This window comes from Bidens hawaiensis, unplaced genomic scaffold (genome assembly GCF_021521415.1).
Source record: "Bidens hawaiensis isolate Kalapana, Puna unplaced genomic scaffold, B.hawaiensis_p1.1 tig00015446_1, whole genome shotgun sequence".
In the NCBI taxonomy this organism is placed as follows: Eukaryota; Viridiplantae; Streptophyta; class Magnoliopsida; order Asterales; family Asteraceae; genus Bidens; species Bidens hawaiensis.
The window spans coordinates 420,007-492,095 of record NW_027492378.1 but is presented as its reverse complement, the minus strand read 5'-3'; the positions used below and the strand labels follow the sequence as shown (position 1 = coordinate 492,095).

The following is a 72,089-nucleotide window of genomic DNA, read 5'->3' as shown; positions in this document are numbered from 1 at the left end:
TCAAAAACACAAAGTAGATGACCTAATAGCAACCTATCATAATGACAAACAATAATCAAGGCAACTATGGAATAATAATAATTAATCAAACAATCCTAAATATCCATACGAATCAATTTAATATAATTAAATCTTTTACTTAATCATAAAACCATAACGATAAATAAATCCCAATTCAAAACACAACGTCAAAGTAGGTTCATCATAAGCTTAGGCAATCAATAATATTTAGCCTAACATCTTAGGTTTAAACAAAACAATAATAAAGGAATTCATGGCGGATATAAAAGAAAACGAAAGAAAATAGAAGTAAAACCCGTGTTCTTCGTCTTCAACCAATACACGCACCACCGGATGATTCTTCAACTCTAAAGCCTTCAAAAGTTGCAATCCTAAGCCTTGGAACTCCCAAAATTTGTATGGCTCTTCAGGTTATGATTAGGGTTAAGTTTATGGGTGTTTATATAGACTTTCAAGGCCCATAATCTTAAAATTGGAGAAGATTCTGGAAATCTAAGCACATAAACTTAATATTTGTTGAAGATTCTAGAGAATTGAGACCAAAGTGCCGCGCAACGGGCCTTCTCCTATTTTGCTTGTATTCGCTTTTTTTTCGCCCTCTTTAACCACGAACAAGTCCCGTGACCTACATTATTCAATTATGTTAGTAGTATACAAATCCTAATAAAAACCGAACATAAACTATTAAAATATTATATAAAAGGTACACGGGATTTATGTATATTAAGCATTATATCAATCATCCATGATTAATGTATTGATCTTAATGTATTGAACGCGATCTTAACGTATTGGTATTGCGACTAGATTCCTAGGATCTATAACGTATTTACAACTGGTATCAGAGCCGGAAGTTGCTCGTGATCGTATCTTCGTGTTCTTCATGGTTAAAGTATGAATTTGATCGAAATTGAATTGAATCTGTGAATGAATTATGAATTGGATGTTATATTCGTGTTCCTGATCAAATTCCTAGCTCACTGATACATTTTGGTGCTTAATTATGAAGATTTGATCAATCTGCCATTGTTAGAGCTTGAAGATTTACGTTTTCCGGCGAGAAAACCATTTTTCCGATGAATGTAACTGATTTTTCCGGCGAGGTGCTATATTAACTGCCCTAACAGCTCATTCGTTAAAGGTTAATGAATTTGAGATTCATTCGTTAAGGAAATCTCATTAGTGTACAGTTCATACGAATGTGGTTTAACGTATAAGTCATTCGTGATGGGGTTTAACAAATGAGATCCATTTGTTCATGTGTAACGAATGAGGATGGATGCTGACGAATGTGCTACTGTTGTAGCGAAAGACAAGGATTAAAAAAAAGAGTATTTTCGGAAAATTTTCTTAAACTTTGGGATATTCCGAATATGCGGGACACCCTTCTTGTAAATTTTGGTTACATATTTTCTGGATGACTTTTCACGCATATCGATGGGCTGAGGGGGAGTACCCGATTAAGTTAACGAGAATTTTATTAAAGAATTTTGAAGATTTGCTCAAGACCTTGCCGAATTTATCAAGAAAATGGAGAGATAAAATTTTCAAGGAGTTTATTCGATTGGTATCTTCCTATGTTTGCAAGGGTTTCTTTAAAAATTACTGCAATTCGGGTGGTAATTCGTGATTGCAAAGCTACGTTGGACTGAGTTCAAGACTTCAATTGTTCTTTGATTGCTGATTGATTTATTCGAGATTGAAACCTGACTATGTGGGATACGAGTGTCTGTCCGTTTACTTCCTTCTGAAGGACTTTGATCATGACTATGTTGGCTACGAGTATTCAGAGGATTGCTTCTGTTGAAGGAGACAATTCTTGAATGGGTTGATCTTGTTGAGGAATATACGGTCTTGTTATTGGATTGAAGAATCTGATGGTTCAGGATTGATTAATGAAGGTTAGAACTCTGAATCATATGCCAAAAGCAATAGCGCATCCAAGCGAATGGGATGTCGAATAGCTTCAAGGAGTGATAATTTGGGATAGACGTTATCAAAAGAGTGAAGACGGAAGTGAAAGATTTTGAGTGATCGGATTGTTCATGAAGATGTGTGACGAGGTCAAATGTAAAGGCATTTTTACTTTACCAGTGCGACAGATAGTTGATGACTTGTTGCTGATTGCTGATTGTTGAAAGATTGATCCATATCATATGCTAGTTGGATGATCAAGCTGGACATGCTTATTTGAGGGGGAGATCTGATATTAGAAGCTACAAGTTGTTGGTTTGCTTACAAAGAGTTATATTTTGTCTGTTTGCACAAGCCCAAGAATCATCAGCCAAGGGGGAGTTAAAGTATTACGGTTGATGATTTGCAGTTAAAGTATTCACAGTTAAAGTATTCAACTTTAACGTATTCATCATTAATGTATTCAACGTTAACTTATTGGATGCTAAAGTATTGGAAAGTATTCGACAGCTACGGAAAAGGGGGAGTCTGTTAGTGCACAAATTTGGTGTTTGCAGCTGTTCGAATAGGATATGGGCAGTTTAGTCTTTACACTTAATGTATAAAGGCTCATTCGCTAAGTATGTTTAGCGAATGAGGCCTCATTCATTAAAGACTAAGGCTATTCATTAAGGTATACCCATTCGCTAAGGGTATTTAGCAAATGGGGGGTCATTCGCTATGGGGAAGACTCATTCGTTAGTACTATTCTAACGAATGAGAGGCCTCATTCGTTAATACAGTATAGCGAATGAGACCTGCCTATAAATAGGTCTTCCATAGAGAATTTCCTAGAGATCTGTACCATATTTATCCATTGTAATGTTATGCTGCCGGAATTTCTCCAGGCCTTAATGTATTGATCTCTATGAACGATCCTAACGTATCAGTATTGCGACTAGATCCATAGGCTCAATAAGCGTTTTACAATGGAAGACGCTCGGGGTTTGATCAATGCATAAATTTACTTCAATCGGAAATGGTGGCATTGATTCTTAACAAGCCATTTAATTTTCTGAGCTTGTTTTTCTTCATATGCAACTGCACTACAAAGAAGGATAAGTTCTTAATGTATTCTCAATTTCTTCGGATGATTATCAGCAGGCTGCTTCGCGATTTACCAAAGGATGTCAACAATGCAGCTGATCTTATAAAGTTACAAGTGATGAATGTTGATGTATCGTGGTAAGACAGAAGAGGAAAGACCAAGAATATAGAGGTTGATTGGTCATTTAGCTGATGTTGATTATTCGGCGCCTCCAAATGGTCGGTGGAGAAATATTCATTCTGATTCTGATGGTGATGATAATGAAAATGATGATGGTGGTGGATATGGTGTTAGTGATGGTAATGATGATGGTGGTGATGGTGGTTCTGTGCAACCACAACTTGAAAATATCTCGAGGAAGGCTAAAGGAAAGCAAAAGGCTGTTGAGCCTCAAGAGCCTTCTCATCCAAGTAAGAAGCGGGTTATTATCATGGATAATCAGGACCCCACAATGCCAAACGTGCCTCCAGTAGTTCCCCAGCCAACGCGTAAAAGACAACAGCTGCAAACAACAACAACTATTGCTCAAGAAACGCCAGCAATGACTTTGGTGCAAAGTGCTTCATTTAATTATAAATCCATTTAGCCCATCCACCCAACCACTTTTCATGCAAGCTTATTGGTTGAAGTTATTACTCTTTTCTGATAAACACCTGAACTCCTTGTCTATAAATACCATCTTATCTCAACCTTCTTTCAGTGCTCTTCCCCTCTAGGAATTGTTAGCTTAAATAAGTTTTCTTGGTAAGTTTAACTTTAAAAGTCAAATAGAGACTAATCTATAGTTTCGATCCGATTCGAGTAAATATTTAGTAATATTTTCTGTTATTTTTACATCTTAACTTCATTGGAATGATTCCCTTTTTCAACTTCATTTGATTAAAGGCTTTCATTTTGATTACACAATATTGCATTTCAAGGCTAGTTTGGTCATATTGGGGATTTTACTCGTTTAATCTTTTTGCTTTGTTTAAGTTCTGATTTAGTATTCATATTAGTTCTACTGTTTTGCAGATGTGGGGACCAATCTTGGTCTCATACCGAGTCACGAACTAAACCAAAACTAAACACCTATTTAAACACTTAGTTTAAGGTTTAAACAATCAGTTTACATATTAAGTTTAAGATCTAAGTTTCATTAATTTTTCTCACTTGCTTACATGTTATGGAAGTAGTAGAACCAAGCTTGGTCTCATACCAAGCCTTAGACAAAAAACCAAATAAACTGTAAATAACCATAACCTCGCTTGACCTCACAAGTAGGTGTTTCAGCTAGCGAGTCATACTTTTCTTACAAGTTTATGTATCAAGATAGTTTTTTATAAATATTTTTCAACGTCTTTGGTGTATCGTAACCGAATTTGGTCTCAAACCAAGTCTCGAGCCGACAAAACCGAACACTCTCTTAAACCTGAGTGTGGAGTTTTAATTAACAAAACTCTCAAACTTGTTTAAGCTACTGACTTTTATGAGTTATCTCATGCATATTAAGAAAAGTCGGGTTAGGATTTGATACTTTATTCAGTCCTGAACCGACTAAATAGAACAATCGTTAAAGGTTGCGTTTTGATGCTTACATTAGCAGGATCTTGCACACTTGCATTAAACCAATTCACATATGTTAAACTCAATAAAGGTTGAGTGAAAGTAATAAGTTAACATCAAGACCTGATTTGGTTTCGTCTCACGTATTCGACTTGTTTATTTAAATCTATAAATTTTAAGTTATAGCTTAGAACCACCCCAAGACCCTAAAACTCAAGTTTAGTTTATTCACTTTATTATTGTTATTTTCCATCACTTTCCCAATCCTAAACTCATTTATTTCTCAGACTCACCCATTAAAACCAAAGATTCCGGTTCGCCTGCTTAAAGACCAGCTCGTCTATGTTATCACCACTTTTCCAACTGAGTGCTTACACTCCCCCCCCCCCCTCCACCCACTTTTTTTTACATTTTATATGTTGGGAGTAGCATACGTAAACACATTCAAACCAACAATGTTTTAATACTTCAAACCATGAGGAACCACTGTGTTCATGATTACGTTATGGATCTAGTTCAATGATATGTTGCTTGATTCGTTGGATTGAATACAGTTACAGAACGAAGGTGTACGGAGAGAATTCGGCAGAGTAACGAGGCTCAGATCTCAAAATAACAATACTTCGTTAAATAACAATACGTTTACAGGGTATATATAGATATGAGGTTCATTTGTTAAACATGCTTAAAGAATGAACTCTCATTCGTTACTAGATACTTTAATGAATACGAATGTCCTCATTCGTTCCTCTCATTCGTTATGACTCATAACGAATGAGGATACATTTAACGAATGAACACATTCTTAAGATTCTTATCGAATGTGCCTTACATTAGATAACGAATGAGTCATAACGTACATTTACCAAAATATCCCTATACATTTAAACTAACATAATAATACTTTAACAAAGACCGAGACGGAAAACCGTGTACTAGCAAACCACATACACAATTCTAGCAACATGTATTTATATGATATATTGTTTATTTATTGATTGTGCCTCAATGTGACAATGTGATTATTTATTGTAAAGGTTTGGCCTCACCTTCAATAAGTATGATCATACCCCCTCCCCCCCCCCCCCCAAATCCAATTACTATTGCGGCTTTGTGCCAAATAGAAAAGGGACTCATGTATTTTTCCGACTAATTTTGGTTGTTGCCAATTACAACGGATTCGCAAGTGTTTATGTGCATATTCAATATGTAGTGCAATAATTCTATTTATACATGCGAATTGTGGCTTTACCTCATATTATATTATACTAAACAAGTGTATTGCTCACCAACATTCGTGTTGATCAAAGTTATTTTTATGCATGCTACAAGTTTGATTTTAGGTTGATACTCAAGAATGAAGATTTATCACTTAGATTGGGCTTTAGGGTTTTGTATCAATGAATCAATTGTTAGATTAATATTTAGCATTGTATTTTTTTTTTGGACAAGTGTATGTGAGTTTGAATAAATGAAAAGAGTTGATTAATTATTGTCACTTAATAGTGTCAAGTGTTCATGAGCAATCAGCATCGCGTCCCCGCATGTTTCGCTGCTTTGGTCGGGGTGTGAAAATTACTCTTGCAAAACATCCTGTCAAAAGCGTTTTCCTATTTACCATTTACATTATCCCTAATCAACTCCAATTTACGATTTACATTATCCAATAAACCATAACCAATTATTCAATAGCCCATAACATTAAACAATTGCATATTAACAATTTATATAAAAAAACAATTATAATTTTAGTTAAAAGTAGAAAAATACCCAAATTGAATAAGAGCAAGTCAAACCATAGAAGATGGAGCACCGACCGTCGGCTACAGCTCGGCTATAGCGTGGAGATTCGGTGACCTGAGGAGGAGGGCAGCAACGTAGGTGGTATTTAGTGCAGCGCTGACTGCCTGACTCGCTGTTTGATGTCCGACTCTTTTTCCAATTTCAACATAATGAGTTTTTTTTAATGGTTAATGCGTTTAATTGGTTTGGTCTTTAAACTTTTGTTGGACTTTAATTACATTGAGCTTTAAATAAATATAGATAACGTTACAATTTTTTTCAGGGATAGCAAAATATAAAAACGAATAAAAGAAATTTCACTATCGACGAAAAGTTAAAGGGTATTAAAGGCTACCCCTGATTTAATACCAAGTTGGTTCGCCCCTCTCACCACATTCACCCTCACAAAATTTATACTGCATAATGAACACCTACTAATGATGCAAAACGAGCATAAAAGTAAAAACAATACAAAATTGATTACTTTTAACAAATAACTAGGAGGTTTACCCGCGTTTCGCGGCGTGGGCATGCAATTGACAGTGTTGGTTTTATCAGTTCATTACACGTCCAAACATCGATAGTCCGTAATCATATTTCGCAAGTCCACACGCTCCAACCCATTGTGTTTTTCACCCATGAAATAATTCTAAGATTAGGTCACAACCATTCTAACGCCGCTTTTGCAATAATTCTAACGCCGCTTTTGCAATAATCACGCTACCCATAAACTGGATTTGACCAAGCTTCTAGAGCCAATAAAAGTAACCCCTCTCTATGATAAAAAAAACAATATACAAAATTGTAATAATCAAATCAAATTCAAAATTTTAAACCCAGAAACAAACATTTCATTATAACACACAAATCAAAAGCCAAAAATACACAAAAAAAAAGAAAAAAAATTCAAAGCAGAGCTGCAGATGCAACTCGCCGGTCGCCATAGACGGCCAGAAAATTCAAAGCTGGCTCTGAAACAGACGGAAACCAACAGGACTTAAAGCCGCCGACGCCGTAGACGGTTCGAGCCATTGGAAACGGCAGACCAACGGTCACGTTCCCAACATGAGTGGCTCAAAACTTTCAGATCCAAATCCGCCGCCACCGCCAGGGACGGCTGGAGCCGTCGGCAATGGGAGACGAACATCCATCTGTTCGTTTGTCTTTGTTAAATCACCGTTTGACTGAAACCAACAGATTCAAATCCACCACCGACATAAACGAAAATCAATTGGCTAAAAGGGATAAAAAGGCGCCACCGCCAAGTACGGCTGGAGCCGCCGGCAACAGCAGGCCAAGAGCCACCACCTGTTTGTTTTCATCTCTCTTCTCTCTAGATAGAGAGTTGTAGACTCGCCGCCACATGGCAGGTGGTCGACAGTTGCCGGAGATGGAGTGGAGAGAAGACAGAGCTATGGTGTTTAGAGAGAGAAGTGTTGAAGTTGAATATGAGAAAAAGATGGGTGAAGAAGGCAGCATTTGCAATAAGCCAGGTGTCAAAAATAGCATGAGAGCAAGACACGTAAAGAATGAGCTGGTAAAATAAAAAAGCTACTAGAACTTGTACTATATGCATCAAAATGACTATGAGTAAAACAGTAGAATCTGTGAGAGACCCTCTACTTTCAAATTAATATATATATATATATATATATATATAATTAGACAAATAAACAATGATGCAAAACGAGCATAAAAGTAAAAAAAAAATACAAAACTGATTACACTTTTAACAAATAATTACCTTTTCTTTAACGACTAAATATTTATACACGATAGTATTTGAACCTTAACCTTCTATTTTATACTCTAACCATCTTATCATTCCACTAAAAAATGGGAATCTCTAACAAATAATTACCTAATAGGTAAAACCCATAATCATATTATTAAGGGTAAATTTTCAAAATGGGCCTACTTTGAAAATAGATTCCATTTTTATCCCCTAAACTTTAGAATTCCAAAAATGTTCCCTCTAACATATCTTTGGCCGTGTGTTAGGAGGTCTAACACATCTTTGACGACGTGCGCACTGTTAAATTTGTTGTACATTTCGATATTAATTTGACACGGATCGGGTTTAAGTAAGTTTATGTCGGTCCATAGATAAAAATAAGTATGTATTATCGGTATATTCGAAATAATATAAAACTTCATATATTAAAGTTATAAAAAAACATCAAATATAAGTAGAATTAGTTATATTAATATACCATTAAAAAACAAGCAAGAGGCAAACACGTATTTGACTATGTGTTCTAGATGCTAACGCATCGTTGACCATGTATTAGGAACTCTAACGCATCTTTGACGATGTGTTTTATAAGCACGTTGTCAAAGATGCATTAGACTTCCTAATATATAGTCAAGGATGAGTTAGAAACATTTTTAGAATTCTAAAATTTATAGAACAAAAATAAAATATCTTTTCGAAATAGGTTCATTTTAAAAATTTTCTCTATTATTGATATTTATGGTGGTGCTCCCTCTCATTCTGTTGGCATGTGAGGGCACATAGACTTTTATTTGGCATATGCCTCGTTGAAAAAGGGTTTTGAGAGCAATAAGACCAATTTACCCCTTTGTCACTCCAAGTTAAGTATCTAATATCCCTTTCGACATTCTATGGGTTTCAATATTTTACTCAAAGTAATCATTCCTTTTGGAATAAATCCCAATAATACTATTCATATGGATATGCTAAATGTATGGCATGTGATGTGGAAACACAATATTTTAGGTACAAAGAGTAGAAGGCACCACACCCTCCCTAGTTTTATTGGACAAGACCCCTTAATTAATGACAAATAATCAATTTTCACAAAAAAAAAAATGAATGACCGTATAATATGAGATGATTTTGAAGATACTAACTTTGCTATCCTCATAAAGTACATTTGTATCCATAAGCCTATCCAAGAAAATATTAAGGACAGAGGCTGAAGGGACCACCCTCACCCCTAATCCTCCTTAATGTTTAATGTAAAGCAAAAGGAGGGGTTATGTAATCTATATGTTAATAATTATTGTCATGATACTTATAAAAATTAAAAAAAAAAAGTAGACATAATGATCAATATTATAAGATGTTTGTTGTTTTATCATGAACATTTAATCATTGCTTTCTTCCACGGTAATTCGAGGTTATTCATTTTTGTATATTAGAAATGCGCATATGAGTGTTTTTTTAAGTATTTTCTTAAAGCAACTTAAAAAAAATCATCTTAAATCACTTATTCAAATTCTATATAAATTTTTAAAAACTTTTAGACTTTTTTAAAATTAAGCGAGACAAATTAAGCATATATGAATTTGGTAAATATCTAGTTACTACTTTAATCAATTTAACATAAATTTAACAAATAATTTTGAAAACTAGTTATTATTTAGTGAATTTTTATTTTTCACTATTACCTCCTACAATTTAAAAACATTATCATATATTAACAACCAATATTCATATATGAAAATATATGTTTCATTTGTATTGTTTTATTTTAAAAAGTCTAACCATCTATAAAAATAAAATATTATTGAAACACTTAAGTTTAGTAAAGGAAAAGAAGAAACTTTAAATGACTTTAACCAAAAAAAAAAAAAAGACTTTTAGTGACTTTAAAAACACTTCAGAAACTTAATTACAACGTTATGTGAAATTTTCTCTATATAACATGCTATCAATGATACTTTTTCAATATTTATTATAATGGTTTATCACTCAAATATTTTGTAGGTACGTACAATGACGTTTACGTCCAAATCCCAACTTAACATATTAATTTTTAGGAGATATGGTGTAACACCCACAAAGTTTAGGTCTAGAATTGACAAGTTTATAAAGATAAAGGACCAAAAATAATTATGAAATGTAATGGGAAAAGGATGACAAAGAAAAGAAAGCATATAATGTTAAGGGACTAAGTAAGGAAACTCCATCCCACATAGAAAGTGGGAAAGAAATAAAAGCACTTTTTAAGGAACGAGTTTTCCATGGTAATGTTCTTATGGGGCACCACTCTCACTAGTCCTAGCGGAGGGTGCGGAGCACCCGACGCGCACGCGTACAGACACGGACTCGGGCGATGGGCGTAATGTGGCGTTTTGATGGCGCACTTAGCACTTCTTTAGTATTTTTGAAATGTAGAAGATCAACCAAGAAGTGACAAGATACTAAAGTTCAATGACTAAAAATAAAAAATTCTGATTTCCAGACCCATCGTGCTACGCGATGGGTATACAAACTAGATCATCGCGCTACGCGATGCAGTTTCCCATGAGTTTAGAAAAAAAGGGGACGTCGCGCTACGCGATGGTCCAGAAGGAAGGGAGTATCGCGCCACGCGATGACCCGGTTAAGTAACCGGATCAACCACGTGTCAACACGTGGCAAGATCTTGCGAATTGCGGCATCACGCTACGCGACGGCCCTATTAAAAGGGCGTCGCGCTACGCGACGGTCCCCAAAACTTTGCCTATAAAAGGGGGCTACGGGTTTGAAGTATTCTGATCCCAAAAACACCTTTCTTTACACACACATAACCTAGGGAGGCATTCCCGACGATCGTGAGGTTCCGAGACTCTAATTTCTCGTAATTCGTGCAAGAACTGGAGTTTTAACGATCCATAGATGTGTTAAGCGAGCTGGAAGCGAGATCCTGACAATTTAAATTTCAATAAGTGATAAGGAGTAGAAGTGTTGGCCATGCAAAACTTAGGCAATTAAAATACCTGCATGAGGTAGGGGTTCTGCTTAAGTTATTATTTTATTATTATTATAACGATTTAGACTATAGTCGGGAGTATAGCCCGAACCTTGATTACTAATAAGCATAATATACCTTTTCATAAGTAAAGGTTATAGTCAAAGTATTTTTTCTTTGTGATTAAGAAATGTGAGAAATAAAATAATATTTCTCTATGATTAAGAAATATATGCAAAGGTTATAGTTAAAATAAAGTTTCTTCTTGAAGAAGAAACCATATATAGATGTTTTTTATCCTGAAGAAGAAACATAGTATATGATTAATGAATATACATATGGACTAAAGGTCCAAATGTTTTAAAGAAAAAATTGTCAAGGTTAAGCTATACGAAACAGACTATAGGTCTGAAGCTAGATCATTGATCTAGATACTTATACAAAGGTTGTTCTCGTACTATAGGTCCGAGATAGAAAAAATGCATAAATCAGAAAGATACACTGATCAAGGATAAATGTGAATACGTCCAACCTTTTTATATGTTTTATGACGTGAATACGTCTATGTACTGTTAAAAGATTTACTATGGAAGGTTATCCATAGATAAAGAGTCAGAAAAGATTTTTATGAGGATTGGTACGAATCCTCTATGTTTATGAAATTTTTACTCTTATAAACTATGGACTGTTATCTATATGTAAAGAGTTATGAAAGTATTTGCATGAGGGTTGGTTCAAATCCTTTAAAAACGTTCTGATACAAGGTAGTATTAAACACTCAGGCTAAAATACATGTGTTTGGATCCATTCATATATGATTTGTAGTAGGCCACTACAATCATACTGACCATGAGGCAAGTGACTGTCTCTAAGGCGAGTGAAGTCCGATTATGTGGTCTATTGGTATTTTTAGTTCCGATGAGATGGGATGAGGCCCACTGAGTCGTTGAACACTATTGGTGTTGTATCATAATGAAGGTGATTTTGTATATGATTATATTATGATGAATTATTAAAATCTTTTATTGAGTCAGCGTTATTCACCAGCACATAGCTGACGTATTTTTCCCCCACATTTCAGGGAAACAGTAAAGGTAGAACAGATAAGCAAGCCAGATTAGAAGATTGGGGACATAGTCATTAGAGGTGATCTGATGACTCATATGTTTTAATTAAAATATTGTGAAAAATCATATTTTAAAATGGCAGGTATTTGAAATATCAAAATGGGTATTAAATTCCCGAGATTTCATTATAATAATATTTTATGACTTCCGTTAAAAGAACGTAACTCCGATATATTTGCAAAAACAGGTACCAACTATTGGTCATACGCCTAGGCCCTAGGCCGGGGTGTGACATATGGAAATCTTATATTAATTTTTTGGCATAATCTTCATTTTCATTCATCCTATTGTTATGAGCAAAATTATTTTGACAAATATGTTATAATTTCTTTTCTAATTCTGTAATCTCTCATCTCATTAATCTTAACTATGGTCGTTGATCAAAATATTTTTGGCAAATGAGTTATAATTTTCTTTCTAATTCTCTAATTTCTAATTTTATTTATCCTACCTATCCATAAGTCATTGGTGAAAACAATTTTGACAAATGAGTTAAAATTTTCCTTCTAATTCTCTATCTCTTATCAAATTCATCATAGCTATCAATGGGTAATGGTTACAATTTTAACAAATGTTGTATATAAATAGATTTTTCGAATTTGTAAATTTGAGATTCTAGACTTTATTTTTATCTTTAATTTTTTTTTATTTTTTTTAAATAGCATGCCTTAATTATTTCTATTATTTAAAAAATCCCATTTAAAACACAGTTTCGAAAGCTAGTTATTTTATAAAGTAAAATGTGAATCTAATATAAAAATATACATAATATCCCAACTAAAATCTTACTGATTTAGTGTAAACGTTAAGAAAACAACCACAATATTAGTGTAGAATGTTTTTGTAGAATGTTTTTGTGTTAATTATATTTCAAGAATATGTACATGATGATAAGGCTGTGTGTTATGGTGGGGGCTTCGAAGCCCCTTTTGCCACGTCAGCACCACGTGGGCACTAGGGGCATCGAAGCCTCAGGGCATAATGCACCTTTATGATGAGGGGGCTTCGAAGCCCAACATTTTCCTTTTTTTTTTCTTATAAAACAAAAAAACCAATACAATAATATATAATACAATAAAAAAATACAATAATACTAAAATACAAAATAAATTAAATAAAAAAACATATAAAAAAAATTAAAGCTATTTTTAGTCGTCGTCCTCGCCGTCATCTTTCTTATTACTCCAAAGATGTTCAACCAAATCCGATCGAAGGCTGAAATTCGTTTATCTTTTTTGTGTGTTTAATAAATTAACTGATGCAATTTAATTTAAACCAATGTTAATATCCGGTCTAGTAAGGCTATGTGATGTGGTTAAAATAGCAAGGGCTAGTTAAAGTGCCACGTTATTATCACTCTCTTTTGGCCGTGTAACATTCGTTACTTCCAAACCCGAAAACCCAACCCATTTCGAATTTTCAATTTTGTTTGTAAATATATAAATATATATTTTGTAATATTCTCATGTTTCGTTTATCATTCGATCATTTCTAGTTCATTTTGTTCAAATAACGAATCTACAGGATTTAAATTTCTGTTAAAACGAGTCTCAATAATACATTAAATATCCAAACTATAACTCCTCATTACATTTCAAACACGTCTCAAAGTACAAAGTCCAATTGGCAACTTTATTTTAATTTCTGTTTTAATAAAGCTTCAAAGATCAAGGGCTAAAAGTGAAAATACATTTAAATTATAATATGCTAATTAGCCATCTCCTTCATTCCCGTTTTTTCGATTTGGGTTTCCGGCCGTCGGAATCCGACGCTGGCCACCTTAAAAAGCCTCCTTAAACGTGTATTTTAACTGGATATTAACATTGGTTTAAATTAAATTAATATAATATGTTATTATCCAACCCCCCCCCCCACCTCCCTTCCGCGCCCTCCTTCCCCTCAACCACTACCCCCTCCACGCCCCACCCAACCGCGCCCCCCAGCGGTGTTTGCAGCCCCGCCGTGCCCTTCTCCCCCCTCCACGGCACCCATAGCGACTAGTCTAAATGTTAGCAGACTTCTATAAGTGTTCATTTAAAAAAGGTAAAAATAATATATATATATATATATATATATATATATATATATATATATATATATATATATGACAAATCTAATGAATTGGAAAGACTCCCGACATTAATCTAGTTGAAGAAGCGGAAGGTTTCTATCTGTGATTATAATGCAATTGGGGATTAACTTGTTGATCAAGTTTATTGTAATGTGAATATAAATAAGTCAGGTGTGGGATGCACACTTATTTGATCTTATTATAGTTTATAATCTTTTTTGGGCGAAGCCCCTAAGTAATGGGGTTTCCAAAGGGGCAGCACCCTCTTGGCAGGGTCCGGGGGCAGTGCCCCGGGCAGCAGGGTCCAAGGAGCGGTAGCCCCTGACGGGGTCCAACGGGTAGAGCCCCTAGCTGGGGTCGAGCTGTTAGGCCAGTTTGAAAATTTTTTATATTAGACATTAATTGCTTTATAAAAATGCATTAGAAATTTTATGAATTCGTATACAATTTTTTGGTGTCTAAATGGAGCGTATCTGATGTATTTTGAATTTCAAAATACATAATAACTGCCAAAGGCAGTTATCAAGACCCCTAACCTTAATAAATAGTTTCTTGATCATACGACAACTCTTCTGGTTCATCAAAACACACACAATCCTTACTCGCTTCTTGTTCTCAAAATTCTGATTTTTATCCGATCAATTCATTTGTGAACGGCAAATAGTTTTTATCTGAGGGTGTTTTACGACTCTCAAATTTTCCAATGATATAGGATTTGCATAAATCCCCCAACACGTTCATATCCAGTCAACGAGATATGCTTCTCGTGGGATTATGATGAATCAACTGATCATGTTTTCGTGTCATGTGGAACTTGCACAAGGCGTGTGGCAAAGTATAGTTCAATGGTGTAAGATCCCGTCTATTTACGCGTTAAGTGTGAAAGATCTTTTGAAGGTGCACAATATCATTCGGGGTCACAAAAGAAGGCTAACGTGTTGTATATTGTTATTTTATCTACTTTTGTTGTTTGTAGAAGTCGAGAAACAACCCAAATTTAACAGAATACCCCATCACTTATTCATATTGTTGAAGAAATAAAGATTCTTGGGCCCTTGAGATGATATACGAAGTGAAATGACGAGAAATTCTTAACCGGCAAGTGTTCATAGAAAAAGAAAGAGATAAAATCCATACATGATAAATTCTAATATACATAAACTCAGCAATTAATAACAAAAAGTCCTTTATTTTTTAAACAAACACAAAAAGCAAGAGTCTTAGTCGGATCATAAAGAGCTATCATAATCGGGCTCCATAAACCTAGCTGTTAATTTTGCATTGCGTGGTCAAGGGCCTATGCTATCGAATCATTCATTTCTTACAAGGACTTAACAATCGACCTCAAGCCCACATCTAACTAAGGCCCACCCCTATAATAATGCAGCATAAGTAAACTAATAATAATAATAATAATAATAATAATAATAATAATAATAATAATAATAATAATATATGAACCAAAGAAAATCATACATGGTAAGAAAACATGTGTTTAGTTTACGCAAGAAAGGTTGTATAATATAAAATTTTGTTTTATAGTAATAAATGCATATTTTGTATTTAAAATGCATTAATGCATAATACGTGATGTGTCGAATCCCTAGTCAACCTGGCTTTAGCCGAAACCAATTGGTACGATGTGGTGTCAAATAAGGCTATGTGGCACTTGGAGGTACATTCAAAACGTAGTTAATGTTGGTACATAGCATTTTCTGTTTTATTTGCATCTAAAGGAGTTGGAGGGCCATAAATCCGTAATGTAGCTTTGTAGTTCGTGTATATAGGATGCGGTTAATATAGAAATGATTAAAAGTATTCACGATGTCACACGTGTATGTTTAGTGAGAACGATTGTTGTGATTATCTATTTACAAGTGGTTTAAAATGTAATGACGTAACCGCTGTATTGTAATTGTATTATTCATTCATAGATCAGACCATGAAAATTAACTAACATTTTAATAGTTAAAAATGTAATTGTAATTAGTTTCAGTGCGCCATTGTAACCAGATGATCTCATTGTATTGTAGTAATTAACAATATATTAAATTTTTTTCTAAGAAAATTATTTTAAATAATCAATAGTCAATGTCACTCCATTGGATATGTGAATAATCTAAAAAAAAACATGGTTGCAACACTAAATAGCAATAAAAGGCAACAAATGAGAAAGTATTAAGGTTAACATGACTTGCAACGCATAGCATTTACCTCATTCGTGACCGTGACCGTGGCTAAAGTGGATTGCGCATGCCTGACATGTGGCATTTAATTAATTAAGTATTAAAAAGTATGTTGCATACGAGAAGAATGAGTATGGTAGTGTTTGGGGAAAATTGTGTTTGTGAAAGAATGAGTAAAAAGCTGATGTGGCATGTTAACTATGCTTGGATGTTGATACCAACTTACCCAAAATATTTGGTCTTGGGATTATCAATGCTGCTGCTGAACGAAATCTTCGATGCCAGTATAATATCGATATTATCTCTGGTACCTAATGTTGGTATAAGTAACGAGTAAAAATTAAATTTTAATATTGTATGAGAGAGTCATCTATATTATATTGTATTGCATTATATTGTATTGTATATTATTTATAAAGCATACTAGGTGATCAAAATGATAATTAATCATTTCCGGGAAGATGCCCTTATATTAATTATAACGTTGTATTCCCAAGCTCACTTAACAATGGAATGAAAAGAAATGAAAACATTTCCATTCATTTCCTTTCTTTTCATTTTCCTTTCCTTTCCATCCATTCAATTCCTTCCAAAATAGAAAGAAATTACACTATAAAGCCTCCATTTTCCTTTCATTTCCTTTCTCTCCTTTAATGAAACTCGGGAACACACGTATTGTTCTTTCCTTCCTTTAATGAAACTAAGTAACACAACATTTTCTTTCCATCCTTTCATTTCCTTTCCTTTCCCTTGTTAAATGAAACTTGGGAACAGAGCGTAACTGTCGGAAAATGTGAATGGCGTGTGCTGCTCTACCTGTGACGATGATTAATTCACTGATAAATTAATGCTTCTATACACTATGAAACCAGGGTTAATCAATGATTTATTGCTCCCATCTGTTTTCCCCAAACCCTATTTTACTGTCGCCTTTTTTGTTTCAAACCATGCACTATCCAAGAGTTGATTCATAAGGTAGGTTTCCTCAAAATTAATAACACCATGTTGATTAAAATGATGCAGATGGAACGGAAACCGTTTTTGAAAGAGTATAAGAAGCTAATTCGTTAGGTTGTAGTTTATGGTTTATGCTTTGTCGGGTTGGGCTTAGTTGGGCTTTTGTATGTAAACCGAGATCAGTTGATCTCGGTGGGCTTTTAGTTTGTTTTGGGCCTAGTTGGTAGTCTATATATAGAACATATGTTAACGAAGTTAGGGTTGTTGTTCGTTCAAGTCTATTATTCACCCGTGTAAGTTGTTAAGGGCTTAAGCACCCGACCTATTAATATACATGTGTTTTGAAGCTTGTTCACCGTGTTTATGTGTATTTGTGGTTGTTACATAGAATCGGCTTCGTGATTAGTTTCCGCCTAATCATGGAGTATCTTGATATCACATTGAAAGATCCGTCACGGGACTTACAATTGGTATCAGAGCCTATAGACCTATTACAGGCTGGGTTATTGGTGATATCAAGGATTCTACCGGTGATTTACGGGTGTTTTTCTTTGGTTGAGGATTTCTGGAGCTTGAAGAAGATTGTTCTTCGTGTTCTTTGGCTGGTAAAAGTTTAGTTTGGAATAGATTTTGGAAAATCTCGTGTTTAATTTGAATCCCATCATTCTCGGGATTTGGTTAAATATTCAAGGATTACCATATCTTGAACCATTCCAAGTTCTCGGTAAATTTGTTTCAGTTCTCGGGTTGATTTCAAGGCTCTCGGGAAGATCTCAAAGTCCTTAGTTAAAATTCAAGGTTTTCGGGAGAATTTTCAAGTTCTCGGGTAGATTTTGTCGTTCTCGGGCAACCTGGTGTGTTATCGGATAGTGTAGACAGTTCTCGGTCAACTTTCTGTGTTTTTGGAAGAATTTTGCTGTTTCGGTCATTTTATCAAGTTCTCGGTTAAGGATATTATGGATCAATCAGCTGTTAGTGCGTCTTCTAATGTCACTCTTCATCAAGAACTTGATTCTATCATGGGAACTACCATTCGTGTACCACGACTACTATCATCAGAAGGGTTTCTGAGTGGAAGTTCAAATTTAAGAAGTACGTGAAAGCAAAGGATGCGAAACTGTGGAGAAGCATAGTTAGAGGTCCTCAGGTTATTACCTATCAAAGAGAAGGCTCTGAAGAAGTGGAAACAAAGGCAGTTGAAATGTATTCGGATGCTGATTTCGATATAGTTGAGCAGGATGAGAAGGCTCTGGCTACCTTGACCATGGCACTTTCGCCTGAAATTGTCGTGGGACTTAGAGAGCTGAATTCTGCTAAAGCGCTCTAGGAGGCTCTCATTGAAGTGTTTGAATGAAATGAAGACATGAGGAGAAGTAGGCAAGATCTCCTCAGACAGTAATTTAACATGTTCAACTATGTCATAATAATGCTGAAAATGAATCATTGTGAAAGTATCTTAATCAAATATGATCTCATGTTCGGATCTTTTCTTAGAAGGGGATGGGTGTTTTCAAACAGCTGAAATTTGATCCCAAAACTTGATAAATCTGCTAGACATATAAATTATTTTTGTTTTAATTTAGTTTTATTGTGATTTTATTTCTTTTTTATTTTAAATTTTTTTATTTTTACCTCATGTGTACTCGTGTCGAAACAGATGTCCTTAAGAAATCAATTTTTCATGACTCGGGATCATTTTTTATCATAAAACTGCTTGTCTTGATTTGTGGACCAGTCCTTTAGCCCAACGGATGTTTTTGTTCTCGACCTGATCCAATTGGCCCAGCGAACTCCACAGATGTGAGTTCTCGGCTCAAGATAACTGTTCTCGGCCCATACGTGTTCTCGGTTAGTATATGTTCTCGGCACAGGTTGATGTGACCTAGAAGTTTAAAAGGCACTCATTGCACCTTATTAATCATTCTTGAAATTTGCATTTTCCAAAATCTTCCAAGATCTTCCGAAATCATAACTATCTAATCATCCATTTTCATCTTTTTATGTCTTCATCTAAGTTCTTTTGAAGAAATCAATGAGAAAGGTAAATGATTTTAACTAATATTTATCTTTGATTCTTGAGTATGACGGTTTTGAAGTAACAATGGCTCAATCGATCTGCGATTATGGTCTGTCTTATCGGTTTCTTGTTGAAGTTACTGATTATTTTTCTGAGTTGTTGAACAAAGATGCAGGTTTGGTTATCAATGGTGATTGGTAGAATGGTGAAGACGAAGGGTCATATTCATTTATTCTTAATGGAGATTGACCGAAATCTCTTGGTCAACCAGAGAGTTCCGTGGTCAACTGACATTTCAAGGGACTCACGATCAAACCTTGATCGGGATTTTGTTTGCTTGATCAAAAGTACATCATATTCGATGTTTCTGAGTTGATCGAACCTAAGATCCTCTACTGTTTTCATTAATCAACCTCATGAACTTCTACTTATAATGGCAAGTAGCATGACTTGTGCTGGATTACTAGCCGGGGTTACTATTACCGGAATAAAGGCACTAAATAAGACACTCAACTTCCAAGTGTCTATTTAGAAGCCACAGTATATACGCCGAGAGGAAGAAATGGAGGTATAGGAGCATGTTAGACGTCTACGGTTGACATTTTGAGAGTGGCTGGAATCAAGCAATAAACCAAGGGGGAGAATGTTGGGTCATAGTTTATGGTTTATGCTTTGTCGGGTTGGGCTTAGTTGGGCTTTTGTATGTAAACCGAGATCAGTTGATCTCGGTGGGCTTTTAGTTTGTTTTGGGCCTAGTTGGTAGTTTATATATAGAACATATGCTAACGAAGTTAGGGTTGTTGTTTGTTCAAGTCTATTATTCACCCGTGTAAGTTGTTAAGGGCTTAAGCACCCGACGTATTAATATACGTGTGTTTTGAAGCTTGTTCATCGTGTTTATGTGTGTTTGTGGTTGTTACATAGAATCGGCTTGATGATTAGTTTCCGCCTAATAATTGAGTGTCTTGATATCACATTGAAAGATCCGTCACGGGACTTACATAATTGTTCTTATGAATACCCCTAGGTGAGTTAATTCTTCTCTATTAATCGTTGTTTTGGTCTTTTCGATTTCTGTTCATCAGTGTAATTGTTATTGTGATTGATTCCGTTTGAATCATCAGACGATTACCTAATTGATCAGAGTATTGTTTGGGTTTTAAGTTTTATGTGTTTTGCGCTAATTTTAAAGGTCAAATTTCTATTAGCTTTTGTTGACTGCTGTTGTTCGATCATTTTTCTGCAGGGACATGTTTGACAATTACACTGCTCATGTAGGCTGCTACACTGAATTAGCATAGATTTTTAGTGTATATTAGTGATACCCACAAGCTGCTCGATCTTACGCTATATCTATGTTTAGTTGTTTACCATTGCTATTGTGAGTTATAAAGTAGATAAATTTGGTGACATGTTTGCACCCTTTGTTGTCGATGTATGTTACAACGACTGTTACATTTTGGAAATACTCATCAAGAGTTGAGGTTGCCTTAAGATGTTCCAGCATCACGAAGGTTAAGGTTGCCATAACGTTTCTTTAGGTGAAAATCTTTAAGCATGATTGAAGGAGTTCTTATTCATGAACAAAATAGAAAAAAAAAAAAAAGAGCATTACATGTAATGAAAAGTTGAAAACGTTTAAAGTTTTGGGCTATTCATTTTTTATTTTTTTAATTTTGTTTCTATTGAAGATTATGAATTTATGGAAAATGAAATTGCAGGTAACTTCTGAGTGTTTATAGTGGCGGGAATAAAGCAAGGATTTGATTTATTAGATATTAGAAACAAGATGCACATTGTTGAATCAAAAGCTGGTTTGCATAAGCTTTGCAACAGATTCCTGGTGCGCAGATCTTTAAATTCTTATGGAGGCATTAAGTATTAGAAATAAAAACAGGTATTGAGATTTTAGAGTTTAGGGAAACATTGGCGGGTGAAACTGAATCCGATAGTGAAGAAGTCATTGTTGTCATTTTTCGAGATGTCGACACCGGCAAGGTTTGTATTCTTTTGAGGAGAATCACATTCTTTATTAACCCGTTTAGTTTGAAAGTATGTTATTACAGGATTAATGGATCTGCTACGAGGAATTTAAAGCAATGATGAGGGCGGGGACCGATTGGATACTCATCAAGTTGTAGAAACATTGAGTTCAACGTGCAAGTTTTACGAACTTTTTTTTTTTGCTACTTTTTTATGTTGGCAATGAAATATTATGATAGGATATGGAATACATGTTAGCGTTTTAATAACACATGTTATATTTTGTTAAATACTAATGTGCAATGTTACTAAGTATTCTGTGTCGCATGGTGCTTTGTTTCAATTATCATTGAGTGTTATTACCAAGTCAACGAGTTGCAACAGCTCTAACCGTGATTGAGGTTAGTCCTTTTTGCATCTTTAAGCGATAAACCATGTATTAAACAATATATTTTAGATGGTTATGTTGGGTTCTAGTGGTGATCAGTCAACGGTTTGACGATTAAACCCCGTTTTTATTTAAGTTTCATAATTATTAATCTCATTAATTATTATCAACACTGCGGAATAAATAAATGAGTAATTACCACTTTTATGGAACCTCACAGGATCCGGTTACAAACAATACATGTACAGATCAAAACAACCAAATTAAATACAAATCAAAATTGACAATATTTAATTTTACCTCGGTTAATGATTAACCGGTTGAGACACCATGGGATAACGAACTTCGCTAGGTGACTATTTTAAACGAGACCTGGTGGTGGCGGTCCATGGAGGCAGCTGGCAGCAGCGGTTGCTAGTGCTGTCAGCGCAATATGGCGGCAACTGTGACGGTTTCGACGGGCAGGAGGGAGGTGGCTGGTGACGGTGGTAGAGGGAGAGAAGATATGTAGAGCTTTTGGTGGCTAGGTTAATATCTTGATTGATTACCAACTAATTATTAGGCTAACAAATATATTAGTTAATCCTAACCAGGCCACCAAGCCCATCTCCAATTCCAAAGCCCAGTCCACAACTAGTACCGTCTCATTATTATTAGTCAATACGGGTCATAACTCGATCGACCGTATTAATTTAACCGAATTGGTCCACAATATCCAACAGGTTATGTAATAGCACTTTTTATATGACCAAACATTTGGCTGGTAAATAAGTTTTTAAGACTTTAATCATTAGAACTTATAGTCATTAATATGAATGTGTTATATTAATGGTGATCATGTGTTATCCTCATGTCAATTACAAGAAAAGCACCGCTTCGTGAATCTTTAAAGGCAATTTGTCTAGGTGTATATAACATCCTTACAAATTTATCTGATTCGTAATTTTCTATATTTAATAGTAATTATAATGATAATACTTACAATAACATTTATATATTTTTTAAGCAATTAACCATAACCATTTATCTTTTTCTTATAAAATAGCTATACAATTTTGGGCATGTGCAATGTTAAATTTATGTGTTGCTAGAAATCTCATTCGTAACAACTCAAATCATATATGCCTATATGGTGACCGGCCTGCAGAAATTTCAGCTCAATCGCAATTGAAACTGCTGCAGATAAATATCAAAGCGTCAAACAGGTACAAAACCGTTATTTATAACACAATGATTATTTTGGCTATTGACAATATTCGTTTTGTGGGTCCCAGTTATGGAATCGTTAACTGAATATGCTGTTTTTTTCATTTTTGATGGCATGCCATTAATTGCCATTGAAGGCTTTTGCTGATGCCTTTGATTATGTACCCAAGGCTCTTTTTTAACCGTATGACATTTAGATTGTAGCACGGTGTTCTAAAGAGGCAAAATTGGCATTTATAAACTGTTGGCATTTATGTTTTATTAAAACATATATTGGTATAAAATATAAAAGAAAACATTCGGTGTTGTGGCAATCACTACAGCAATATTGGCACTAATGATATGCAATTATGCGTGAGCAAAACGCATTCGAAGCCTTTTTTAAGGAATAACTTACCTTAGTGGTATAGTTTTGGACCCCGAACTGGTTAATTTCATATTGAGTCGGTCAGCCCAAGTTTCTTGACTATTTAATATTTTATGAAATAAGATTATTTTTTCATGCAATTATGCCATAAAATCATCGAAATTCTTTTCCATGTAATTAGCTTCTTGATTATTTTTACATGTAATTATGCTTACTGTTTCTTCCATATGATTCAACAAAATTGTTAAACTTATATTTGAATATTTCAAATAAGGTTCCTGATTTTATCCTTTTTGCATGCCATAAAGAGGGCAACCTAAACCAACTTCATGACAGGACCTGCCCACATGCAGACCTTGTTTGGAGGAGGACTAGGATTATTTAAGTAGTTTTCGATAGGTTTAGGTTCTAGTTTATCATCCTTTGTACCACTCGTCATTTCCGTTTAGCATTCGTGTACTCATTTATTCCTATCATCAATGAAATTTCATTTTCTAATATTGACATACCTAAATTTTTAAGTCCATTACGGCTGTTAAACAAATCCCAGGTTTGAAAAACAGTTAAAAAACGAAAAAAACGGACCGGACCCAGTTAGCACGGGACGTGCCCAGCTGACCACGGCCGTGGTGAGGTCACCGGACGGGTTTTATTCCCTAAAATCGTCCCCTTTCACATTATAACTTACCACTCGAACCCTAGGATGATTTTCCGAACAATTTCACCCACAATCCGACTATTCCTTCTATCAATCATCAAGGTATGTCAATATAATTGTTATAATCGCATTCTAGGGCTCGGTTAAGCACACTTCATATCAAATACGGGTATAACCCGAACCGTAGATCCAAGTTCCTACAATATTCGGGTTAAACTAGGATAAATTGATAAGTTTAAACTTGTTTATATGATTTACAAATTGTTTTGATTTGAAAAATTTTGGTGTAAACGAGTTTAAACACAATTTTTGGCCCACTGTGGTTGATTTTTAGTTCATGTCAAGTTTCACCCTATTGGCCGACCCAAATCCAAGCCCATTAATAAAAGTTTGGAAAACCGAGTTGATACACGCGTTCGAGTCTTCAAAACCCCGCATTCGCGCAACACGCGGGCCGTGTTTTGCTCGGAAACAGCCATGGTCAACCCTGGAAGTCAACCTGCTATAGCCCGCATTAGCACGAGCCGTGTTGAGCTCAACACTGTCAACTTGACTCTCTGGAACAGATTTTAAAAATTTCTATTTCACGTAATCTTTACCCATTTTCATTCTAATCAATTAGGATGGCTTACTTCAATGAACGGCACCCGTACTCGCAATTTTCTGATAGAACTCAAGAAGAAAGAATGGCGTTGAACCGCTTGCAAACCATTAAGCAGAGGGTCGGGAAGCCAATGCTCTAGGGGTATACGAGAACACTTGAAGAAGTTGACGAATATCATCACATGGTAAATATGGTCGAGGGCCTGTGGATGAAATTGTTCTCAAATGCAGATCGGTCGGTAACCGAACTAACCATGGAACTTTTAGCTTCCTTCCAGCTAAAAAATAAATCAACCATCGGTCGGCCTTTGGGAACAAACATACTAAGATTCAGTTTAGGAGGAGTGTGGCACGATTCTGACCTTACCAACTTCGGTATAAATATCGGTTTTTACACTCTGGAAGAAACCATGAATGATATGTGGTACAGATCGACCCACACTGTAAGGCCCCGTTCCCATAACCCTACTTTGGTGTTGAATTTACTCATAAACACAGTTCTAAAATCAGAGTTAATTAAAACTTTCGCGGAATAATTTAAAACTTTATACATCACATTACAAAACATTCATTCTTGTCTTAACATACAAATTGTCTTTTCATAATTAATTAATTAAAACAGTCATAACACTTCATCATGGATGTCAGTCTCTTCAGTCCATGCCCTGTGTCCCTCATTAAGCCAGCTGCCTTAACCTATTTGCCTGCGTGCATACTAAAAGTCAGCTACACTGAGTGAGTTCTAGTTAATCATTTAACATACAATACTTTCATACCCTTACTCATACGCATCCGAAGATACGTATTCATACCTTATTTACTCTTACTTCTTTCATACAAACTTTATATACATGCACACGCGCTTACATACTTTCTTTCATAAGGCCTTGTAATTTACCATAGGCTATTCTATCTCTACCATCTCAGATATTATCAGGGTCTGGTCCCTTCTGTCTCAGATATTATCAGGGTCTGGTCCCTTCTGTCTCAGATATTATTAGGGTCTGGTTCCTTTGTCTCCAATAACCATACCTGTCACGTCACTCGATCATACATTCATTTTCATTCATGCATACTGTACATATCTTCTGATCATGTATATACGTATATGTACATATTCATTCGTATAAACATTCCATAATAACATTCAACACTTGGTCATACATATAACATACACACATCATACACTTACCACTTAAGTTAAGTGTATTAACAACTATCACAAGGAGTATGCATACAGCCCCAAAAACATAACGGATAAAGGGGCTAGAAACTCACCTGAAGTCGGTTTCTCTCGCCGTTAATAGTAATGCCCTTCTTTAGCTGTGCACGGCTAATTGTATAACGCATTACGAGTGTCAAATATCCATTACTACCACTTCTTATATCTAAGTCAATGACACCCTCAACTAACGGGGGTCCGGGGGCAGCGCCCCTGGTAGCGGAATCTAGGGGCGGCAGCCCCTAGCAGGGTCCAAGGGGCAGCGCCCCTGGCTGGGGTTGAGTTGCCAGGTCAGCTCGGAAAAAAATTTATTTTCATTAACAGTCCTTTAACAAAAATGCATCAGAAAATGAATTTTATAAAATTTCGCATGGAAGAATTTCGCTTCGCACGCAACTGTTTCGCTTCGCACGAAACTGTTTCGCTACGCACGAAACTGTTTTGCTTCGCATGGTCATGCGAAATTATTGATTTCGCTTCGCACGGCTGTGCGATGCGAAATTCCTGCCTTACGTCGTTTTTACCATTTTAAAGCCATCTTCCGACACATTCTGACCCCATGCACCTGATCCTGAACCCATATCTCTCATAGTCTAACGCCAGCTTTTCATCTTAAAGTGTACCCAAGAGGTTATAACTTACCAAGTTTATATTTTTCTTACATTTTACAACCCGATCTATCATTATATCTGTTTGCATGACGATTCTAACCATAAAACTTAACCATTTAAACCGAAACCTACCTTTTGCTTCGGGTTCGAGTTCAGATCTGGACAATACGTAGATCTGGACGTGATTCTTGTTGCTTGACGATGTTAAACACGAGATTCCACCCTTCCTTGGCTTGGATTTTAAATCCGAGTGCTAGAGAGAGAGTGTGTGTGTGTTTCTTGAGTGTGTGTGTGTGTGTTTGTGTGTTTGGATGAGAAAAGAAAAGAAAGGAAGAAGTAGTTGGGTATATATAGAGGGGGTTTCATGGGTCCCACCACCCGTTCCCAATTCCTACTCCCAATAATATCCAAATACTTAACACACGACTAACTTAACGACACACAGTTAATAACCAACTTTCTATTATGTATTAATTAACAAAAGTTGGATGTTACACACACTTTCCCGGATGAGATGGGAAGACCACACACTTTTGTAGGACAAATGAGAAAAAACACTTGGGAAATGTTATCACCACATAGTGGGGATAATTATAACCCAAGTGTCTCCAAAAGCACTAAACACAAATATCCTTTAATCAGGTGCATTCACCGCCTCCTAGGTAACACACTTACCAAACCCGACACTAACTGAGCACTTGTAAATCTCCGAGATCTTTAGGCACTTTACTGCATAAAGACAGGAAAGAATTGTAACATTAACTACCTTTTTTTCTCTTTACTTTGTAAAATTTCCCAAGCCAGGGTTGGTGTATCATTGTTTGGAGGAGGGTGGATTGTGAGACTGTACGAGGCATATGTAGTAGACACTCAAGGAACACTAGGGCCAACTCCTTTACCCCTAGACCTTGACTACTACTTGAGGATGGGAATGGTTTTGGTAGTCTCCACTTAACCATATATTGTAAGGTTCGTAGATCGCTCAACCATATGGACCCGAATAGCACATGATTGATATAAAGAGTCCCGACCCCATCCCACGTATGCCTGACTATAGGATCGTTTGTAGTATGACTAGGTGTGTGGCTTATTATGATGGTTTGTTTGTGTTGGTGTTTGAAACAATTTTATTTGTTTTCTTTGTATAATTATCAGACATTATTATTATTAGTTATGTATGATGCCCAGTTTACGGGCGGCATGGGTAATTATATACCCATGCTTACTTTATGTTTTATATTTTGTATTGCGTTTGTGGTTGTATTTGTAGATTTTATGCAAGTAAGATATATTTAGTGCTAAAACAACCTGGCGACTTGCAAGGAGACACCAATAGAAAAATTTTTGTCTCAGCTCGTAGGGAAGTTAAATTCCTTTAAGCCGCGCTTTCAATTTATTTTTACATCTTTTCACATTGAGGACAATGTGAGATTTAAGTGTGTAACACCACGAAAATTTTCGACTTAAGTTTTTGCCAAAAATGTCAATAGTCAAAGTTTAGGGACTTGAAATTTAAATTTTGAATTTCTCATTTTTTCGCGTGACGCGAAGAAATTGGTTAAAACTCTTCGCGTGACGCGAAGATAACAAGCAAACAATCCAAGACGAAGCTGGTCGCACCACGCGAAGTAGACGTTCGCGCGACTCGAAACAGGCCACGTGTAAAATTGCGGCGCTAAGGAGGTTCGCGCGATGCGAAGAAGCTAGATTTCAAGTATAAAAGGGTGAGTCGGGTTTGAACAATTTCACACCAAATTTCACCTTCATTCTCACGCACCTTGCCATGGAAAGCTTGTTTGATAGTCGTGACGATCCGAGACCCTGTTTTCTCGATATTCGTGTAAGTAGAGGAGTTCTGACGCCTTGTTGACCAGTTAAGCGAGCTAGAAAAGAGATTCTGCCAGCCAAGCAATCACTCTTATCTTAGTGTTAGCATTCCGAGTATTCGTTAAGGTAGGAATTAAGTTTAAGTTATTTTAAGTATATTATGAATAGCTTAGACTCAGTCAAGGCTATGGCCTTTAACCTTGAAAAGATTTTCAAAGCATTCACGAAAAGGTTTTCAAATAAACATTGTTTCTATAAGATATAATGTTATGCAAATTATATTTTGACGGGCATGTAGTAACTGAAAGGGGGATATCATTAGTAGACTCTGCTTGACTAAGGTAAGTAATTCGTACAAATCCCAATCAACCACGGGGCCCGTTTAGTTACCTGGAGAAGTTTGCCAGCGTGATAGAACCTATTAGGCCAGATCATGCTATACCAAATGTCACACAAATACAGATATGATTTCAAAATACAAACATTCACAAACCTAATCAAGGTTAAAACCAGACTTAAGGTCTGCAGTCTAATCAAAGAAACACCATCATGGTGATCATTCGAACCTCTTGGTTTATAGGTTAATATCATTCACAATCAAGAAGGTTGATCAATCAATCACACCGACGGTACAGGTGAATACGTTAAACCTTCACAAACACTCAAAACAAATTTATACTCTGTAAGATGAACATGTTGTTTGTCTTATGGAGTCAGTCAAATGTTTACATGATATTACGTGATCTCTAAAACGTTATAATACAAATTAGAGAATAAAACAACTCAGACCGAATACACATGTGTCTGGATCCAAACATAACTGTTCAGCCTAAACAGTCAAAGGCTACGTGGTCGCGTGCTAACTGTCATATCTAGTTATGTGGCTCGGAGAAACTTGTGTGTGTGTAGGGCAGTGTTACAAATAGCGAAAATAGAAATATTTCTGCTAAGCTTGTCAAGAAAACTATATTTGTATTATGATTGCCATTTAAATGATTTTAGAGTCAAGCGTTTCACCAGCACATAGCTGGCGTATTGTATTTTCCCCAATTGCAGATAATTAAGTTTGATGTTAATATATGCAAGGATTAGAGTCGTCAAGGAAATAGAAGCTTGTAGATCAAGACGGCTCAATGTTGATTATATAAAAATCCTTGTGTTATGAAAACAATATTTTGTGAACATATACTTAGGTATTTAATGCCCAAGTGAATTATCAATGTAAATTAATATTATAATAACCTAAAGTCTTCCGCTAAAATTAATCCATAACTTTGATTTATTTTCAAAATAGGTACCAACAGATAGTCACGCCCCTAGGCCCGGAGTTGGGGTGTGACAGGTTGGTATCTGAGCCATCGGTTTTAGCGAATTAGGTATTATGATAATAGTACCTAAGCTTTAACCTTAAGATTATTATTATATTCTATTATTCGATAGGAATAAGAAAGGATTGGTAACCTTTTCTATCCCTAAAACTAATTAAGTGCAGATGTCATATATTAACTACCTTGGTCAGAGAAACCGAGTTGCTAGGAGATCTAATCCAACACCTATTCCTGATATGCTAGATATGGCTAGCAACAATAACAATAGTTACTACACTAACTTTTTCGGCCGGGAGCAGCCGATAGTTCCAAACTTACCGTATGGAACTCAGCCGGTATACTTACCAGGTAGTCAACAGATGCCGATTGAAATATCCGATGATACGGCAGAAAACAATCCGCAATATCACCCGTCGGAGGTACCAACATATCATCCTCGGAGGAAGTAGAAGTTCAAAGTATATTCAAACAGGAAATTAGCACGGATTCATCCAGTTGGATGAATTGTCATTCGAACCAAAGCAAGTGGCATTTCGGATCTCCACCTCCGAATTTTCAGCAATTAGCAGGACCCAATCACTATAACCCAGTACAATCCCAGATGGCAATTGATGATTCCTCTGATCCTAAAGAGGAAGATGAAAATGAAGAATTTCATCCTCAATTTCCACCGTATGTAGGCCCAATTACGACAATTTCTAATCAAGCTAATGAGATTCGAGAAGAGGGTAGATTGATAGAGGAATTTTACCCCAATAATATCCCTGACGAGGAAATGCAAGCATACATAGCCAACTCGCATTTATATCTAAGGGAAAATGCATATCTTTTCCCTGCTGCATCAGCACCCACCGGATATCCAAATCCGCCCAATGCGGTGATCAATGAACTAAGAAGTGAATGGGTTGACAAAAAGAAAATAGGAAAGAAAATTATAAAGAAATGTGATAAAATGAAAAACCTCGTCAAAAGTGGGTTATGGATTAGAACAAAAGTTGCTATAAGTTGCTGTTGTTGTAATTTCCTTTTTCCTTGTATCATAAATGAAGTGAAACGGAAATAATGTACTTCTGTTTTTGTTATATTTATTTACAGCATGTCTGGGAAAGAAAAAGCTGATAGCAACCCTATTGTCCAAGACAATAACAAAGAAAGGACAGTGGAAGAAATATACGAGTAATACCCACCGAATATATATGTGGTATTGGCGACTTGATAAAAGAAGCGGCAAATCCATTAGTTGAACTAATGAAAAATAATCCAAGCAGAAGTGCTTCACATTATAAAAGACCTAGTCAAAGTAAAAAATGAAACTGCTCAATCAAAAATAGAAACGAAGAAAGAATCGGAAAAGAAGGAATCTGAGAGGAAGGAATTGGAGAAGAGAGAAGAGGAAAGTGCCCAAAGCTCAACTGCTGAAAACGAGCTACGGGACAGAACAAATAAATTAAAAATACAAGAGGGATGTCATTTTAAAGTTTTCAAGGTTTATAGTCCCAAAGAATTTTACTGGTATAAAGGTGCAATCGTAACCCTCCGCTGGTTGGAGGAAATGGAATCGATAGTCATAATTAGTAAGTGCACCGAGAGAGAAAAGATTTAATATACCTCCCAAATGTTTAAGGGGGGAGGCTTTAGAATGGTGGAATACCCTTATTGATGTTAAGGGTTGGGAAAATTTATATAACCTAGAATGGAAAGTGTTCAAAGAAATGATTTTAAAGAAATTTTGCTAGATCCACAATATGGATCAAATTCAAACGAAGTTGTGGAACCATCGAGTTATTGGAACGAATCTAAAAGAGTATAACACCAGGTTTTTGGAATATTGTAGAATTGTTCTGCATCTAGTCACTCTTGAATTTAACAAAGTGACTAGATATATCTATGGGTTGCCGATTGAAATTCGTGATTTAGTTTGTTCGCACATGCCTTCGACAACTGAATCAGCTATGGAGTTAGCCGGATATTTGATGGATGATATGATCCGGAATCGTGATGAAAGGAAGAAGAATGAAGAAAAACAACCTGTTGGTGGAAAGATGAAGAAAGTAGATAAGAAGAAGGGGACGTTCATGTACACTCGTCTGATTTGCAAGTCGTGTGGAAGAAGGCATTATGGAAAATGCATACGACCAGCCAATACTGTAACTTGTAACTTCTACAAGAAGACCGGTCACACTGAAGTGGACTGTAAAAGAAAGACAATAGTTTGTTTTGATTGTGGGGAGAAGGGGCATTTTAGTACTGAATGCCCAAAGAGGAAACCAACAGACGCCACAGCTGGTGCATGTGGAAGTGGTGCAAAGACAGATGGCAGGAAAGGAAATGCCCGCGTTTTCATGCTTGACACGCAGAAAGCGGCGGATATACCGGTATATTTCCTATTAATAATGTTTATGCTAGAGTTTTGTTTGACTTAGGTGCTAACCAGAGTTTCATAGATTATAAATTCTGTAGTCTATTAAAAGAGCCTCTAGTCAAATTAGATAATCATTATGAAGTTGAAACTGCCAATGGTGATTTAATTAGAATAAGTGAGGCCTTAGATAATGCGACAATTTCCTTAGACAATTATGACATCCCTGTACAATTATTACCTATGACCTTAGTAGGATTTGATGTAGTCTAAGGTATGGATTGGTTATCAATGAACCAAGCCCGTATCTTGTGTAATGATAAGGCAATTGAGATCCGAGTACCAAATAATAAAATTTTTCGCATAACTGGAGATAAGGAAGCAGGAAAAGTTGGAATAATTTCAAAAATAAAAGCCAACCATTTCTTAGGTAAGGGATGCCTTTCATTCATGACCTATGTAACCAAAGCTCTTGAACCGAAGAAAATGGAAGAGGTACCAGTTGTTTCTGAATTTAAAGATGTATTTCCTGATGAATTACCAAGAATTCCACCATATAGAGAAGTAGAATTTAAGATTGATTTACTACCACGAACCTCACCAATAGCTAAGTCTCCTTATGGACTATCACCCATCGAGATGAAGGAATTAAAGAAACAACTGGATGAGTTGTTAGAAATAGGATTTATAAGACCTGGTTCATCACCGTGGGGAGCTCCAATATTGTTTGTTAAAAAGAAGGATGGTTCGATGAAAATGTGTATAGATTATCGTGAGCTGAATAAGGTTACAATTAAGAATAGATACCTGCTTCGAAGAATCGATGATTTGTTCGATCAACTTCAAGGAGCAAGCTGTTTTTCCAAAATTGATCTCAGATCCGGATATCATCAATTGAAGGTACAAGAAGAAGATATACCAAAAACAACATTTAGAACAAGGTACAGACATTATGAGTTCTTTGTTATGCCTTTCGGACTCACTAATGCTCCGGCGGCATTTTTGGATATGATGAACCGAATTTGCAAGCCGTACCTTGATAAATTTGTTACTGTATTCATTGATGATATTCTCATATACTCCAATTCCAAAAAAAATCATCAGGTTCATCTAAAGGTTATGTTGGAGACCTTAAGAAAAGAAAAGTTATATGCCAAATTCTCTAAGTGTGAATTTTGGTTATCGAAAGTGCAATTTCTTGGTCACATCGTAAATGCAAAAGGAATTCAAGTTGACCCAGCTAAGATAGAAGCCATATCCAAATGGGAGAAACCCAAGACACCAACTCAAGTAAGAAGATTCTTAGGCTTAGCTGGATATTACCGAAGGTTTATTCAAAATTTTTCCAGAATTGTTGTCCCTTTAACCTCACTCACTAGAAAATCTGTTAAGTTTGAATGGGGACCAAACAAGAGGAAGCGTTCTAAACACTGAAAGAGAAATTAACAAATGCACCAATCTTGGCTTTGCCAGAAGGTCAGGATAACTTTACCATATACTGTGATGCTTCGTACACGGGTATGCGATGTGTTTTAATGCAAGGAAAGAAAGTCATTGCATATGCTTCTAGACAATTAAAAGTACATAAGAAGAATTACACCACACATGATCATGAATTGGGCGCTATAATCTTCGCATTAAAGATATGGGGACATTATTTGTATGGTGTTAAATTCACAATATATATGGATCACAAAATTTTGAAGCATATTTTTGATCAAAAAGAACTAAATATAAGGCAGAGACGTTGGATGGAGACTCTCAATGATTACGACTGTGAAATCGTTTACCATGAAGGAAAAACCAACGTTGTGGCAGATGCCTTGAGTAGAAAAGAGCATGATAAACCCAAAAGAGTTCGAGCCCTTAGATTGGAACTTAAAATAGATTTGATCAATCAAATTAAAGAAGCTCAGAAGTTGACACTAGAAAAAGAAAATTCAAAGCTGAGAAATAAAATAGAACCATTGATCAATTAGTTAAGGGTGATGACGAAATACTCAAATTAGGAAAAAGAATCTGGGTACCGATGGTAGAGGAATTAAGAACTAAAATTCTTGAGGAAGCGCATAAATCAAAATATATGATGCATCCGGGAAGTGATAAGATGTATCATAATTTAAGGAATGATTATTGGTGGATTTGTATGAAAAAGGACATTGCTATATATGTTGCTAAATGTCTAACGTGTTCCAAAGTTAAAGCTGAGCATCAAAAGCCATTGGGATTATTACAACAACCAGAAATTCCAATATGGAAATGGGATATGATAACCATGGATTATATTATGAAGTTACCAAAGACATCTCGAAAAAATGACACAATTTGGGTTATTGTAGACAGGCTGACTAAATCAGCCCATTTCATCCCAATGCAAATATCATTTAGTATGGATAAGTTAGCACAACTATATGTCGAAAACATTGTATCTTTGCATGGTGTGCCACTATCCATCACTTCCGAAAGAGATAGTCGTTTCACTTCAAATTATTGGGCAAGTTTTCAAAACGCTATTGAAACACTCTAATTTTTTTTTAATACTTTTACAAAATACTTATAAGAGTAGGTCCCAGATTACATCCAAAATATGCCACTCGTGGTGATGTATTATTTTATGAAAATATATATTATACAAGAAAACATATATATTTAACAACAAACTTTATTAGACAACCTATTAAACACGAGAGTGTGGTTTTCTTGTCAGTCCAGTCACGTCCATGAAGCTTCAACCATCTAGGGGTGCTTTTCCTGAAAAATATTTTAAAAACATATTTTTATTAGCTTTCGCTAAGTAAGTACACCATTATATAAAAGTATGTTTTATTTTCATATGGAATTTAACACCCAATTCCTTGAGATTTCAACACCCGAAATCCTTATTTTTACTCCTCATTATTCTTTGGGAATTCAACACCCGAATTCCTTATGAGCTCATTTTTAACCCATGAGGGTTATTAACTCCCCCTTTTATTTGGAGTTCAACTCCCGAACTCCTTGAGATTTCAACTGCCGAAATCTTTTTATATATAATATCCATATTTTAGAGTTTTAATTACTAAAACTCTTGGGACTCGTAACCCATATATATTTATTGGGGGCTTACCACCATATTTATTTCAAAACTATAACCCTCTTTTTAAGCCACCAATTCATATACTTGGAACCATAATCTCATAAATCATTTTTCAAATAATCACATATTTGAGTACTAAATAAACACGTATAGCATGCTATAAAATAACATGATTACGGTTTCGTGTACTTACCTCTTGAAGTTAGTAACTCAAGTGCGTTAATTATCTTGGTTGAAAACCTCTCCAATTCATACTAGAGCTACCATGTTGCCTTGCTTAAATTCTAACACTCATGCATTTTACTCGTCTAGTGACATGCATATTGTTATGTTTCGTTTATAAATCTCCCATGTGTAGAGTTTATATATACTATTTTTTTCTGGGCCCCTAAGGAATATATATTAAATTATATATGGAGATCATTATTCGAATCTTAGTGAAGAAGATTTCAACATATTCTTCTATGGAAAACAATACTCCTACGTAAACGTGTTTGCTAACGTCACCAACTCCGTTTCATTATCCATTCATTTTTTTCATTATAATTATTTTATTATTAATTTCAATCATACTCCGTGAACATTTTTTTTTAAGTTTAATAACAAGAAAATATTTATTTTTATCATTATTGTTAAATGTTTGTTTTGTATTCTAATCAAATGCTCGTTAAAACGCTTCATATCTCAGTGAGTCGTCTTACTTGCTACTTACTTGTTTACTAATATTTGAATATATAAATTCAAATATTTTTATTTTTATCTACAAAAAGGGATGATACAAATCTCCCCCTCTTAACTAGGTTTTGTCCCTGAAACCTGTTCATACCTTGAATAACTCAGGGTAGTATTTTCTCATTTCATCTTCGGCTTCCCACGTGGTATCCAAACTTCGTCGATGTTTCCATTGTACTTTTACTTGACTTATATCTTTATTTCTAAGTTGCTTAACTTTACGATCAAGAATTGCTACTGGCTTTTCTATATAGTTAAGCTTATCATCCACCTCACTGTCATATAACGGTACACATGTCGTTTCATCGGTCAAACATTTTCGTAAATATGACACATGAAATGTGTTATGGATGTCGTTTAATTCTTCGGGTAAATCAAGTCGATAGGCCACTTGCCCCACACGAGCAATTATCTTAAACGGACCAATAAATCGTGGGCTTAGCTTGCCACGTTTATGAAAACGAATCACTCCTTTCCATGGAGAGACTTTTAACATAACATAGTCACCTACTTGAAATTCGATTGGGCGTCTCCGTTTATCAGCATATGACTTTTGTCGATCCTGGGCCGCTTTTAAATGTGCTCTAATTTGATCAATCTTTTCATTCGTTACATTTACGACTTCTTTGTTTGCAAGTTCTCTTTGGCTGACTTCTCCCCAACACACTGGAGTGCGACATTTCCTACCATATAGCATTTCAAATGGGGGCATCCCAATGCTTGAATGGTAACTATTATTATAAGAGAACTCTACCAGGGGCAAATATTTATCCCAACTGCCACCAAAATCAATAATACAAGCACGAAGCATATCCTCGAGAGTTTGAATTGTTCTTTCGCTTTGTCCGTCGGTCTGGGGATGATATGACGTACTGATCAATAATTTGGTTCCCATTTCCTCCTGAAATTTTCTCCAAAATCTTGAGGTAAAACGGGTGTCTCTATCAGATACAATAGATACTGGCACTCCATGTCTTGACACCACCTCATTAATATATACTTCCGACATTCGTTCTGAAGAATATTTTTCATGAATGGGTATAAAGTGTGCACTTTTTGTCAAACGGTCGACAACCACCCATATCGTGTCATGTCCTTTGGCTGTTTTTGGAAGTTTCGTTATTAGGTCCATCGTAATGTGTTCTCACTTCCATAATGGAATCTCTAGTGGTTGCATCTTTCCATATGGCTTCTGGTGTTCAGCCTTCACTTGTAAACAAGTTAAACACCTTTCCACATATTTAACAATATCTCTTTTCATACCAGGCCACCAAAAATTTTTCTTCAAATAATTGTACATTTTGGTTGCACCTGGATGAATTGAGTACTTTAATTTATGGGCCTCATCAAGAATGATCGTTTTAATTGAACAAGACTTAGGAATCCAAATTCGTCCAAAACGAACCTTAATTCCTTTGTCATTTTCTTCCAAATATCGGACTTGACCGAAAATTCTTCCGCGCTTTAAATTTTCTTCTTTTAGCGCCTCTTTTTGCGCATTTTTAATTTGATCAAATAAGTCCGAATTTACAATCAGTTTATATGATTGCACCTTAATTGGGGAATAATTCTCTTTTCTACTTAGGGCATCAGCCACAACGTTGGCTTTACCCGGGTGATAAAGTATTTCACAGCCATAATCTTTAACTAATTCTAACCACTGCCGTTGTGTCATGTTTAATTCTTTCTGATCAAAGAAATATTTCAGACTTTTATGATCAGTATAAATTGTGCATCCTGTTCCATATAAATAATGTCTCCAGATCTTTAACTCAAATAGTACTGCCGCTAATTCCAGATCATGAGTAGGGTAGTTTGCTTCATGTGATTTCAATTGTCATGAGGCATATGCTATCACCTTTCCCCTTTGCGTAAGGACACAACCCAACCCATTACGTGAGGCGTCAGAATAAACTACAAAGTCTTCTGTTCCTTCTGGTAAAGCCAGTACCGGAGCTCTAGTTAGCTTTCCTTTCAAGATTTGAAATACCTTTTCGTGTTCTGGGTTCCATTCGAACTTGGAATTCTTTCGAGTCAACTTAGTTAATGGGGAGGCTATTTTCGAAAAATCCTGAATGAATCGTCGATAATAACCGGCTAAACCCAAGAAACTTCTGACTTCAGTTGGGGTCTTTGGAGGAGACCATTGTATAATAGACTCTATTTTAGCGGAATCCACTAAGATACCCTCCTTGTTCACCACGTGACCCAAGAATTGAACTTCTTGAAGCCAGAATGCGCATTTAGAAAATTTTGCATATAGTTTTTCTTTTCTTAAGGTTTCAAAAACATCGCGAAGATGTTGAGCATGCTCTTTTTCTGTTCGGGAATAGATGAGAATTTCATCGATGAATACGATAACGAAACAATCAAGCATAGGCTTACATACTCGATTCATAAGATCCATAAAGACAGCTGGAGCATTCATTAAGCCGAATGGCATCACGAAAAATTCATAATGCCCGTAACGAGTACGAAAAGCCGTCTTAGGTACATCTTCTTCTCGTACCTTTACTTGATGATATCCCGACCTTAGATCGATCTTTGAGAACCAACTAGCACCTTGTAGTTGATCAAAAAGATCATCAATTCTAGGTAAAGGATACCTATTCTTGATGGTTAGTTTATTTAATTCACGGTAATCAATGCACATCCGCATGCTACCATCTTTCTTTTTAACGAACAAAATAGGCGCGCCCCAAGGTGAAACACTTGGTCGGATAAAGCCTTTATCCAATAGATCTTGAAGTTGAGACATCAATTCCTTCATCTCGTCTGGTGCCAAACGATATGGCGATTTAGTCACTGGTTTAGCTTCTAGAACTAGATCAATTTTAAACTCGACTTCCCTTTCATGTGGAACTCCTGGCAGCTCGTCAGGAAAAATGTCAGGGAATTCATTAACAACAGGGACTTGATCAAGTTCCTTTCCTTTTGCTTTTGTATCTATCACGTAGGCGAGAAACACTTGATGACCATGCTTCAAATAATTCCTCGCATTCGTCATCGAGCATATTATGATATCATTCTTCCTTACTCCATAAACACAAACTTTTTTTCCAGTCGGTGACAGAAATTGGACGATCTTTTGATTTCAAACTATTGACGCATGATGTTGGGATAACCAGTCCATCCCAATAATGATATCAAATTCCCTTAGAGTAATGGGAATTAAGTCGATAGAATATTCTTCTCCTTGAATAATTATTTTACAATTTCGACATACTTCGGAGACGACAAAGCTCCTATTACTAGCGATTTCGAATTCTAAGGAATTTACTAATTTACTTCTACTAAAGGAATTATGGCAAGCAAAATTTTTGGATACGATGGATCTATTAGCTCCGAAATCAAATAAAACATAGGCAGAGAGTGAATTTACGAGAAAGGTACCTGTTACGACATCAGGTATAACCTTCGCCTCCTCCGCAGTGATTTAAAAAGCTCTGCCTGGGGTTTTGGAGTTTCTAACTTCCTTACGTTCACTGCAGTTCTTGATCCTTCTGCCGCTTTTTCATTCCTTACCCTCAACTCTGGGCATTCATTTTTCATGTGACCCGGTTTATAGCAATTATAACACAAGTTCACGGGACTAGTACACTCTGGTGCCGTATGCCCGAGTCTTCCACACTTATAACACGTTGAGTTCTTATAACGACATTCTCCTAAATGTCTTTTTCCACAAAACTGGCAATTACTAAACTCCTTAAAGCTAGGTATTTTAGCAGGCTTAAAAATTTTCGCTTTCTTTGTAGGTGCTGCAGGTATTACAACATCTAGCTTCCGCTTCCCATCTCTTTCAACTTGTCTTTTTAGCTCCACCTCTCGTTCACGTGCCCAATTAAGAAGCTCCTCTAGACTTCCACACTTTGATGGAGAAATGAATTCTCTTATTTCTGTTTTAAGTATTAGGTGAAAACGAGTCATCCATGCTTCTTCACTAGTGAAGAGAGTAGGGCAAAACTTTGCTTTATCATAGAAACTTCCAAATATTTCGTCCACCGTTTCATTGCCTTGACGCATATGAAGAAGTTCCTCAGTGATTCGATCAATTGCAACACGAGGACTGAAATGTTTTAGGAAGATTGATTTGAATTCTTCCCAAGACATATTTCTTATCGTTTCTCTACCTTTTTCCTTTTTGACCATATCCCACCAGTCTTTAGCTCTTTCAGAAAGCTGGTTTGTTGCGAACATCACTTCATCAGTCGCGTCGCAGTGACACATATCAAAAATAGTTTCCATGGCTGTAATCCACCTTTGGCTGACCAAGGGATCTATTTCTCCCTTAAATTATAACGGTTCACAAGCCATGAAATTCCTATACGCACATCGATGCGTTTCTACCTCCACTCGTGGTGCCGCCCCCACGTTCTCAAGAGGCTTTTCCACACTTGTTTCATTCTTTTTCATATTTTCTTCTAGCATAATTCCTATAGAATTTTGCATTTCGGCCAGAAGATACAGAATATTGGCTTCGAACGCCTTCCCCACCTCAATTGCTATCTTCTTGCAAATTTCGTCGGGGACAAAATTTGTAGTATCGTCTTGACGAGGTGAAGACGCGGATTTTTCTGAAGCATTATCTACATGCTTATCTGCATTACGGCTTTCATCACCGTGTACAATATTTTCTTCCGCCATGTATGTTTACTGTGACGAATAATTTATTTATTATTATTTTAATTCCATATACTTATCATTTCTAAGGTATTTATCTAAGGCCTTTTGTACTCCTTATCTATTGTTAATTATAACAATTTATCTAAGGCCATAAAGCACCCTATATGCACGTATGATGCAATAAATACAAACAAACACATCATTATATGCATATTTATGTTACCCCCACTTACTCTTTGTTGTTTCTAACACAATATAATTATTGAGGCTTCATAGTGTTATGATACGTTTGCTCTCATACTGGCCAGGTATGAAAGAAATATATTATATTCATCCTGATCCCCCAACTACTATATTGTCTTTTAAACATACAAATTTCAGTTTTCACATATTTTCCACTTTATTTTCATTTATGCACCCATACAAAACTCCCATTTGTAGCTTACGTGGACCGCTTCTGGACTGAACCCTCTCATTTATTTATCAATAGCATCTATGGTTCGAGTCTAAGTCTTTATCTTGAATACTTAAATCTCTCAAACCGTGCTCTGATACCAACTTGAAACACTCTAAATTTTTTTTTTAATACTTTTACAAAATACTTATCAGAATAGGTCTCAGGTTACATCCAAAATATGTCACTCGTGGTGACATATTATTTTATGAAAATATATATTATACAAGAAAACATATATGTTTAACAACAAACTTTATTATACAAACTATTAAACACGAGATTGTGGTTTTCTTGTCAGTCCAGTTACGTCCATGAAGCTTCAACCATCTAGGGGTGCTTTTCCTGAAAATATTTTAAAAACATATTTTTATTAGCTTTCGCTAAGTAAGTACACCATTATATAAAAATATGTTTTATTTTCATATGGAATTTACAAATTCCTTGGGATTTCAACACCCGAAATCCTTATTTTTACTCCTCATTATTCTTTGGGAATTCAACACCGGAATTCCTTATGAGCTCATTTTTAACCCATGAGGGTTATTAACTCCCCTTTTATTTGGATTTCAACTCCCGAACTCCTTGAGATTTCAACTCCCGAAATCTTTTTATATATAATATCCAAATTTTAGAGTTTTAATTACTAAAACTCTCGGGACTCATAACCCATATATATTTATTGGGGGCTTACCACCATATTTATTTCAAAACTATAACCCCCTTTTTAAGCCACCAATTCATATACTTGGAACCATAATCTCATAAATCATTTTCCAAATAATCACATATTTTAGTACTAAATAAACACGTATAGCATGCTATAAAATAACATGATTATGGTTCCGTGTACTTACCTCTTGGTGTTAGTAACTCGAGTGCGTTAATTATCTTGGTTGAAAACCTCTCCAATTCATACTAGAGCTACCATGTTGCCTTGCTTAAATTCTAACACTCATATGCATTTTACTCGTCTAGTGACATGCATATTGTTATGTTTGGTTTATAAATGTCCCATGTATATAGTTTATATATACTATTTTTTTCTTGGCCCTTAAGAAATATGTATTAAATTATATATGCAGATCATTATCCGAATCTTAGTGAAGAAGATTTCAACATATTCTTCTATGGAAAACAATACTCCTACGTAAACGTATTTGCTAACGTCACCAACTCCGTTCCATTATCCATTCATTTTTTTAATTATAATTGTTTTATTATTAATTTCAATCATACTACGTGAACATTTTTTTTAAAGTTTAATAACAAGAAAATATTTATTTTTATTATTATTGTTAAATGTTTGTTTTGTATTCTAATCGAATGCTCGTTAAAACGCTTCATATCTCAGTGAGTCGTCTTACTCGCTACTTACTTGTTTACTAATATTTGAATATATAAATTCAAATATTTTTATTTTTATCTACAAAAAGGGATGTTACAGCTATAGGAACGCGATTAAATTTAAGTACCACGTATCACCCTCAAACTGATGGTCAAAATGAACGTACTATCCAAACATTGGAGGATATGCTTCGCGCATGTGTAATTGATTTAGGAGGTAGTTGGGATACTCATTTACCTTTAATGAAATTCTCATATAACAATAGTTATCATACGAGTATCCAAGTGGCACCATTTTAAGCGTTATATGGACATAAATGTAGAACGTGCGTATGTTGTTCAGATGCTGGAGATAACCAATTATCAGGTCCTGAGATCGTTTAGAAAACCACTGATCAAGTAATACAAATACAAGAATAATTGAAAGCGGCAAGAGATAGACAGAAAAGTTATGCTGATGTTCGCCGCAAACTATTAGAATTTCAAGCCGGGGATAAAGTATTACTCAAGGTATCACCTTGGAAAGGAGTAGTACGATTTGGAAAGAAAGGAAAATTTAGTCCACGAACCATTCAAAATACTTGAAAGAATCGGACCAGTTGCATATCGACTGGAATTACCTAAGGAAATGAAAGGTATTCATGATGTGTTTCATATATCAAATTTACGCAAGTGTTTAGCCGATGAAACGCTTGCAATACTGTTAAAAGATGTTGAGGTTAATGAAAAGCTTAAGTTTGTGGAACAACCAATTCAAATTTCAGATAGTATGATTAAGTTCCTCAAACGCAAATGACTTAGTGAAGGTCCGATGGGATTCGAGGTGTGGACTTGAATATACATGATAACTCGAATCGGAAATGAAAACAAAATGCCCACATCTATTCCAGTAAACCTCGAGGACGAGATTATTCAAAAGGTGGGAAGGATGTAACACCACAAAAATTTTCAACTTAAGTTTTTGTGAAAATGTCAATAGTAAAATTTCAGCGACTTGAAATGAAAATTTTGAATTTCTCATTTCTTCACGCGACGCGAAAAATTGGTTAATACTCTCCGCGCTACCCGAAGATAGCAAGCACACAATCCAAGACGAAGCTGGTCGCACTACGCGAACTAGACATTCACACGACGCGAAACCTCATTAAGCAATCTGGGACACGTGTCCAACGACGTGTCAACACGTGGCACCACGAGACAGGCCACGTGTAAAATTGCGGCACTATGAAGGTTCGCGCGACGCGAAGAAGCTGTATTTCAAGTATAAAAGGGGGACTCGGGTTTGAATAATTTCACACCAAATTTCACCTTCATTCTCACGCACCTTACCTTGGAAAGCGTGTTCGATAGTAATGATGATCCGAGACCCTGTTTTCTCGATATTCGTGCAAGTAGAGGAGTTATGACGCCTTGTTGACCAGTTAAGCGAGCTAGAAAAGAGATTCTACCAGTCAAGCAATCACTCTTATCTTAGTGTTAGCATTCCGAGTATTCGCTAAGGTAGGAATTAAGTTTAAGTTATTTCAAGTATATTATGAATAGCTTAGACTCAGTCAAGGCTATGGCCTTTAACCTTGAAAATATTTTCAAAGCATTCACGAAAAGGTTTTCAAATAAACATTGTTTCTGTAAGATATAATGTTATGCAAATTATATTTTGATAGGCATGTAATAACTGAAGGGGATATCATTAGTAGACTCTGCTTGCCTAAGGTAAGTAATTCGTACAAATCCCAATCAACCACAGGACCCGTTTACTTACCGGGAGAAGTTTGCCAGCGTGATAGAACCTATTAGGCCAGATCATGCTATACCAAATGTCACACAAATACAGATATGATTTCAAAATACAAATATTCACAAACCTAATCAAGGTTAAAACTAGACTTAAGGTCTGCAATCTAATCTAAGAAACACCATCAAGGTGATCATTCGAACCTTTTGGTTTATAGGTTTATATCATTCACAATCAAGAAGGTTGATCAATCAATCACACCGACGGTACATGTGAATACGTTAAACCTTCACAAACAGTCAAAACAAATTTATACTCTGTAAGATGAACATGTTGTTTGTCTTATGGAGTCAGTCAAATGTTTACATGATATTACATGATCTCTAAAACGTTATAATACAAATTAGAGAATAAAACAACTCAGACCGAATACACATGTGTCTGGATCCAAACATAACTGTTCAGCCTATACAGTCAAAGGCTACGTGGCCGCGTGTTAACAATCATATCTAGTTACGTGACTCGGAGAAACTTGTGTGTGTAGGGCAGTGTTACAAATAGCGAAAATAGAAATATTTCTGCTGAGCTTGTTAAGAAAACTATATTTGTGTTATGATTGCCATTTAAATAATTTTTGAGTCAAGCGTTTCACCAACACATAGCTGATGTATTTTATTTTCCCCAATTGCTGATATATTTCTGCTGAACAGTCATATCTAACACGTTTTGCTCTCATGAATTACGGGGACTTTCTGAAAATTCTCTGGATGTTTTGCTTCGGTTGACATGCTATTAGAAGAACTTATGAAAATAAACTCAACACACCCCATGATGAATCAAGGCATGGCCATGCAAGAACATACGAAGAAAAGAAAAATTCAAGTAGCACAACATGTCCATGTTAATCTCAACGCACCCCAAGTTGAAAGTAAAAAAGGAAAAGACAAAATAGAAGGTTTCGAAGCTCAGCATGGCCCATGTTCAACCCAAGTACGTCCATGTTGATCCTACAAGAGAAAAGACAAATTCGGACTCTTTTGGACTCACAAAGGCCGTGCTCAGAGGTCAACATGGCCGTGTACTCTATCCTACTGTACCATCTGACAATGAGCATTAAATATTATAGGACAAAGTGATCAACACAGGCCGTGTTGAGCCCCCAGATCAGCCTACAAATTAAATGCTCATCTTCCATATTCAACACACCTTCAATAGCATTAAATCCACTTCACCCACCTCCTTTCACCACCATTAATAAGGGAATTATCCCATCTATACACCCTTTGAAGATAAAGAAGATTAAGTTCTTAGAATAAGTCATTAGCATCAAAGATTAGTCATTCAAATTGGTCAGATTGTTCAAATTTGATCATGTTTGTATCTATTACTTTGATGTATAACATAATGCTTACTATTGACTAAACTTTCATATTATCATCTTGGTTTATAATGAATCTTAATTGAAGTTTAATAATATTGGCCAAACATGTGATTGGTTTATAAAAAGTAAAGGCTATGTTGTAATTATCACTTGATGAAGATGTTAAAATACTCTTAAAATTTACACCAAGTGTCGAGCTTGACGATAAGCCGGGGAACTGCCACTCTTGTGAGGCCTTGGTTAATAAAGATATGAACCTTAAAAGAGACACCAAGTTCCGAGCTTGACAATAAGCCAAGAAATGCCACTCTTGTGAGGCCTTGGTTGGTAAACTATAAATCTTTAAAAGAGACACCAAGTGTCGAGCTTGATGATAAGCTGGGGAACTGCTATTCTTGTAAGGGCTTGGTTAAATAACATGAATCCTAATATGAACATGTACCAAATGAAGTATTAGTAGTATTTGAATCATCTTAAAATGAGAATGTTGACAATGTTTTGAAAATGGATTGTTGAGGTTCTTCCACTAAAACGAAGTAATCGCTTGTCAAGTGAGTGTGCAACATAACCTATTTTAATCAACCCTTAGATGGTTATTACATGAGTTCTATAATTGTTCAAGAGTTGTGTGGGTTAATACTTGGTAAATCAAGGTTGATCCTTTACAACTTAACTAATCTTAATTGGTATTTTAAGTATAATACAAAGGTTATTTTTACTAAAATATCAAGGACAATTCACTTAGTAATTTAAGGGGTTGTCTCGTCTTTAAAGTAAGCTATTTTATAAATACTTAATATAAACCACTTGCTTACATAAATGATGTTTTAGTGGAGGTCATGAAGTTATGCATATCTCTTTCTTAGAATAACATGACTTCGGAATAAAGTGTTATTCCCACATTTAATCATTAAAGCAAGCTCATATCACATGTTTACTAATCAATTGTTAAACCAAGTTAAGAGGAGTTTTAACCAAGATGATAGACTTTTATCCTTGATCATTTCTTTCAAAAATATAAAAACCCAAAAATATTGTTTTTAATTTATGCTTTTAAATTTCTTTTAAGCTTGCTTGTCAAACCAAAACTACTATGATGTTTACTTTCGGTTAAAATAGATACAACGATTTAGTAGTAAAAAATCAAAAGAGTGTATCCGTGGATCGATACTTGGTTCTTACCTATACGATACTATATATGCGATGTGTACACTGGTTTAGTTAAGATAATAATCATTTTTATAAATTTAAAACTCGACATTGTGTGAAACAAACCTTTTGAAAAAATAAACACTTTTTCACTACACCGTGCATCGTATCAGGATGCGAGATTATAAATAGGGGTTAGCACGCAAATAAGAAAAACTAACTGACCCCGTTAGCTCAGTTATTGAGAAATCAGTTAAGTGGGTTAAAGTAACTATGTAAACTCTGTTAAATCTAATAAGCCAAGTTATTACCAATAACCCCGATAGGTCCGTTAGACTAAACTAACAAGTTTGTTGTCAAGTTAACTCAGTTAACTTCGTTAACCAAGTTAGTTTAGTTCACTAACTTATTTAGTTCGGTTAGTCAGTTATTTGAGTAATTAATGCACGTATATGTTAAAAGGTTAATCGTGCTAGGTTAAATAAGGGGATTACAATTAATACAAAATGCTTAAGGATCCAGGTGAGTTCTAGCCCCCTTTTTACCTTTAAATGTTTTTGAGGCTATATGCATACTCAATAAAGAAAATAAAATATGAATGTGACATGTTTTATATGAGAAAGTAAACGGGTAAACTAATAATAAATGTATGTAGCACTTTTATGTTAAAGCTATATGAAGGATGTGAGTAAGTCATGACGTGGACATCAGAGAGGTCGTAGTACCTTATACTTGTCCACATCATGAATGCTCATGGGCAGTATGCAAATGATTATATGATAGACAAATGTTCCTTTTATTGACATGAGTAGACATTCCTTTTATGGATATGTATAGATGTTCCATTTATGGACATGATGATGTGTTGTAATGGAAAGGAAAGCACACACATGAACATAATAATGGACTAAAAGCATATACTGTGTTAAGGGCATGTGTCGTTATTGTAATGTGGTCTAGCTATAGATACAAGGTACTGAACGTGGACATAATATACGTGTATGTGGTCTAGTTATAGATACAAGGTATTGACTGATAGAATAATGTGTGTGTAATATGGTCCAGTTATAGATACTATGGTAAGGTGGTCCAGTTATGGATACTATGGTAAGTTGGTCCAATTATGGATACAAAGGATAATGTGGTCCAGTTATGGGTATGATGGTAAGGTGGCCCAGTTATGGATACAATGAATAGGTGGTCAAATTAGGGATATTAAGTGTGGTACTTAATAAATACGTACGTATATGTAGTATGATTGCATAGTATGGCAGTTAATGAATGTATACAGATACGTTGTGTGATTGTTTGGTCCAACTATGGATACTAAGAGAATAGATAGCGTATATGAATGGTGTGCATGCTCCGATATGCATAAAGAAGACAATGGTAAGAATGTAAACGAATGTGGACGAAAGAAAGGTCTTGTAAATGTATCTTTCGGATACGAAAGAGTCACGTGTCAGTTGTTTTAAATTAATCATTTATGAAAAGAAAGAAATGTTAAAACACTCTCAGTGTTAGCTGACTTTTAGTATACATGCAGGTATGGTTGATGACGTGGTGAGCTTAAGGTGCGTACGAGGCTATCCATATTAAGGATTAGATTAAAGAAAGAAGTTAATATGTAAAATGTTTTAGTTTCTGCTGCAATCGTATGTGCTTCCGCTGTAACGAACTGAGTTTATGAGTAAATCCAGCTAAAAGTAAGGTGTCCAGGCTTGGGGCCTTACAAAGTTGTACCACCCTTAGACGTCATTGTCTAAAATTGTAGGAATGTGCAAAAAATGATTTAATTGATTTTTGTTGAACTATGCAAACGGTTGTGAATTCACTAGTGATGTTTGGTCGGCACCACATGGTTTACCAGAATCCTACCTTTGTGTCACCGCTCATTGGGTTGATCTGGTTTCTTGGCATTGATGAAACGCACCATCGCGTTTGAAAACTTTCCGTATCCACATACCATTGAAAACTTGTTTCAAATTCTAGATGAGGTAATAACGACTTTTAACTTGAGGAAAAGAAATATTTTCAATGTCGTTTGATAACGCAACAACAATACAAAGGCGGTTAAAAAACTTTACTTAAAATATACACCGCTTTGCTATGGAAAGTCTTTTTCATGCTCGATGCTTGCCATATTATTAATTTGGTTGTTCAAGACGGTCTTGCCAATGAAACCATCAGCGGAGGTTTGAAATGCTTCAGATATATGTTACTAGATGTTTTCAAAAGTGGGAAAAGAAGACATCTTGAATAAAAAAATTATTGCAAATCAGTGGAAAGAAAAGATTTTGGGCCGAGTTGGGACGTTCCAACCCGTTGGAACTCAACTTGTCATATGCTCTCGTGTGCTTTTGCCTAACAAGAAACATTACAAGCATTTGATAAAATTCTTGTGGATCGATGCGAAACCGATGTTTCCGGACGGTGCTTGGGTAAATTTCGGTTATTTCATGAAGTTTCTTGATGTTTTCAAAACCGCAACCACTAAATTGTCGAGGGTTTACTATTGGTTTTTTCTCTTAGCGGAAGAATATTATTGATACGAAGAACAAAACTCACTCCGGAGTTTGCCTAAAGGATCATTTGGGCGTGGTGGATCGTATACAAGACAAGACAGGCTTTGAAAATGAAATACCCACTTGAACGTCCAATTCATTATGAAGAGGTGGAAGAAGGACTATCTTCTGGGCTATCGGGTGAAGAAAACGAAGACGAAGATGACTAAGGTTGTGTTTGTTTTTGCTTCAAATGTCTTCAATAGGCTTATGTCTGTGGGCGCACAGACATAAGCCTTTGAAGATGGTTTGTTTAAAAAAAAAGATCTTAAAACTCCTTCTATTGTCTTAAGAAATAATCTATTTTCATTTGTCTTCACACATCTTCACAACAAACATATCCTCCTATCCACTCTCTGGACATAATACGATGCTCAAACCCTAACCGTACCCACAGCCGCACATGTAGCCGGCCTGCCGCACCACGTCGCCGGACACCACCGCACTCCACCTGATCTTCGCTCGATCACCAGACACCCATATCGCCGCCTCTATTTCCAAGGTAAACCCTAATTTCCTCTCAATTGTATAATCATTCTTGCATACCTTCCTCTCTAGTAACTTATGGCTGTGGAACTATACGATTGTTATCGTTTATGAATGAAGAGAGATGTTAATTGTGTGCTAATTGTGTGTATAGATGTTAGGGTTATGGCTGCGTTTTTGGTAATTGATGGATTAGTTAGGGTATGTAATTATATGTTTGATATCCTTACAATAGCTTGTTACAAACTTCTTCAAATATGATTATTATCATTGAAAATAGTCATACTTGTTAGAGATAATAGGAACATGTATTTGTAAAACAGAAATTTGGTTCCTTTTGTTGATATGATACTTGTGTTCTTTCTATCAAAGATTGAAACTTAGGAAGACTTGTTAGGATTATGGCTGCGTTTTTGGTAATTTTGTTATACTTTTGGTCGGTTTGTTAACTATTCGTGTTAAATTGGTTAATGGGTAGACATGGCAGTTTGTTAATGGTATTGAAACAACATAGTTCTATACTTTTATTAATTGTAAGTTTTATTATTCTTTTATTTACGAGCACTAGTTCTATAAACTAGGTTATTATTTTTAGCATTAAAGAATCATTATTTGTGATTTAATTCTTGATGAAAAATAATGATGGTCAACAACAATGGACGGATGAGGCTATCAGATGCATGTTAGATACATGTCTTGAAGAAATAGGGAAAGTAGGTAGAAATGGACAAAGCTTGCGTAGAGAGTCTTGGGATAGGTTAGGAAAGAAACTTAAGAAAGAATTTGGCATGGATTTGTCTCAAAAGTAGCTTAGAAATGCTTTTGATACTTTGAAAGCAAAATATGTAGGATGGTGTTATTTGAGAAACAAGACTGGAAATCTCTACAATCCACAAATAAACATGTTCACTTTAACGCCTCAAGAATGGGAAGATTTTAAGAATGTGTGTTTTTTAAGAACTTCAATATCTTGTCATATATTAATAAGAATAATGAGAATAGAAAAGTATTTATTTTAGTTCCTATTAATTTGGCGCAGGGTCACCCAAGGGCGATGTCATTGAAAACGTTACCATTGCCTCATCATGACCTTTTCATAGCTGTGTTTGAAGGCCTTAGCGCAAATGGTAGTAATCAATGGGCATCTACACAAGTCCAAACACTTTAGATAGAAGCTACTAGTGTTCATTTAGAAGATGATGACGGGGACTCTCATGAACAAAGTTATCAAGATGAAGATCCGACCAGTAATGAGGGACCTAGTGTTCGACCCAATAATAAGGCTAAACCCTCTAATGATTCAGAAGTTAGGCCCAAGAAAAAGGCTAAAACCTCCATTACCCTAGATGACTTGGCTAGTGATATGCATGATGCACTTAAGTATATGGCGAAAACCATGGCAGGACCATCGGTTGATGAATGTTATGAGAAGTTAAAACTAGTTGGATTAGATCCTATAGATCCCTTGTTTTTGGCAGTATTTAATATTTTTGGTCAGTCAACACAAATGAGACAAGCATGGATGACATTGCCATCGAACCCTGAGGTGTTGAAAGAGTGGATTAAGATTACAAGGATGACATTCGAGATGTTCAAGTAGAGAGGGATATGAGTATGTGTTTTGTGTGTTTGGTGTAATTTGAACAATTATGTGTTTTGTTTTTTGGCTGTATTTGGATGACATTGGCATCGGACCATTATGTGTTTTGTGTTCTAAACAATTATGTAATTTAAACTATTATGTGTTTTATGTTTGGCTATTTATGACAAAAGTTTTTTGGCAACAAATAGGGTAGTTTTTGAGCTTTTTTTGCTTGTTATTGACAGGTTTCTCATGGATTATAATCAAAAGTTGTTGCTCCTCATTGTGATGTTCTTGTTTCTTCGATACTTTTGGCCAAGACGTCTTAAAAGAAAAAGAGATAACACTTCGGTTATGTCCGGACACCATTTTACTTTAGAGTTGTTGCAAGGGAATGATACACAATGCATTGAACTCTTACGCATGTCGCGTGATTCATTTGTTAGACTTTGCACACATTTTAGAAAAAGGTTGGTTAAAAGATAGTAGACATGTATCCCTTGAAGAAAAAATGGCTATGTTTTTTATGATGCTTGGTCACAATCAACGTTTTTCAGTTGTTAAGCGTAGATTTCAACACTCGAAACAAACAATTCATAAGTATTTTCATGAAGTATTGTCAAGAATGATGGAGTTTGCTAAAGAGGTTATAGTACCAACATCTTTTAATCCTAATCGAAATATTCCGGGTCATCGTAAGATATTACGACAAGCTTTTAAGGTACATTATACAATTACTTTGGTAATTTCTTTCCACGTGTATTATTAACTATTAAATTCTACATAGGGAGCAATTGGTGCACTTGATGGAACTTTGATACATGCTATTGTCCCTATTGAGAAACAACATTTATATAGAGGAAGAAGAAAATGCGATTGTTATCAAAATGTTTTGGCCATATGTGACTTCAACATGATATTTACGTTTCTCGTGGCCGGATGGGAAGGAGTGGCACATGATTCTAGAATATTGTCCGAATCTTTAACAAATACAAATGCACTATTTCCATTTCCTCCCTCGGGTATATATTTATGATTTTAACTTTATTATCTATATTATATACTTCGAATATTGAATTGTGTCTTTTAGATAAATATTATCTATGTGATGTTGCGTATGCACACACTCGAGGATTTATGGCACCATATAGAAATGTGAGGTATTGGCTAGGAGATTTCCGTCGAAGGCGTGCATTAACCGACAAAGAAAAATTCAACCATGCACATGCAAAGCTTAGAAATGTTATTGAACGTGCTTTTGGTGTGTTAAAGGCATGTTTTCCAATATTAAAGAAAATGGCTCCCTTTTCGTTGATTACACAACGAAATATTACCATTGCATGTTTTGCGCTTCACAATTTTATACGGAAAGAGGGTTTAAGCGATGAGCTTTTTGATGAATATGATCACCTAAATGTACCCCTTCAAGATGGAGATGAACTTGTACAAGATGGTGGTGAAAATAGAGAAGAAGAAGTACCACGTCATGGAAGTTCAACGGACCGTGAATTCATGAGTCAACTTCAAGAACAAATAGCACAAGACTTAATGCAAAATAACGTACTTTGAGTTTATTTTGCTTTTTTTTTTTTTTTTGGTTATTGATACTTGGTGCTATTATGGTATTTTTGTATGACTTGAATGTTTAATGGCCTCTATCTATTATGGTATTTTTGTATGACTTGAATGTTAAATGACTTGAATATTACAGATTTCGAATGTTAAATCATTTCAGCTTATGCAGACGATATCCAGTTTATAAAACAAACAGTATTATCTTTTCAGATTGCAGACCTTCAGACCACATCTTCAGTTGCAGACATGAAATCAGATGAAATCAGATTGTAGACAGTTTTTGTCTTCAAAAACAAGCAGCACCTAAGAAGAAGAGTTTGAAGACGTTTGAAGAAGTTAAGATGTTTAAAATAAATGTGTATTTGTTCTAGCCATGTTTTATGTAACCGGTTTTTATGTATTTGGACCCGAATCACCCGATCAACTTTAATGTAACTTGTTTTTATATATTATTATTAGTCTTACTTTAATGTAACCGGTTTCCTTTAAAAAAGATAATTTTATTTTCTTAAATAACCACTTAAAGTCATAAATCATAAACATCTATAAACAACCATTTCATTTAACGACGAACATTTTATTATACAACGACAAACTACAAACATTATTAAGCATAAAATCCAAAATAACAAACATCGTTCGTCTTCTTCATCCCGCTCTCTGCAGTCCATTAAGCTTTGTTACTGGTGGTTGGAGTTGCATAGTTGGACACCTCTCCCGCTTTCATGGCGTCCAAACGTTTTTTTCAGGCAATACTTATTGATATGCTTTTAGAGAGTGGAGTTCGGCACCGCTTTCAGAAACTTCCACGGTACTTACACCGCACCATCTCCTGTGTGTCGGTGATAACACACAAGTCATAGTGCATCAAAACCTCCGGGCATCTTGTGGTTTCGATTACCATAACATCATCATTGCTTGCCATGGCTTGCTGCTTTAAGCGAATTTGCGATTTAAAGTGTGTTTTAGAGTTAGAGAAGTGGTTTAACTAATCCTAAACATAACATATATATTTATAGTATGTGTGTGTGTATAATGCAGTCAAAAATCAGTTCCAACGGTCCAAAACAGCTATATGGTCGTTGGAACCGGTTTCCAATGTTCAAAAATGGAAAACCCGACGTACCCAGTTTTCGGGTATAACTCAGATCTGGTCCTTACCCTACCCAGTTTCACTGGGTTTTGATTTTCTCCTGTCGGGTCGGGTCCGGTTCCTACCTGGTTCCTAAAAAGAACCGGTTCCATTTTATACCCAATTTCAAAAAACCCAGTTCCTACCCGGCTCCAGGTATTAAAAAAAACCGGATCTGTGCATGTCTAATATCTTTGTTACGTGCTCTCTTTATTATTAGAGCTAATAATGTAAATAAGTACTTACGGTTATACTGAAATCACGTTTTTGTGGTCAGGTTAAAAAATTTGGAACATTTCTTATCTTGAAACAAGTGTAGTTTTTAACACTACATTTCTTATTTTGTAACAAGTATAGTTTTAAACACCATTTTTTGTAAAAAAACCGGAGGGTCATGGATTGTGTTTTTATACATGATATGATACTATTTTAAAAAGTTATTTTACATGTTCTTTTAACGATTATAAGTGTTGAGACCAGCATGTTATAAATTAAAACCAAATATTTCAAGCATGCAACCTTTTAAACTTAAAAAACCACAAAAGCATAACATAGATAAAACCCATAGTCTATGGTTGGTCTAAAAGGTGCAAATATTTCCCTATAAAAACACAAAATTTGCAACGCCTAACATAGTAGCATTAATAAATCACTCATAATTTTAGATCAAATTGCAAAAGATAAATATTTTTTTGACACAAACCAACAAGCACAAGTCTAAGGAGTGGTTTTTCAACATGTCATGAAATCACCACTTTCATCAACCAGAATGAAAATACTAATTGAAAATTAAATATTCTCCTAGAATAACAATATTATACTAATAGGAAAGCAATTATGAATCATAGTTAACAGGAAAGTAATTAAGAAACTGTTCATAGCAAAATCAACTTTCCAGTTCAGCAGATACAACCAGAAAGCTAAAAAGAAAAGCACACCTGAGCCCAAGCCCAGGCCCACATCTTCAGCCCATCGGTGCAAAATCTAGCTTCTGGTCTTTGATTTTTCTGAAGCTCTAGGAGCTGTTTTGTTTTAAGTTTTAACATAATAAACAGTTAATTAAATAATTAATGATTGAATATCAAAGAAATTATTAATATTGTGTCATGTTATACACATACCTAAACCGATGGCATCAGAACCCTTCATGATCTTCAGCCTCTTGCACGAGCCGATAAACATACTGTAACAAACAAGAGCATATGAATGGAAGCTACACGACTAGTTATAAAATGAATTACTAAAGAGATATTTTTGAATACTAACTCCCAAGGAACATCGCCAACAAGCATCCAATCGCCATCTTTATCCTCGTACGTAAGAACATATCCCGATCCATGCAAAAGATCCCTTAATTTGCTTTCACTAAGGTTTTCCCGTCCTGGGCCTCCTTGTGGTCCACATTGACCTAAAGAATATGAACAAAAAATAAATAGAAAACTATTATAATGGTTATTCAACATTCTAACACCCATTTATAGTATTTTTGATAATGTGAGAAACTGTTACAAGAAAACTCATACGAACCCACCATGGTCTGATTTTCAAGGAGGTTAAAGACAGAATACTAATGGAAGCCGATATGAACCTGACACCTCTAGCTGTAAGCAAGCCGAGCCAGTGTGGGCACGGCCTTGGCTCATTTATCTTAACGAGCCAAAATATTGAGCTCGAGCTTGGCTCACTTATCATACTTTATATTTGACACATACTGATGATATACAGAAACTAAAAGTAATATATGTAGCATGCACGTCATATAGAAGTTATTAACCACAGAATTCAATATAAAGTTACTAACTAAAGAATTCATAATTTATATATCATACAATTTGAGTTCTAATTTTGGTTAGGGGTGTATAAATGAGCTGAGCTGAGCCCAAGCTGGACTAGGCTTAATCTCAGTTCGTTTATTATTTATTTATTAGCTTATATATATATTTATACATATTTTTTGTTAATGATTTTTATACATGAGATATTATAAAAATTAACAGATAACTTATATTGTGTAGTCATTTTATCATAATTTTATATATTATAACAATAACCATTATGAAGTATATGTTAAATAAATTAAATAAAAATTACATAAATAATAGGCTCATTTAAGGTCTCGAGCCAGCTGGAGCTCAACAAGTAAAGCTTAGGCTCGTTTATTAAACAAGCTTATTTTAAGGCTCGAGCTCGTTTAAGCTCGGCTCCATTCAAGCTTTTAACGGGCCGGTCTTGAGTAGCTCACAAGCATTACACCCCTAATTCGAGTTATAGTTTATATATATTTAAACGAGGCAAATGAGAATTTTTAATATCAAGAGAACTTTCAGAATTTTTTTATTTCCATCTTACTAATACATTAAAGCAAGATGATTCTCTCCACATGTCCTTATTCTAGCCTATCCACATAGGATTCCATGTAATCACATTTTCGTATTAATAATTTCCACATATTCACAATTGTTTTTAATCCACTAAATTAAAATAAGCATTCCAATTTAATTCAATTAATTCTACAATTAAATCTATTTATTCAAATTAATGCAATTAACTCCATGATTAAGTCTATTTATTCCAATTAATAACCACCTTGTCAACAATTTAATTTACTCTTGAGGAAAGAAGAAGAGCCGGTGAATGGTGATCAAACCGAATGTTCTTTAAGTTTTATTAATTTATTTATTTATTTATTAAGAAATGACATGAAAATGCTATAAAAATATAGAAATCTCTGAAAATTATTTATAAAAAACACTCTAAAAGAAAAAAGAAAAAAACGTTCTTTAGAACAATTAGGAACATTTAAAAAAATTAAATAAAGCTGTTTACAAAGAGATTTTCGAAAACTTAATGTGATACAATTTAAAGTTGGTATGTATTTGTAAACTTAGTTTTCAATTAATATTACAAAATCTTTTACTAATATGTGTTTTTTATTTTTTTTCAGGTCTAATGGTTCATTTATGTTATATTATTTCTTATTCATTGCATTATTTATTTATAACGTATTTTCTTTGTATGTTACAGATATAGTTTAACATCTTTTGTAACATCTGAGGGTAAAAAACTTATGTCAAATATTTGTGTTGACTGAATACGTAGTTTATATTTTAAATTGTTTGTTGATATGTTTTCCACCCGTGTGTAACACGGGTTATTATCCTAGTTTTCATTAATGTCAAATGGCTGTAAGTTATATATGTATTAAAATTTGGGCTTTAATCTAAATGAGCCAACCTTGGCTCGAGCTCACCTTCTTTATAGACCAAGCCCTTCTCCACTCGGCTATAACTACCTTCCAATCTTTTATAGTTGCAGTTAATATAAAAGCTACTAACCAATGGTGAAACAAGTAAACATTTTCTCAAGGGCCGAAGAAAGTTGCTGATAAGTAGAGTAGCCTCTAAGATCCACCTTCCTCAAATATGGAGCACCATCCATGCTAACTTTAACAAACAAAGCACCCGAAGGCGGCTTTCCATCCACCTCATCATTGTTCTTTGAACTCGTGGCCAATATGTTCTTGCGAAATGACCTAACCGGAGGCCAACCAACCACTTGTGCCCTGCAAATTCCAATCCAAATTAGCAACAAATAATCAAAAACCTCATAATAAACAGAAATCATGTTCTTACTTTGCAGCAGGAGGATTAGAGGTTTTCACTTTGTTAGACTGATCACCTGAAGATACGATTCCATTAGCATTTGAATTGCCAACAAACTTCCCTTGAATCACAGATTTCGAAGGATCTGAATCCGACCCAGAACCAGAAAACAGCCAGTTTCCTTGCGATAATCCTTTGATTTCAGAACAACAGCTGTCTATAGCCTCAGTAAAGATCCTCTTGTGACCAGAAACGGACGTTTTCGTCGAAGACGAACAAATCCCATCAACAGAAGGAAGCAAAGGAAACAACGGTTTCTCATCCGAGCTTGTCAAACTGCTTTCAGGCGATTGAGATCCAGGAAGACCAAGCCTTAACTCTGTCGCCTTAAGATTCAGACTATTTTTATTCACTTCTGAGATGCTGGAGCTGTCAACCGAAGAACAGTCAGATAATCCCAAATAGTGAGTGAATTTAGCGTCCTTCTGGCCCCCGCCCCCTTCGATACCTAACGGCTGTGAAGTCATCAGATACTCAGACTCCCCGATTCGCCAGCTTCAATAAATCCCTAAATTAAATCACAAGACGATGATATACATTTATTTGCCCTAAATTAAATCAATCAAATTTAGGGTTTTGAAACAACGAAATAAAAGCAAAATGATGTAAATTTGAAGCATCCGATGGACTAAAACTTACATGAATCATATCATAGATTAGTTTAATCGCGGATCTTTAAACCTCTAATTAGTTCATGGTTAAATTTATTTATCAGATGAAATCCAAAACACTAAAGCCACTGATAAAGGAAGACTCTAGATGAGCATTTATTTATTAATAAATATAAAAAGTAAAAGCAAAAAACATGCAATAAATGAGCAGAAATCGAGAACAGCATTTTGCCAAAGGAGTGTAGTAGAGGATGTAATATAATATAATAGCAGCGTGCATGTTAGTGATTTTGAAAATAAAAAGCATAGAATGCAGATCTCGAGTTTATTTAAATTGAAGGAAGTAACCTGAAGAAAATGAGTGGGCCGGTGATCGTAAGAGCAGCGAGAGTCGTCGGAGGGAAGTTTAGACAGACAGAGAGAGAGAGAGAGAGAGAAGACAGAAAACAAAATAAAGGGTTTGTTACCATCACCTGTGTGCTCTCAAACTTAAACTTAAATCAAATTAATTTAAAATAAATTAAACAATTAATTAATTTTTTTTTTAATAAATATGGACAAATAGATTACATCGAAACAAAAGGCAAGCGGGCAACAAGCTGCGCCGCTACTCCTTTTTGAATCGCAAAACCCAATCTTTTAAAAAACTATATTTGCTGATCTTGGAGTCATAACATTACTATGCATGACCCGCTGAACACGGGTAAGTAGCTCCACAGCTTCAGGCGCGAGGAAACCAAAAGTGTCAAAAGGAAAATGAATAAATACATGTTGGTTGTCAAGACACGCCTAAGTTGATCTTCCCTAAGCCCACCAAAGGAGAAACCTATGTTAAATCCACACACACGTGTTTCCCTCCTATCCATCCAAACACCAAAATGTCAGCTGGTCGAAAAGATGATCTTCCCTCCGACGGGTCAGTCAAGAAATTCACAGGTGCTTCTTTCTTAACAGAAATTCCAGCTCGCCTGAATATATCAAAGAGCACATCCCAAATCAGATTGTGTCGGTACTTGAACCCCGGGAGCTCTTTACAGTGCACCGCGTGCTCCCCATATGAGTCTAAACACGCCTTACGACAAACAGGACATATCTCATCAACCGGAAATAGAGGAATCATGAGGCGATACATAAGGATACTACGATACTCCACTGGAGACATATGCTAGCCTAACCCATCTATAGGGATAGCAAGAAGAAAATCTTGAGCATGTGGTGCTTGTAGACACTCAAAAATGGCTTTTTGTCTGCTTGTCATGTTAAAGTGTGACTCCATGTCGTGAACAATTTTACTAAAAAGAGTGCTCGCCAATGCATGCTGGCCTTTAGAGGGGGCGGTCTCTTTGTTAGAGAAACTGCTAAAATCGACGCTTGGAATTATATCACGAAGACAAGCCAGAGCACAAGAATAATCAGAATCCATCCCACATATACCACTGTCTCGCAAAATGTGATCCTGAAGCACCCACGATTGGGCTCTTGAGGCCACAAACGCATAAGAGGAAGTCTCTACTGCCGAATACAACCCCAAACCCCCATTCTTAATGGGTAAGGAAGCAAGTCGCCATTGGAGGTCTCCAAAGAAAGGACCTCCACAAACTACAATGTCCTCGATCGCCTCACGCAATCCCTTGTCAAAAAACACCGCTGCCTCCATCATGTGTACAGGTTGGCATGTTCTCAAACCGAAGAAAAGTTTAGCAATACCCATACATGATCGAAGCAAAAGTAACTCACTCTGCGGGTCACCAAGTTTTGGGAGAAGACGCATCAAATCAACAGCATTAGTAGCTCTCTTCTTTGCCAAACCCTTAATAAACCCGGTGTCTTTACTAACAGCTCCCCCAAGAAGCTTCACCCCTAATAATGGTCTCCCGATGTCAGCAGGGAATAAACCGTTACAAGACTTCGTACCATCACAAGAAGGCCAAAATAGCTCAGTTTTCTTAATATTCAGTTCAAGACCCAAAGTTGGACCCGTCACCTTAATGATATCCAGCATTTTAGCCACCTCCATTGAATCTCCAATGACTGTCCCATCATCAAGATACCAGGCATGAAGAAGAAGCTTGCAATTGTCTCGAATCTGATGCACAAGGGGGTGTAAAACAAGAGAAAAAAGAAGTGGTCCCAATGGGTCTCCTTGTTGATCCCCTGTGGTGGACCAAATATTATCATCCCCAAGATATAGTCTTGATGGTTGCCCATATAAAAATTCCACCCACAAGGAAATAGAAAGGCATCTGATCCTTACCTCATGAAGTAAAGCTGATCTATCCACCATATTAAATGTATTAGAAAAATCAACTGTAAGCATTGCAAGAGACCCATCAGTGTGGCACTCACTCAATACCCTGTTGGCGCTATGTAATATGGCCTCCGCACCACCCGACACACCAACCCCAAACTGGAAATCATTAAGGAATTTGGTCATTTCTTTGCCAACCCCTTTCATAGCCACCTTAGAAACCAAACGCCTCCATAAATGTAATAAAATCTCAATTCAATTAAAAATATTACATAACTAAAAACATAAAAATAAAATAGAAAAAATTACAAATTTTGTCCTTTTGAATACACAAAAATATGGATTGGGTCATTTTCGAAAATGAGTTTCACTCTTTATTCTTTATTTGTATGTTTTGCTCGATTTTTGTCCTTTAAACTATCGATCATCCAATGATCCAGTTAAGTCTTGGCATGTGACAATCATATGAGGGCAAAAAGGTAATTTCCAACCTTTATTATTATTGTTATTATTATTATTATTATTATTATTATTATTATTATTATTTTTGTTGTTATTATTATTATATAAAAATTTTAATATTATATTTTAGAGATTGTGGGCCCCTGTCATTTTCATATTCAGTTTCTTTAAATCAAGATCATCATCATCAACCCATTTCAACTTCAACCTAACCCTAACCCTAACCCTAACCCACCACAACTCTTGCCACCATCTACAGCCGCCACTTACCCCACACCACTTCGACCATGATCTTCATCTTCATCAAACCCCTTCCCCCATCATTAAACCCTAACCCACCACTACATTACTAGCTTTCGTTAACAACTGTTAATAACATATGTTTTTGTAGGTTTAATGACAGTACGGTATCGAAGTCGCTTATAGTGACGTCATACAGGTAATGGTGGAGCCAGTGGACGATGACGGTTTATCCATATCTAACGACGATTTGATTACCGAAATCGTGGAGGTGGACGCCAGTAGCTTCTTAAAGCTCGATTAAGGAATTGATTCCTGTGATCCGTAAGGATTTGAGTTTGCGAGCATGTGAAGCAAAGATGTCTAGATCTATGGTTAACAATCTGAAGATGAATTTCACATAATTAGGGGTTTTTAGATGGTACTTGGTCAACGAAAGCGTTTTGGCCAACAATGGTGTTTAGAAATTAAACAAACAGGTAACCAGCAATTAAAGCTTGAAGTTTCATTAAGCAATGGTCAGCATAGGGTTCTGAATGTTCAATTTTCCGTTAACAGATGTATGAGGGATTTGAAATTGGCTTACTTGGAATGGGATTGTGTTGCTAACGCTTGGAAAATCACTTTATTTTGGTTTTGACCTAGGGCTAGGGTTTTAAAATTGTGATTATTATAAATTCCTGAGATATGAACTGGTGTTGGTGGGTTAGGGTTAAACGGCGGAAGAAGAAGAAAGGGGTTTTGATGAAGTTGTTGTTCAAAGTGGTGGTAGTGTTGCTGCTGCTGTTGTAAGCGATGGTTGAAGATGATGGCAATGGTGGTCTAAGTGGTGGCGGTGGTGGGTTAGGGTTGTTAATAGTTTGATGATTTGATGAAGAAGAAAATGAGTGGGCCCAACAACTTCTAAAATATAGTATTAAATTTTTTTGTATAATAATAATAATAATAAAGGTTGGAAATTACCTTTTTGCCCTCACATGATTGTCACATGCCAAGACTTAACTGAATTATTGGATGGTCGTTAGTTTAAGGATAAAAATCGAGCGAAACTTGCAAATAAAGGATAAAGAGTGAAACTCATTTTCAAAAAGGACCCAATCCAAAATTTTGTATATTCAAAAGAACAAAATTTATAAGTTTTTTCAAATAAAATACCACAATTCAAACCAAATACGAAAATCTAAACTAAAATTCAATTATTATATAAAATGTAGTTAATTAAATATTATTTTAAAATTATACTGTTAAAATTAAATTAACAGTTAAAAGCTTTGACATTTTCAAAATAACTTAGTAAAATAACAAAACAACATAAAAACATTAATAACAAAACACACACAAAAAATATAAAATAAAAATAAACCAATTAAGTGAAACCCGACCACAACAATCAACCTTCGGACCTTGCAAGTCTCAAACTAGAACACGACCACTAGACTAAATGCTATTGTTGTTATATCTTACTTTGCTAACTTTAAAACTTAAACTACTGTTCATACCGAACGCCGGTTTTAATAATATATATAATACATATAATTACACAACCGTGTATAGGATTTACTCGCGTGCTATTATACGTTCTTATAAATACTGACTCAACTGTGGTGTTGAGTGACACAATATCGTGTATAAGTTTTTCTTTCAGGCCAAATCCTCAAATATTTCCTTGATGGTAAATAGTTGGCAGAAGTTCAACGTATTCGTGAGAGTAAGTCATGTATCATGGATCTTTACTAGAGTGAAAGTGATATTTATTAGTAAATTTGTTTGAAAAATGGTATATAGTATATTCTCGAACGCACACTCAGGATGGTCAAAAACAAAAGGCATGTAAACTTTAGTGATGTCAAAGGTTATATCGCTTGACCTTTGCCATTGACGTACTTGTTGGGTGGTGTTTGCATGCAAAGTCCTTATCATATTACAAGAGAACAACCGATGGATGTATGGATTGTGTGTTCGTCTCGCTTTATATGCTCGACTTCAAACTGTAGTTTGTCACAATGAAGATCCATCACACCTCATAATAACCATTCGCATACCTTCACATAACCTTGTTTCCCTAACACCTGGTCACCTTTTAATCTATTATAATAGTTACGATTGCACCACTTGGCTCCAGCATTCCTTTCATTTCAAGGTGCTTAAATAAGGGGAAATTCTCAAAATAGCTCTTTAATGGTAAGAGATTCTAAATTTGTCCCCTCAAAATCATTTTTCTAGATTTGTTCTGTTAGGGACTCAAGTATTGCAAAACACATATAAACATAAATAATCTGTAAGAGCAAATAATAAACGAAGATGAACACGCAAGATTTACGTGGTTCGGTCGATTGACTTACATCCACGGTCTGCAACCATGATACTTTTATTGTTGCTTTCTGCCTCACTCGTGATGAGGAATCACAAGTACAAGGCTAAATATATATAGATACAAGATTAAGGTTTTCTACTTGCTCACCAAGAAAACTAATATGGGCTTTAACTAAAATAAAGCCGGCCGGCCAACCCATTTGATCTTCTAACTTCCTACTCCATAGTTCTCTTGAATCGGGTCCAAAAAAATCGAGCCTCCACATTAAACCCAACAATCTCCTACTTGGAGGCTTGATAATCTTCAAACTGCCTTTCGCTATAATCATATGTACTTCTTGTAATCTTCCTTATCTTTTTGGTTGCAGCATCTTCTCATCAGTTAACCTGAAGGCCCACTGAAGCTCCCCCGAACTCCAACACATAAGTCATGGCCACCACTGCTACTGACTCGTTCTCTATCCCTACCGGCTCCCACTTACACAACCTGCCGAATCCTGTATTACACTGAGAACAAACAACACCCTCCAATATATAATGAGACTAACAAGTAACCAAAAAGATCGCTTGAGTCGCCTCTTTCTCAACTTGTTACTCTTATGTTTACACGGGTATTCCAATATACCCTTGACCGAATCAAAACCCGATTGAGCTTGCAACTTGACCTAGCTATGAATAATGGCCCAGATTCAATTTGTCACTTGACAATGAACCAAAAGGTGAATCGCTGATTCCGGAAACATTCCACAAAGCACAGAATTCCATCTCCAACATTAATACATCTTATTATCAATGCATTTTTGGCAGCAAATCCGATAAAGAAGTAACCTCCAAATAAAACAATTGACCTTAATTGGGATACAATTCAACCAAACATTACCCTCAACTGAGGGCGTTCAAAGCTGAATATCTAGACTTTTGGATAGTGGATTTCACTATCCGAATCCGAAATTGCGGATATCCGAAGTTTGGATATCTGAAATTTCGGATATCTCAACAGGATAGTGAACCGGATATCCGAAATATCAGAAAAAAAATATTAAGAACAACTTTTAAAAATATTTCGGTTGTCCGAAATACCCAAAAAAATATCCGAAGTATTCGAAGGATCTGAAAATTATCCAAAATATCTGAAAAATTATCCGAAATATCCGAAAATTATTTGAAATATTATCCAAAATATCCAAAAAATTATCCAAAATATCCAAAAATCTGAAATTTATAAATAATATTTATTATTATTAGAACTATCTAAAAATTTTCAAAATCACTATCAAAATCCGAAAATTCGGATATCCGAGATTTGGATACCCGAATTTTCGGATAATTCGAATTCCGATTTTCGGATATTTTGGATACAGATTCGGATTTTTTTGAACACCCTTAACCTCAACTGTCAAATGATTCGAATTGTCAAATCCAAATTTATTCATATTTATTTATTTTATGTAGAATATTATTTATTAAAAATTGTAAATGGTTATATTTCTAATAGAAGTAAAAAGCAGAAAAAATATGGAAAACGATGAGTTCGTTATAATTTTAAGAAAAATTGGACTCTATTAATCCAAACTATGGACCATTGGCCAATAATAATCCCAACTAACAATCTGACTAGTGACAATCCCAATTTTCAGTTTTGTTACCCACAACAATCCCAATCTAACAAATAGTTAACTTCGTTAAGTTTTGTTGATTTGACGTGTGACGTGGCGATTACATGACAATAGTTTATTTTTTTTAATGATATTGCATTAAATTAGTTAATTATATTTATTGTTTATTAAAATAATTATATTTAATAAATATTAAAAGAAATAAAATGGGACCCCCACCACTAAGTTCATCTTCAACCTCCATCCATCCATCATCATCCTCATCCTCCTCCACCCTCCACAACCACCATCACCGCCACTGATCATCTTCTCCCGTGAAAATCAGGTTCGCTCACACTTACAATTTTAGAGCAAACCCCTTCTTCTCCGTTAAACCGTTGGTGTTCTCCGATAAACTCACCAAGAAACCATATATACCGTCACCACCACACTGGCCGACCTCGAACTCGCCGGAAATCAGACGTCATCTCCAACCCATCTTCATTGTTGGTTCGGATCTGCTTATAGCGAAGGAGAGTCGACCCAAATCCGAAAAACGAGTTAGCCATAGATGTCCAGATCTAAAAGACGAGGTGGCAGAGGATGTTCATATTTGAAAACTGGTCCGATTCCGGCGAGTTATAGGTTGGCCATTATGGTGAAGTGGTGGTGCCGATAGAAATTGGTCGGAGCTCCGGCGAGTTCGAGCTTGGTCGGTGATGTGTAGTGGGTGACGGTGTATTCGATTTCCCGACGCGTTTGTCGGATAAAACCGTTGGTTTAGCTGAGAAGAATGTTTTATTATCCAGTCGCAAGTATGAGCGGACCTGATTTTCACGGGAGAAGATGATCGGTGGCGGTGATGGTGGTTGTGGAGGGTGGAGGAGGATGAGAATGATGATGGATGGATGGAGGTTGAAGATGAAGTTAGTGGTGGGTGGGTCCCATTTTATTTCTTTTAATATTTCATTAAATATAATTATTTTAATAAACAATAAATATAATTAACTAATTTAATGCAATATCATTAAAAAAATAAACTATTGCCGTGTAATCGCCACGTCACACGACAAATCAACAAAACTTTATGAGGTTAACTATTTGTTAGACTGGGATTGTTGTAGGTAACAAAACTGAAAGTCGAGATTATTACTAGTCAGATTGTTAGTTGGGATTATTATTGACCAACGGTTAATAGTTTAGATTAATAGAATCCAATTTTCCTAATTTTAAAACATGCATATGGTATATATATAGGGTGCAAAGAGCAAAGGGAAAAGTGGAAAACATACCTTTTACCTAAAATAAACAACCACCATTTCCACCCTTGCAATATCCTCAGGTGTCACACTCACTCACATCCTCGCATTCAACAAGAAACAGCACGTCAACCTCCATAACCGTATCCACACCCACCCATAATTCATAAATACGAACCCAGAATTATGTCTACGTAGTAGGTACCATACCCGATGTCCCTGTTTCTTTATAATGATCTTAATAAGAAAATAAATCGTGTTAATTATATGGTAACCGCTGAAGGTTTAATTAACTACCAACAGTAATTTGTAAGCGTATAATTGATGTGATGTGCGAGTCCCAATCATACGTTTTTGCCAATTTTTTATCGACGACTGAAACTTTCCTTAACACTTGAGTAAGCCTTTATGAGATGGGACGACAACCATGCATATTGATTTGACGCGCCAGGTTTAACTCTGGTGGCGGATCTAGTAGAAAAGTTAAGGGTTAGCGCGAGATAAAAAGAATTTTGTTATGAGGTAACCGATACGCACATAAAACAGAGAAGAAAAAAATTACACTAAAACGTACATCACCAAGAAAGTTGAGGGTAGCGCGAGTCAACCCTCAACCTATGCTAGATCCACCCCTGCCTGCTTGACTCACCCAGAGAAACCATCAAGGAGAAAACCTACTACGGTGAGAAAACTTTCTTGAGTAAGGTTTCAAACCTGAAACCAAAAAGATCACAAGCCTTAGAAATCATCTCCATGCGACCATGCTTATGGACCAGAAGATCAATCGCTAAACTTATTTAACAAATCAATGATAATAATAGCTATTTCTATCATTAAATCATAAATATATAGCAAATCAGGGATATATAATAACCAGTGGCGGACCCAGGATTTTTGGACAATGGGGTCCTATTTTTTCGGTGTTAAAAATTTTCGGGCCGGTCATTTGGGTCGGGTCTGGTCGAGGCAAATAACATAATAAAAAACAATATCATAGTAAAACACAAATATGTGTGTATATATATATATATATATATATACAAACTCTTATAGTTGTTCCATGTGACTTTTCATGTTTTGAAAACGAATGCAAATAGCTCTATTAGCTCTATTCTGATATAACAAATGCGAGCATCATTCGTATAATTTCATCTCTTTTATTAACATGATAAGATATAATTGATTTTAATCAATTTTCTTATGAGTATTACTAGAAGAAGATGATGGCTTATAACTTTCTTTTCAATAATCCTTGCATAGTTGGCCCTAAAATTCAAGTTTTTAATAAAACTAAATCACAATCTAACAACAATATGATTATACAAGTATACAACATACAATTACCAATATAAAATCAGTCAATATTATATTAGCCCTAAAATTACTATTGTTTGAGACAAAATCAGAGGGGAGCTGAGAGGAATGAAAGCTGTGGAAGATGGCCGAGAGGAACAGAAGATGGCCGGAGAGGAGCGGAGCGGCGGAGGCTGCCCGGAAATTCAAAAAGAGAAGGCGTGAGTGCGTGACTGAGAGCTGGAATGGCTACATATGAGTTTATAAACCTAACTACAAAAACATTTAATATGAATTAAAAACTAAAAAAGAACAAACAGAAAAATAAAATAAAACTAGTTGCAGCTAGTAAAGGTCAAACTCGAGACCTTTAAGTACCAAAGCAAGGGACTTTCCACTAAACTGGTTCAACATTATTAGTATCAGTTCCAAGTTTTAATTTTTATGGGGTCCTTTCAAAATTTAATATACTTCTTCTAGTGATTTTTTAAAAAACATTGGTGTCCCGGGACCCCGATCTATACTATGTGGATCCGCCCATGATAATAACTATTTCTTGATCAAGCTTATTTTAAATAAGTTAAATCATTATTATACTTATGTATTCATCGTTATGATTATGATGAGCAATAAAAAAAGGGTCACATCATATCCTAGTGGATGCTCCTTTTGATATATATAATTTTTCGCACAGTGTTGTGTGTTTGAAGATTTCTGCGTTGGAGATTGTTATATCATTTTAGATCACGCTATTCACGTTGGCTGTCTCGATTTAAATCTTGTCTACATTGGTCCATACATGGGGAGATCAATTCAGAAGATTATATATTTTCAATGTTACAAAACTTATTAAATAAATACGATCGATATGCATGTGCAAGGTAATCTAACTTAAATACATGTAGGTAATTGATAGAGAATAAAAATCTATATAGTTTGATGGTTTTATATAAGTAAATACTATACGGGTTATGTTATAATAGGAAGTATAGTTTTTGTAGGAAGGATAAGAAGTAATTTTGTCAATTGATTTTGAATCTGGAGGGTTGAGATTAGTTTAGGGGGAAATCAAGTGTGAAAGAAGGGGGAGGGCATAAAAGTAATAACATATTTGTTGATTTTCTCTCTTCACATGCAAGACACATGCCAAATTCCCCAATCATTTTAAAACGTCTATAACTTTTTTTACAACGTTTTTATTGAAAAACAAATTCACCATAATAACAAGTGTCTTTTTATCTTTTATATGAGTATCATATTGTAATATAAAAATTAAAAAAAAATTAGTGGGTTTTTTACAAATTGTGTTTTACAAAATTGTGTTATACAATAGTATTTTTCATTGTGTTTGATTTTTCATTGTGTTTTTTCTATTGTATTTTATACATTGTGTCATACAATTGTGTTTTTTATTGTGTTTTTATCATAGTGTTTTTTTTCCCTTGTGTTTTTTACATTGTGTTTTTTATAATGTTTTCCATTGTGTTTTATCGGACTTTTCCGGCGAGGTGGTGGCGGTGGGTGACGGTTGTGGTGGCGGTGGAGTGGTGGTGGTTGTAAGAGATGAGTGAAGATGTAAGTGGGTTTTATGTAAGTGGGTTTTTGAAATTAATTTAAGTGGGTTTTGAGATAAAAGTAAGTGGGTTTTGAAATTAAAGTGTCATGTCTAAAATACCCTCCTTCCTAGCCTTTTTAGGAAAATCAAACTTCTTATTTGAACATAACCCAATGCTATAAATTTAAATGAATTGGACCGTTGATAAAAGAAAGGTAAAACGGTTTATATTTGTTATGTATGCTCTTGCAAGATATTAGAGTTGTTTTGTTTTTTTAGATTTGTATTGACTATTCTATATATTTATCTGAAAGTTGGATGAAAAATGGGTTGTCACTAGGTGAAAATGTGTGCTTCACAAACTACGGGCACAAATAATTATATGTAACTATTATCAGTGACGGATCTGAAAATTAATTTTAGGGGTGACGCTTAAAAATTGGTTTTTACCGTATTTCATACAACGTAAATATTTCAAAAATAGAAACACAATAAAAAATAAATTTAAGCACACGGGGTACAGATTTCTCCTATTAGGTTTTTGAAAGCTTGAAATTTAGCCATTACGTACATTTTCTTCTTTTACTTTTATCAAACGTTTTTCTTTCGATCACACAAATTAAAGCATTGTTCAAATACTCATCATCTATTCGGTTGCACAAATCCGTCTTGATAAGCTTCAATTAAGAAAAACATCTTTCAACAGTTGCAGTTGCAATCGGTAAAACCAACGCTAGCTTCAATATTTGATAAACCAAAGGAAAAGTGGTATGCTTTCTGGTTTCCATCCAATTTTACAAATTTATCATCTTCCTTTAAAGTGTAATAAAAAAACATAAGATCATTACCCAAAATACACCATATTTCTTCATTACTAAAATCATTCGGATACATCTCACAAAATATCAATATCTTAGATACATCAAACTCATAAAATTAATCACAAGGATTTAAACCAGATATATTTTCTAACAAACTAGTTGAAACCTCACTGAATCTATTTCCAAGTTCTTAAATTTGCATATTAAAAACTTCAACCTCAAAATGATCACGAGTGGTGATGTCTGGTTCAATGTTGTTTGATGTCCGGCTAGTTTCCAATTTCCAAATAACAAGTATAATTTTTGAAAAGGGTTAATGGGTTTTAATTAGTTTGGGCTTTAACCTTTGGTTGGGCTTAAACTGGGTTAAACTTTTAAATTGGTTGAGCTTTAAACAAATAGGGGTAACCGGGTAAGTGTGACATTCGTCATTTTCGTTTCAATAAATGTATTTGTTTTATTATCCGTTTGTAATCGGATTTTCATAATTAATACGAATCATCGAATTTATTTTTATTTATTTTTCTCTTTTTCTTTACACATCACCCGCATTTGTCATTTGCTAACGAGGCTTTCAATGTATTGATTATATACAAATTTAACCCCTACAACAAAGATTTTACGTCTTCTAACCAACAACCAAACCTAAGGGACCTTAATGCAAAATAACAAAAATCTTTTCCCCCTTTTCTTCTCTTCCCATCACCACCGACGACCCCCCCCCTTTCCATCTTTTTGATTCACATGACCCGTAAAATCAGGAGTTTATGAAGGCTTAACCTCCACGCCAGTCGCCCATATGGAAATAACGCATAATTGCCAACTAATCGAATCAATTATAATTAAATTCGTTAACTCGAGCCGCGGACTGAACTTGACCTTGTTAGCCTATAAATACTCACCCAAAACGTAATTAACTTGTACCTCACACTCCCTATCACACTGCGAAACTAAGCCCCATCTTAATTGCATCGTTGAACCTGTTCTTGGACTCGTTTAAGTTCATCATCAAGCCGAAACCCTAGCTCGTTGTTCTCCTTCAATTCTTACTGGTAACAGGTAATTAGTACATGGGTTTTGGTCGGATTTTTATGGTTATTAAAACCCCTATGTCAATTTTAATCGACAAAGGGTAAAGGACCTTTGATTTGGGATTTATTTTGATTAGGGTTATATGATTTGGGGCTTTGTTTGAACAACTGGTTATATGTAATCGTTTTTGTAAGATTAACGAGTTAAACAGTAGCCCAGATGGCCAGTGCAGATCACGCAAAAACACCTGAACCGGCCAGGGGCGCGGGTTCGATTCCCCCTAGTCCGGTTTTGTTTATTTTTTTAGTTAAATTGTTTTATTGTTTTAATTAATATTATTAAACTAAATTATATAAAAACCCTATATTGTTTACACTCGTTTAAGCAAACCGAACCTCGATAAATTTCTAAAATAAAACTTCAAATTCATATATGTATAAACATATATAATCTTTTATATCTATATAATTATTTTTACCTAAACAATAACAAAGGTAATAATAATAATAATAATAATAATAATAATAATAACAACGATAACGATAATAATAACAATAATAATAAATGTGTTTCTTATCTTTTTAAATGGAACCTCGTTAAACTATCACCTAAAACGTTTTCATAGATAAGACGGTATTTATATTTTAAATGTTTTTTCTTTAATAAACAAATATAACCCTTCGTTAAAATTAATAGAATTTAATTACACTTTTATCGATATTCTATAAAATATAACTAATACGTTAACAATCCCAAACCCGTTGTAAACCCATCTCTTTGTGTCTTGTTCGTTTATTTTGTTCAAGTATTTATTATATTTACGCTTTAATAATTAGGACAAATTGTCGAAAATCCTCGCGGGACCAACTAGTTTGCTCTAATCTTAACCGTCTTCTCGTTACCGTATTCCTCATTCCATGTGAGTTCTTCATAACCCTATTTTAACGTTTTATAATATTTTGGGGGTAGCACGTTACAAGTTTTTCTTTCGTTAGTTATGTGATTGTTTACAAACCGATTCACTTATATCGTACATGTTAATATTATTCGTGCATATTGTTTATGATTATACGTGAACTTGCTTGCAATGTATTTATTGTTTTTATGGTGGAAGTTACGCAAACGCAAACGCATACACATAGTGGGAGGGTCCGACGGGACGTACCCTCGCAGTCTAATGTTACGACTCCGGTTGTTTACGTA

At 35.3% G+C, this 72,089-nt stretch overlaps 3 protein-coding genes across 3 annotated transcripts; 1 reads left to right on the top strand and 2 right to left on the bottom strand.

Annotated features, from left to right (window-relative positions):
* Positions 1-39,163: 39,163 nt before the first annotated feature.
* LOC143549162 (uncharacterized) lies at positions 39,164-40,012 on the bottom strand. The gene has a single exon (XM_077040137.1). The coding sequence runs from the start codon at positions 40,010-40,012 to the stop codon at positions 39,164-39,166; it is 849 nt and encodes a 282-aa protein (XP_076896252.1).
* An 11,482-nt stretch (positions 40,013-51,494) lies between these two features.
* LOC143549161 (uncharacterized) lies at positions 51,495-52,657 on the top strand. The gene is made up of 3 exons (XM_077040136.1): positions 51,495-51,809; positions 51,876-52,110; positions 52,179-52,657. Exons 1-3 carry the CDS (start codon positions 51,600-51,602, stop codon positions 52,655-52,657), a joined length of 924 nt encoding a protein of 307 aa, XP_076896251.1. The 5' UTR covers positions 51,495-51,599.
* Positions 52,658-54,501: 1,844 nt separating this feature from the next.
* On the bottom strand, positions 54,502-60,502 carry LOC143549160 (auxin-responsive protein IAA9-like). The gene is made up of 7 exons (XM_077040135.1): positions 60,323-60,502; positions 59,889-60,154; positions 57,428-57,952; positions 57,131-57,357; positions 55,062-55,203; positions 54,917-54,978; positions 54,502-54,817 (listed from the first exon to the last, which is right to left on the bottom strand). The coding sequence occupies exons 1-7, from the start codon at positions 60,500-60,502 to the stop codon at positions 54,780-54,782; spliced, it is 1,440 nt and encodes a 479-aa protein (XP_076896250.1). The 3' UTR covers positions 54,502-54,779.
* Between the last annotated feature and the right edge of the window lie 11,587 nt (positions 60,503-72,089).

Excerpts from the sequence above, each read along its gene's own strand:
- LOC143549161 (XM_077040136.1), top strand. The coding sequence starts at position 51,600 with ATGGCTATGTTTTTTATGATGCTTGGTCACAATCAACGTTTTTCAGTT. Across the intron at positions 51,810-51,875 it reads TATTACGACAAGCTTTTAAG|GGAGCAATTGGTGCACTTGA; the intron begins GTACATTATACA and ends AATTCTACATAG. Across the intron at positions 52,111-52,178 it reads ATTTCCATTTCCTCCCTCGG|ATAAATATTATCTATGTGAT; the intron begins GTATATATTTAT and ends TGTGTCTTTTAG.
- LOC143549162 (XM_077040137.1), bottom strand. The coding sequence starts at position 40,012 with ATGGAAACTATTTTTGATATGTGTCACTGCGACGCGACTGATGAAGTG.
- LOC143549160 (XM_077040135.1), bottom strand. The coding sequence starts at position 60,502 with ATGACCAAATTCCTTAATGATTTCCAGTTTGGGGTTGGTGTGTCGGGT. Across the intron at positions 60,155-60,322 it reads GATCAGCTTTACTTCATGAG|ATTCGAGACAATTGCAAGCT; the intron begins GTAAGGATCAGA and ends CTTGTGCATCAG. Across the intron at positions 57,358-57,427 it reads TCTAATCCTCCTGCTGCAAA|GGCACAAGTGGTTGGTTGGC; the intron begins GTAAGAACATGA and ends TGGAATTTGCAG.